At 46.2% G+C, this 71468-nt stretch overlaps 2 protein-coding genes and 1 pseudogene across 5 annotated transcripts in view; 2 read left to right on the forward strand and 1 right to left on the reverse strand.

Annotated features, from left to right (window-relative positions):
* The first annotated feature begins 22438 nt into the window (after positions 1–22438).
* LOC123376053 (dimethylaniline monooxygenase [N-oxide-forming] 3-like) lies at positions 22439–46280 on the forward strand. Of its 3 annotated transcripts, XM_045027706.1 has the most exons (9): positions 22439–22550; positions 22913–23050; positions 33943–34131; positions 35240–35402; positions 36932–37074; positions 37584–37783; positions 39977–40335; positions 40628–40700; positions 44398–46280. In XM_045027706.1, exons 2-9 carry the CDS (start codon positions 22919–22921, stop codon positions 44735–44737), a joined length of 1599 nt encoding a protein of 532 aa, XP_044883641.1. In that variant the 5' UTR covers positions 22439–22550; positions 22913–22918; the 3' UTR covers positions 44738–46280. The 3 variants fall into 3 exon arrangements, with proteins under 3 accessions (XP_044883641.1, XP_044883642.1, XP_044883643.1); XM_045027707.1 differs by lacking the exon at positions 22439–22550 and having other exon boundaries at positions 22895–23050; XM_045027708.1 differs by lacking the exons at positions 22439–22550; positions 22913–23050 and adding an exon at positions 31778–31819.
* A 7739-nt stretch (positions 46281–54019) lies between these two features.
* On the reverse strand, positions 54020–57018 carry LOC123376315 (annotated as a pseudogene).
* Positions 57019–68345: 11327 nt separating this feature from the next.
* The window catches only part of LOC123376624 (dimethylaniline monooxygenase [N-oxide-forming] 2-like), a 21385-nt gene continuing 18262 nt past the window's right edge, over positions 68346–71468 (forward strand). The window contains exons 1-2 of one of the 2 annotated variants that reach the window (XM_045028788.1): positions 68346–68480; positions 70040–70290. In XM_045028788.1, the coding sequence (XP_044884723.1) occupies positions 70159–70290 (132 nt within the window). In that variant the 5' untranslated portion in view covers positions 68346–68480; positions 70040–70158. The remainder of the gene's footprint in view (positions 68481–70039; positions 70291–71468) is intronic. The other variant, XM_045028789.1, reaches the window with a different exon arrangement.

A 71468-nucleotide genomic window follows, 5' to 3' on the forward strand; every position in this document is an offset into this window, starting at 1 on the left:
CTCTAAAACTGCAGCAATCTGTGAAATAAGCAGAGGATGTAAGAATCTGGTATATAACACTTACCAGGTTAGAGTCCTGCAAATGCTTTGGTGCATTTCTTAGGGGGATATTTGTTGGACGTTTTTTTCTACTGCCTGGTTTTGATACAGAATGGGATTCTCAAGCATTGGATCATGACCAAAGATCCCCTCTTCATTCCTATGTCTGTCTCCCTCTTCATTATAAAAACATAAGAACAGCCATACCGGGTCAGAACAAAGGTCCATCTAGCCCAGTATTCTGTTTTCTGACAGTGGCCAATGCCAGGTGCTCTAGAAGGAATGAACAGAACAAGTAATCATCAGGTGATCCATCCCTTGTCACCCATTCCCAGCTTCTGCCAAGTAGAGGCTAGGGACACCATCTCTGCCCATCCTGGCTAATAGCCATTGATGAACCTATCCTCCACGAATGTATCTAGTTCTTTTTTGAACCCTGTTATAGTCTTGGCCTTCACAACATCCTCTGGCAAAGAATTCCATGGGTTGATTGTGTATTGTGTAAAGAAGTACTTCCTTATGCTTGTTTTAAACCATACCCAAATTTCCACCTAATTCATCACAAGTGGACACATTTTCCTCAGTCAAGATAGTGGATCATATGGTTTCCTCTTGTGAGCTTCCCTTCAAGTACTAGAACTAGCCAGTACTAGAATACTAACAAGTACTAGAACAGCCCTTCCATGGGCTGTAGGTTTCATGCCTGGACTTCTCTTATCAATTCTGGCTGGTTTCTCTCCATGTTCATCATAAAGAGTTTGAGTCCATAGATCCCTGCAGTTACTGAATAAAAAAAACCCTTTGGTTCAAATCTGAAGTAAAGACAACCATCCAGATGTGCAGCCAAGACAAATACCAACCCCACCCCATTTACAGTCAAGCTACATGATGAATTCAGTCTGTAACCTTGTGCCATAAACAGTCAGCAGCCGGATCCAGAACAAGTCTGAAGTCACTGGAGAGGTCACTGGCAGGGAAATAGAATTACGTGGTCATGTTTCAAGGATGAAATCTGTGACAAATGGGCTCCAAGAGCCAATAACGTTGTGAGTCTCAGTTGTTTTAAGGACCCTACATTTGGTCAAGTTAGGAGAGGCCCCTAGGTAGCATTAATGTTCTGTAAATTTCCATGACAGTGGAAACCAAGCAAAGATTCCAGATCGGGCTGCAGCCCCAGTCTGGATATTGAGCAAGAAAATGTGGTAGGATGCCAAAGAACAGATTCAGCCAAGGTGCATGAATACCTCCTGCTTCAGGAATAGAGACTGTAAATACTTCTGCCCTGGTGTGAAATCCTAATTTGTGGTTGGTCATTTGATTAACTAAAGCCCCCCAAAATGAGTGTAGACAGATGAATACTGTGTGTGAACTGGACAACAATCAGCAGTCTGAAACTGGAAAGAAGCAAAGCAGGAAAGGAGGGGATTAGCTACAGGCCAGCAGATTATTCTAGGAGTTCTGCGGAGGAACAGGGAGAGGGAATTCTGGAAGGTTACATAAGGATGGCATTGATATACAGGCTTCAGAGAGAAGTTGAAATCATTAGCAGATGAACCAGACTCCCATGATCCTCTACAGATGAACCAAAGTTTTGCACAGTGCTTTGAACCTATAATCCTTGTATCCAAGCTAACTCCTAGGCCTGGCCTATACTAGAAAGCCTTGTGTCGATCTATTTGTGCACATGTCTACATTCAAATTTGTCTCCAGTCAACATAAGTGCCCATTATGGCAATGCAGTAAAACCACCTCCCTGAATGTCATTGAGCCATGGTCAACCTACTGAGGTCAACACAGTGTTAGTATAGACACTCTGTGATCTACGTCGACCTTAACAGTCCTCCAGCAGCTGTCCCACAATGCCCCATGCCCTGCAACAGTGTCTGCTCTGGTCATCATTGTGATCTCCACTCACTGCCCAGGGGTCAAGTCAGAGACCAGATGCCACCCATTCCCACCCTTAAAAACACCCAGCATATTTTTGCAATGCCTTTTCCTGATTGCCCAGCTTAGCAAGCACACCTAGCAGCTCTTGATTGTGTACAGCCCAACTGACCATGCCAGCTCCACGCTCTAGATGCTCTCCTGCCTGGAGCAGACAGGAGGTATTGAATCTCCTGGACTTGTGGGAAGCACAGCTGTGGACCAGCAGTAGAAACATGGACGTCCCCAAAAAGATTGCATGGAGGATGCAGGAAATGGGGTACAACAGGGACCAGAAGCAGTGCTATAGGAAGGGGAAGGAACTGCAGCAGGTGTACCACAGGGCCGGGAAGTGCAACAATCAATCTGGTGCTGAGCCACAGACCTGCTGCTTTCACAATGAACAGCATGACCTCTGCATGTTCACCCATAGTAGCCATAGCTCCTGACTGATGGTGGTTTTCTACCCTGGATATTGAATGGCTTTTGACCTGTTCTATTAGATCCAGAATGTCAGTATAAGTTTGCTTGTACCTTTGAGGGACAACAATATACATGGATTTGCCTCCAACAGGGTTTTCATAACTCTCCTATCTGTCGTGGGTAAATGAAGCACACATTGTTTCCATGTACTAAACCATCTGCTCTTGTTTTCAAGTATGATGATGATGACCCTTGTCTTGCTACCCAGGAAGAGAACTGTAGGCTCCTGGGTGAGCTACTTAAGCAAGCTGGTCTGAAGCACACCCCCAACCAAGACATGCTTGCTAACACGCTTGACTTTTTAGGGATTATTTTGTGCAAAGACAGAGCGGTGCCTGCTCAGCAGAAATTGCAGGACTAGAATCTGGGACCATAGGGATTTGAGGTAACTGAAGCAGCTGCATCACCACTGGGAGCTTAGGCTAGGGTTCTGCTAGAGACCCTGTGAAGTGAGGCTGAGCAGGAAGTACCACCCAGCAAGGCCTGAGTGGCAGCCTATTACAGCCCACTGATTGACTGATGCTAATATTTACACCCAGGGGCGGCTCCAGGCACCAACACGCCAAGCGTGTGCCTGGGGCAGCAAGCCACGGGGGGCGCTCTGCCGGTTGCTGTGAGGGCGGCAGGCAGGTTGCCTTCGGCGGCTTGCCGGCGGAGAGTCCGCTGGTCCCACGACTTCGGCGAACCTCCCGCAAGCGTGCCGCCGAATCCGCGGGACCAGGGACCTCCCGCAGGCAAGCCGCCGAAGGCAGCCTGCCTGCCGTACTTGGGGCGGCAAAATACCTAGAGCCGCCCCTGTTTACACCAGGAAGTCATGATGGGCAGTAGTCTAAGCAACAATTCAGACTGTTTACCTGCTTCTACTCCATACTAAGCTTGCTGTAGACCCTAGACTTTGGCTTCTGACCCTGGTTTGTCCTCAGTTTTGCTATTTTCTTGCTTTCTATAACCTGGTGCCTGTCCTTGACTTCCTGGTATCCTGGGCCAGCTGGACCCCAATTCTGCTATTCCCCTGCAGCTTGGTGCCTGACCCTGACTTCCTGGTATCTGACCCAGCTTACTCCCAACCCCCCTACTTGTCTCCTGACTGCAGCCCAGGGCCCACTCATCACCCACAGTCCAGCCCTGATAATAGATTGGATTACTATTTAACCGTTACCTACTGTTTCTGCACTGAGGTTATTTTGAGGCCTTGTTGGCCATCACAGAGATCTTAGACCTGAGTTTGGCTGTATTACCACTCCCCATAGCAGGAGATGCTGTGGGATGGGACAGAGAAGTATACATAGTTCCTGCCTTGAAGCAGGCTGTGGCTTCTGCTCCAACCTTGGCCACACCTGGCCCTGCCCTACCTTTTCATTTGGAGGTTGCTGCAGAAGGCAGCCATGACATTGGAAGGCTTATGCCTTCAGATCGCTCTCACCAATTGAATTTGAGCGGTCTGTGTGAACATAGCTCCCTAGCCACCTAGCAGGTGTCAAACATTTCACTGGCCTTTCTGCCACCAGCCTACACATGTCACGCCCCCCCACCCAGTTCCTCCTCTCTGATTGGATCAAGGATAGATGGGTTTCCAGCATTTGACTGACCCACTGGTCACTGCTACTACAGGAGGAAGACATAACTGTCCGCCCTTCACTTACTCTTTGCCTCTCCCTTTGTGCGATGGCACCCCTCATGAGTGTCTTTTGCCTCCCTTCTTTCCTCATTTACCTCAGGTTTTTCAGCCTTATCTCCCTTCCTGGACATTTTTATGGACTGTTCCAGGTTCTGCAAGCATGCCAGAGCATTTACTGCTTTTGGCCTCTGTTCTTTTCCGCCCCTCTCCTCTCCCTTTCTTTCCCTTACACACCTCACTCAGCTCAGTATGCTCAACTTGCTGGTGTTCACTTCTTCTGTGCTAGCCTTGCGCTCTCTCTCGCTCTCTGTTTGGGTTTGTAATGCCCTTTTGAAATTCTTTCTGTTCTCGCATTCCCATAATTCTGCTTCCACTAATGGCTTCCCACTGGCTTATGCCTCCCTAGTGTCCTATATTGATTCTCTTGCCTCTCCTCTCCCCTCCCTTTCTTCTGAAAAGTAAAAGTCATCATAGTACAGCTCCATTTCACTAAGAAAATTCCGTAGCTGATTCTGTTGCAGAAAAGAGACTCAAAGGGAGGAGTGATGGACTTTCTCATGTAAAATTGTGAGCGCTCCTGTTCTAGCCGTTGGCACTAAAATTTAATCTGATTTTCAGACACTACAGAAATAGGATCCAGAGTTGCCAGAAGCAATAAGACAGGTGCAGGTAGGGAAGAAATTGTCACAGGACTCACCTTTAAAACCTTACAAACCACAATTATCTTAGCAACAGAGAGCTGTTTGCTAATTTACAAAGGAAATGAAATTCTGGTATGGGTAGTGCCAGGGGAACTTGAGAAGATTTTGATTTATTTGATACATGATGTGTCCTCAAGATGGCATCAAGGAACTGATGAAATCATGCAAAGCCAGGAGATTTTAAATTGGTGGCTAGGTATGAGGGATGATGTGAAACAGAATTGGGACAATTGCTTAACTTGAGTGCAAAATAATCCCACAAGTAAGAATAACACCCATTTTAGACCTCCATGAAATGCAGGACCATGGTCCACTTTGCAGATTGACTTTGTGGGACCACTACCTACAAGTAAAAAATAGAAATGACTGTTGGGTGGTGATACTAGACCCACCCTTGAAATGGACAAAGGCTTTCCCAGTGTTGGCCAACATGGGTTTAGCAATGGCTGGTGTGTTGGCAGAGCAGGTATCCTCCTGTTGGGGCTTCCCAGACGAATGGGAATCAGATCAAGGAATTCATTTTACAGGAAAAATCTTACAAAACTGTTTGCTGGCACTAGGAGTAAAACAAAAGTTCCACATTCCTTGCCAGCTTCAGTCCTCAGGGCAGGTGGGAAGGGTGGACAGAACCCTTAAACTGATGCTGTCTCTATGAATGGGAAAAATTGGGACATCTTCATTCTGTTAGGCCATATGCCAAAAAGGGCTACTCCTGCTAGTGCGGCAAACCCCACCCCTTTTGAAATAATGGCAGGTAGAGAAATGATTGCCAGAACAAATCATTACGTCGAGAAGATACCCATCTTATTCGAATCAGCAATGACATGCATAAAATAGAAGGTGCTTTAAAAGATTTAAACATGACAGTGATTTTGAACACCTTATCTCCAATACCTGGATAAAGTTACTTTTAAAGCCGTAATTGTTTAACAAATAGTGTTAGGTTTATTTGTATTAATTTGGTATTATTGCTTATGTATTTTGGTAAAACAATATAAATCCCACATGAATGTGTTAACTGTAGCCTCTTATAAACACCTAACCAAGTAGTTTAGTGCTGCCAGGCACTTAATCAAGTCAGCAAAGGTGGGGTGGGGGGACCAGATGGACCAGACTCCCATGATCCTCTGTGGATGAACCAAAGTTCCATAATGCTTTGCATCTATAATCCTTTGCACCCAGGGAATCTTAGTGTGTTGTCAAATAATGGATTGTGTGTTATCTCTTGCTCTTCTCCATTGACCTTTACAAAGGGTATCCAGGAAACCAAGAAAGGGGATACTTGTTACTGCAGATGTTTTCTGTAATTGATGAGCTAATTACTTGTAGGCAGATATTAGCTTATCTGTTATGTAAATGGAGATGTCATGAAAGGAACTCTACAGGCTGACAGACCATAAGAATGGAATTTTCTTTTTCTTTTTTTTTTTTGTAAATAAGCATGATATATAAAGTGAACTTGTAAAAGATAGTTGAAATTGTGCTGCAGGACTGCTTTCCTGGATTGGTGATATATTTGCCTTTCTGTATCCTGCTGATTACGCTTTCACTAATAATATTTGATTAATCAGTTGATTAAGCCTGGTTATCTGACCTCTTATTAACAAAAGAATTGAATCTTTAACTAACAAAACCCAGTCCCCTAAAACTGTAGCTGAAATTTTGAACCCCAAATTGTATCATTATGATGTATACGTACCTTTGTATGCAACCCTGTGCTCTGGGCATACCTAAGTGCCAGATGCTGGGACTGGACAACAGGGAGTGGGTCTCCTGATAATTGCCCTGTTCTCTTCATTCCTTTGGAAGCATCTGGTATTAGCCACTGTTGGAAGACAGGATACTGGGCTAGATGGACCATTGGTCTGACCCAGCATGGCCATTCTTTCTTATAAAAAGAACAGGAGTACTTGTGGCACCTTAAAGACTAACAAATTTATTTTAGCATGAGCTACAGCTCACTTCTTCGGATGTATAGAATGGAACACACAGACAGGAGATATTTATACATACAGAGAACATGAAAAGGTGGAAGTATGCATAAGAACAGGAAAAGTGTAAGTCTAAGATTAGACTTTTCCTGTTGTTATGCATAGTTCCACCTTTTCATGTTCTCTGTATGTATAAATATCTCCTGTCTGTGTGTTCCATTCTATGCATCCGAAGAAGTGAGCTGTAGCTCACGAAAGCTCATGCTAAAATCAATTTGTTAGTCTTTAAGGTGCTACAAGTACTCCTGTTCTTTTTACAGATACAGACTAACACGGCTGCTACTCTGAAACCATTCTTTCTTATGTTCTTTAGTTAGTAGCTTGGGGAACTCTCTGGCTCTGTGAGTTTTCAGGGATATTCCTTCTTTCATTTGTAATTTTCTCTGTTACTGTCTGTCTTCCTTAAGCTATTTAATTTGCTTATTGGAGGCAGAAGAGGAGTATTTGACTCCAAGTGCTGAATCTCCCAGTGAGAGAAGCCGGGGATGGGGTGGGTGGGTGTGTATCTAAGGGGAAGAGCGGAGGATGCAGGACATGCAGAACATTGACCACGGCTTATCTGTTGTTAAACAAAAGAACCAGCAGCCGTGCACAAAGGGGTTCTAATGCAACATATTGCTTAGGAAGTAAAACAAGGTTTTGTCTGAGTTGTGGCCTGAGTTGCTGTTTCCTGCAAAGGCCTCGGAGTGGAAGCATTAGCTCCTCCATGGCAGCTGCATCATCCAGAGCGATGCTGGGCTTCAGCTTTTATTTTCACCTGTTTAGTTTGCTTGGCTTTGACACCACATAGACTCTCTCTCATGCTGGTTCTTTGGCTGTGTTCACACTGGGACTGCATCCACTGGAGTACAAATCCATTGCTCCCACACTAGTGAAATCAGCACTGTACCTGCTGGTCAGAGGGTGACACTGGCCCTTTAAGAGGGAGCAGGGCCTGTGCACCTGGGCCTTATCAGTACCTTCCAATGTGGCCAGTGAACTGTGAGGGGTGCCTGGGCCAGTCAGAGCGAAGAGCTGCCAGAGATAGCATGTTTGGGACCTGCAGGGAGGCTGAAGGCAGGAGAGTAACGAGGGATTTGCTGGCTGGCATCCCCGAGCTGGAGACGAGGAGGGCTGTAGCTCAGGGAGCAGCGGTGGGAGTTGCCTGCTAGCTGGAAATGGGAAAGCCAGAGGCAAGGGCTGGGAGAGGGCTAGGGAGCAGTGGAGGGGCTTACCCACTGAGCTCTCCAGGACCAGAGAGCTGGACCCAGGGGATAGAGCCAGGGGAGGGAGGGATGCTCCCAGCATTGAGGCTGTGGTGGTTCCTGTGGGAAAAGCAGCATTGCACCCCACTCAGGGTGCCTGCCCAGGGACAGAGGAGGCCCTTTGTAATAACTGGGCCTGCAAATTTACCCTAATTGTCAGCTCAGTTGTGGGAAAGGGTATACAGGCTTATGAAGTTCCCAATAACCTATACAAGCCAATGTTGTCAAGGAGCAAGGCCTGCAGCAGAGCCAGTCTCTGGGCAACCTCATGAGCACAGCCAGCCTGTAGGAGGCTGCCTGCTTGATGGGAAGAGTCAGCACGGGCTCTTAACCCCAGCAGCAGCAGTACTTCAGTGGCTGCTCAAAACATTCACCCATGACTGTGATAGCTCCTCTGCCTGCTTGTCCCAAGCCTTGTTCTAGCCTTGGATCCAGCTCTGCTCCTACCTTGCTTCACTCTAGGTTATCTGGTCCTGACTCTGGGCTCTGATTTCTGACTTCAGACTTTGGCCCTGGGCTCCTATTTCTGGCAAGCAACTACAGCTCTAATCACTGGGCCTGACTCCAGCTCGAACCGCTAGGTGTGTTAGTCACGTGACAATAGGAAAATGTGCAAAAGGGAAGCAGCTAAAATGAATTAGTCCAACCTAAAAGGCCAACTGATATAACTCGAGGGCTGTGTTAAAATTATGCCTGGTGAACAAGAATGGGACACTGATGGACTAAATTTGGCATATCAGAAGTCAGGCCTAATTAATGGACAAAATAATGAAAGGATGGGCAATTCCACCCATCAATCCCTTTGGGGACCTTAAAGAAAGAGACTTTGGGAGAAAAATTGACCATGGGAGTGAGTTTCATCATCATGGCTGCCACCCTCACCATCTCCTGGGGGGAACTCAGGTTTTCTTCATCCTCATTCTGAGAAATGTCCTGACCAGGCCAGGCCAGAGAGAGGGACCCAGATGACATTTCCACCCCTACCAGGTTCAGCTAAATCCCTACCATCATTGGCATGTGGCACTTTGTCCTCACCCCACCCTATGTGTCTTTTTCTATCCCTTTCTTATTTCCCCTCCCCACCCCCCTTCCTTTTTCCTTTTTCCTTTTCTCTGATACGAGTCTGGCTTAGCCGGCCAAGACTGTACATTTTGCAACACTGCTGGTGAGTCTGTGACCAGAAAGGGGCAGCTAAAAGCAATACCCCAAACAGCCCTAATGAAGTGAGGGTGCAAGTGAGTCAACAACAGAGACAGAAGCTGCATTTTCTATCTTTGCTGTTCTTTCCTCTCCCCTTTGTGTGCATTTGTCTTCTAGGAAACAGGATTGGACTTTAATGACAACGGCTCCAGTCCATCTCAACTAATTTCTTCTTTTTCTTAAAAAGGATGGTCATTATCTGTAGTATGGTCCAAGAGACTGTTAAACAAGGGGGGTTTTCCTTCTACAAACTGTCTCCAGCTGAAGGGAAAGGATATCATGCCAACCCTGGACAGGGAACAAGGCAGGCTGTTAAAATGCAAGCCTTGTTTAATACTCTACATTTCAAAAGCTTTAACAACTAGTTTTCTGTCTTTTCTGTATCTGTAATACAAGGTTAAATGATTTTTAATGATGCCTTTGCCATGATGCTAAGCAGGCTGAGGTCTCCATATACCAAAACTTGGGCCTTGTATAACATTGTTTAATGTTGGACAGTAAGTTGGTTACGCTAACAGCTTTGGCCCAGATATTCCAGCTAAATTAATACAATAGGCCTCACAGAGTCTAGGCACTGTTAAAGGGTTAGTGCATGGGGCCTTTTGGGACAAGATGTCTTGAGTTTTAATGAGTGCTTGCACTGGGGTGAGAAATTGACTGTATGTTTAGAACTTTTGTTATGGACTGTTTTGCACAAGTTTTTAAGAATCATAGATTATTAGGGTTGGAAGGGATCTCAAGAGATCATCTAGTCCAACCCCCTGCTCAAAGCAGGACCAATCCTCAAGTCCCTAAATGGCCCCTCTCCCCAAGGATTGAGCTCACAACCCTGGGTTTAGCAGGCCAATGCTCAAACCACTGAGCTATCCTTCCCCCCCAGCCTCAAGGAGGGCATGGTATCCAGAGAGCCAGAAGTAAAGTTATTGACGCCTCTGAAGGAGGGAAACTGAGGTGGGTTCACTGGTTGCGCCCTGACCTGCTGAAGGAGGGAGCTCTAGGTATGGCTCGCCCTATGACATCGCTACAGCTAGCCTGAAGGAAGATGTGAGGGACACTCTTGGGAATCCATTCAGTAATATGTTCCCAGGGCATACTGCTGTGACTGTTGAAGTGAATGGCAAGTCCCCCTCCCCCCGCCCCCAGTGTTTTGACTGGCCTCTAGTGGTGGTTCTAGTTATAGTATTCCTTGTTGCAGGAAATTCCTTTTGAACTCTTCTAATCAGAAGCCCTTGATGTGTCTGAGTTTGGCAAACAGAAAAATGCCTGGGAGGGTGTTAGTGTACCCCGCCAGTGAGTGCTTCAGGTCCCCCTCTGCGCCTGATTCACAGAGGATGAGTCTAACAGTCCTAGCGAGGGAGCTTTAGTGTCAGCTGTAGCAGTGCATGCGTCTAGGTCTCTAGGTCCCTACTTCAATCCCTGCTGTGTTGGTTAAGATGGAGGCTGTCATATTCGCACCAGACTTCAAGATCACTCTCACCAAAAAAACAAACCCTCCCCCGTCTATGTGTACAACATAACACACTTGCAAAAAGACCCACTTTCCACAGCTCTAGTATTAGCTCAATTAAAATTCGGGCCCGGATACCACATTATCCCAACGAAACCAGAGGCAGCTACAGCTTGTGCAACTTGCGCAATGCTGGCACTGTTTTTATAGCACTATTTTATAGCACTGTTGCAATAATTCTCTAACTCCACTCCACATCAAATATTAACCTCATGAGCACTATGGGCATGACTCGTGCTGGAGCTGAGGGGGCCACGAACCTGTATGTCAATGTCCTCTTTGCTGACTAGCCAAGGTAACTGACCTTGCCAAGGTCACTGTCCTAGCTACAGAGTAGCATTGTGGAATGGAGTAGTAGGGAGGCCGTCCTATTGACCTGTGTTTCTGGCCTTGCACCACCACGTTTTCTAGCTGGCCTCATATTTTTGTATGGCTGGTAAAAAAAGTTTGGTTTGGGGGATTTCAGTTCTTCCCTCCCATCTCTCTCCTCCCCCACAACCTTCTCCTCACCCTACCCCCTTTTGTAGTGGCAAAATTTGTATACCCAACTATTTTTGTTTGAAATTGCTTTTTCATCAAAAAACAGTCAAAAGAAGAATCTTCTTGAAGGTAGCACTCTAGCAGATAGAGCACTGAACTGGGAGTCTTTCTTGCCTGCAGAGACTGGAAGCTCTTTGGGGCAGATGCTGTCTCTTACTGTGGGGTTGTACAGGACCTAACACAATGGGCACCCAATCTTGGCTGGGTCCTCTACTATTAGGGAAGTAAGTGAATAGATGGTCAAGAAACCCATGTTGTTCCAGATTAACAGTGAAGCTAGATCCAAAGGCCAGATGACAAGCAGCGATGCCCCTACTTTTTGGAGTTATCTTTCTGCCCACATGGAATAATATTGATCCCTTCCTAGTAGGGCAGAAGAAATTAGACAACGAACTCATGCTGAAAATCGTGACAAAACCAAATATCTGAATCCCTGTAATCAACCGATTGCAAAGATCTCGTTTATTTGCTTCAACCCGAATAAGCTAATGAACTAAGTTAAAAGGATTAAAAACCTTTCAATTCAATTGTCAACATGCCAGTTAAACTAATTGAATTGTTTCATTAGTCTATGGAATTTAAAATAGTCTATAAAATGGGGCCTAATCAATGTGTTTTTCATTCTGACTGCCACATCCTTCTCTTGGGTATGATTTCCCACTGCAGCTCCTTAGTCCCCCTTTTCTGATTGTGTTTGATTCTTCTTTCGTGTATGTGGTGTTTGACACTGTGGGCCAGACCCTGTCATAGAAACATGGGGCTGGAAGGGCCAACCAGAAGTCAGCTAGTCCCACATGAAAACAGTTAGCAGTAACTGTTTCGCTCTGTGCTGCCACCTTGTGACCAGAATCCAAAACCAGTGGACACATTTAGTTAGATGCACCACCCATTTTTCATAACCCAAGATTACACTCTTTTGGAAACTACACCTTTATATTCCAAGATGGAGAGGAGTGAGGGTTATCATAGAATATCAGGGTTGGAAGGGACCTCAGGAGGTCATCTAGTCCAACCCCCTGCTCAAAGCAGGATCAATCCCCAACTAAATCATCCCAGCCAGGGCTTTGTCAAGCCTGACCTTAAAAACCTCTAAGGAAGGAGATTCCACCACCTCCCTAGGTAACCCATTCCAGTGCTTCACCACCCTCCTAGTGAAAAAGTTTTTCCTAATATCCAACCTAAACCTCCCCCTCTGCAACTTGAGACCATTACTCCTTGTTCTGTCATCTGCTACCACTGAGAACAGTCTAGATCAGGGATGGGCAAACTATGGCCCGCGGGCCGGATCCGGCCCTTCAGGGCTTTGGATCCGGCCCGCGGGATTACCCCTGGTGGTGCTGCAGGCCCGGCGCTGCTCTCAGAAGCAGCCCCCGGGCCGGGAGGCAAAGGGCTCCATGTGCGCACGCAGAGCCCTCTGCCCCCGCCCCCAGGGGCCGCAGCACTTCCTGGAGTGGCGTGGGGACAGGGCAGGCATGCAGGGAGCCTGCCCTGGCCCTGGTGTGCGCCACTGCCACCCCGGAGCCACTTTAGGTAAGCGGCACCGGGCTGGAGCTCAAACCCCTCCTGCCCCCCCGCCCCCCAACTTCCTGCCCTAAGCCCTCTGCCTGTACCTCGCACCCCTCCTGCACCCAACTCCCTGCCCTGAGCCCCTTTCTGCACTCCTGTGCCTTCCAACCACCTGCCCTGAGCTCCCTGCTGCACCCTGCACCCCGTGCACCCCAACTCCCTGCCCTGAGCCCCATCCTGCACTCCGTACCCCTCCTGTACCCCAACTCCCTTCCCTGAGCCCCCTCTGCACCCCTTCTCTGCCCCAATCCCTTGTCCTGAGCCCCTTCCTCCACATCCCGCACTCCACCCCCGCTGCCCCGGCCCTGCATACAATTTCCTCACCCAGATGTGGCCCTCGCACCAAAAAGTTTGCCCACCCCTGGTCTAGATCCATCCTCTTTGAACCTCCTTTCAGGTAGTTGAAGGCTGCTATCAAATCCCTCCTCATTCTTCTCTTCTGCAGACTAAATAATCCCAGTTCCCTCAGCCTCTCCTCCTAAGTCATGTGTTCCAGCCCCCTAATCATTTTTGTTGCCCTCCGCTGGACTTTTTCCAATTTTTCCACAGTACTCCAGATGAGGCCTCACCAATGTCAAATAGAGAGGAATGATCACATCCCTCGATCTGCTGGCAATTCCCCTACTTATACAGTCCAAAATGCCATTAGCCTTCTTGGCAATGAGGGCACACTGTTGACTCAGATCCAGCTTCTCATCCACTGTAACCCCTAGGACCTTTTGTGCAGAACTGCTGCCTAACCACTCGGTCCCTAGTCTGTAGTAGTGCACGGGATTCTTCCATCCGAAGTGCAGGACTCTGCACTTGTCCTTCATAGAATCATAGAATATCAGGGTTGGAAGGGACCTCAGGAGGTCATCTAGTCCAACCCCCTGCTCAAAGCAGGACCAATCCCCAACTAAATCATCCCAGCCAGGGCTATGTCAAGCCTAACCTTAAAAACCTCTAAGGAAGGAGATTCCACCACCTCCCTAGGTAACCCATTCCAGTGCTTCACCACTCTCTGAGTGAAAAAGTTTTTCCTAATGTCCAACCTAAACCTCCCCCACTACAACTTGAGACCATTACTCCTTGTTCTGTCATCTGGTATCACTGAAAACAGTCTAGATCCATCCTCTGTGGAACCCCCTTTCAGGTAGTTGAAAGCAGCTATCAAATCCCCCCTCATTCTTCTCTTCTGCAGACTAAACAATCCCAGTTCCCTCAGCCTCTCCTCATAAGACATGTGCTCCAGCCCCCTAATCATTTTTGTTGCCCTCCGCTGGATTCTTTCCAATTTTTCCACATCCTTCTTGTAGTGTGGGGCCCCAAACTGGACACAGTACTCCAGATGAGGCCTCACCAATGTCAAATAGAGGGGAATGATCACGTCCCTCGATTAGCTGGCAATGCCCCTACTTATACAGCCCAAAATGCCGTTAGCCTTCTTGGCAACAAGGGCACACTGTTGACTCATATACAGCTTCTCATCCACTGTAACCCCTAGGTCCTTTTGTGCAGAACTGCTGCCTAACCACTCGGTCCGTAGTCTGTAGTAGTGCACGGGATTCTTCCATCCGAAGTGCAGGACTCTGCACTTGTCCTTATTACACCTCATCAGGTTTCTTTTGGCCCCGTCCTCTAATTTGTCTAGGTCCCTCTGTATCCTATCCTATCCTATTGATATGGGAGACCATATCAAAAGCTTTGCTAAAGTCAAGGGATAACACATCCACTGCTTTCCCCTCATCCACAGACCCAGTTATCTCCTCATAGAAGGCAATTAGGTTAGTCAGGCATGACTTGCCCTTGGTGAATCCATGCTGACTGTTCCTGACCACTTTCCTCTCCTCTAAGTGCTTCAGAATTGATTCCTTGAGGACCTGCTCCATGATTTTTCCAGGGACTGAGGTGAGGCTGACTGGCCTGTAGTTTCCCGGATCTTCCTTCTTACCTTTTTTAAAGATGGGCACTACATAAGCCTTTTTCCAGTCATCCGGACCCTCCCCCATTCGCCATGAGTTTTCAAAGATAATGGCCAATGGCTCTACAATCACATCCGCCAACTCCTTTAGCACCCTCGGATGCAGCGCATCCGGCCCCATGGACTTGTGCTCGTCCAGTTTTTCTAAAATAGTCCCAAACCACTTCTTTCTCCACAGAGGGCTGGTCACCTTCTCCCCATACTGTGCTGCCCAGTGCAGTAGTCTGGGAGCTGACCTTGCTTGTGAAGACAGAGGCAAAAAAATCATTGAGTACATTAGCTTTTTCCTGTTGCTAACATACCTGAAGAAACCCTTCTTGTTACTTTTAACATCTCTTGCTAGCTGCAATTTCAAGTGTGATTTGGCCTTCCTGATTTCACTCCTGCATGCCTGAGCAATATTTTTATACTCCTCCCTGGTCATTTGTCCAATCTTCCATTTCTTTTAAGCTTCTTTTTTCCATTTAAGATCAGCAAGGATTTCACTGTTAAGCCAAGCTGATCACCTGCTATATTTACTATTCTTTCTACGCATCGGGATGTTTTTTTCCTGCAACCTCAATAAGGATTCTTTAAAATACAGCCAGCTCTCCTGGACTCCTTTCCCCCTCATGTTATTTTCCCAGGGGATCCTGCCCATCAGTTCCTTGAGGGAGTCAAAGTCTGCTTTTCTGAACTCCAGGGTCTGTATTCTGCTGCTCTCCTTTCTTCCTTGTGTCAGGATCCTGACCTCGACCATCTAATGGTCACTGCCTTCCAGGTTCCCATCCACTTTTGCTTCCCCTACTAACTCTTCTCTGTTTGTGAGCAGCAGGTGAAGAAGAGCTCTGCCCCTGGTTGTTTCCTCCAGCACTTGGACCAGGAAATTGTCCCCTACACTCTCCAAAAACTTCCTGGATTGTCTGTGCACCGCTGTATTGCTCTCCCAGCAGATATCAGGGTGATTAAAGTCTCCCATGAGAACCAGGGCCTGCGATCTAGTAACTTCTGCTAGTTGCCAGAAGAAAGCCTCGTCCACCTCATCCCCCTGGTCTGGTGGTGTATAGCAGACTCCCACCATGACATCACCCTTGTTGCTCACATTTCTAAACTTAATCCAGAGACTCTCAGGTTTTTCTGAAGTTTCATACCAGATCTCTGAGCAGTCATATTGCTATCTTACATACAATGCAACTCCCCCACCTTTTCTGCCCTGCCTGTCCTTCCTGAACAGTTTATATCCATCCATGACAGTATTCCAGTCATGTGAGTTATCCACCAAGTCTCTGTTATTCCAATCACATCGTAGTTCCTTGACTGTGCCAAGACTTCCAGTTCTCCCTGCTTGTTTCCCAGGCTTCTTGCATTTGTGTATAGGCACTTAAGATAATTCGCTGATTGTCCCGCTTTCTCAGTCTGAGACAGGAGTCCACCCCTCTTGCACTCTCCTGCTCGTGCTTCCTCATGGTATCTCAGTAGAACAGAGACCCTGGACTTCAGAAAAGCAGACTTCGACTCCCTCAGGGAACTGATGGGCAAGGTCCCCTGGGAGAATAACATGACGGGGAAAGGAGTCGAGGAAAGCTGGCTGTATTTTAAACCATCCCGATGTGTAGGAAGAAAAGTAAATATGGCAGGCGACCAGCTTGGCTTAACAGTGAAATCCTTGCTCGTCTTAAACACAAAAAAAACCGCTTACAAGAAGTGGAAGACTGGACAAATAACCAGGGAGGAGTATAAAAGTATTGCTCAGGCATGCAGGAGTGAAATTAGGAAGGGCAAATCACACTTGGAGTTGCAGCTAGCCGGAGATGTTAGGAGTAACAAGAAGGGTTTCTTCAGGTATGTTAGCAACAAGAAGAAAGTCAAGGAAAGTGTGGGCCCTTTGCTGAATGAGGGAGGGAACCTAGTGACAGAGGATGTGGAGAAAGCTAGTGTATTCAATGCTTTTTTTGCCTCTGTCTTCACAGACAAGGTCAGCTCCCAGACACCTGCACTCTGCAGCACGGTATGGGGAGGAGGTGACCAGCTCTCTGTGGAGAAAGAAGTAGTTCGGGACTATTTAGAAAAGCTGGACGAGCACAAGTCCATGGGGCCGGATGCGCTGCATCCGAGGGTGCTAAAGGAGCTGGCCGATGAGATTGCAGAGCCATTGGCCATTATCTTTGAAAAATCATGGCGATCGGGGGAGGTCCCGGACGACTGGAAAAAAGCTAATGTAGTGCCCATCTTTAAAAAAGGGAAGAAGGAAGATCCAGGGAACTACAGGCCAGTCAGTCTCACCTCAGTCCCTGGAAAAATCATGGAACAGGTCCTCAAGGAATCAATTCTGAACCACTTAAAGGAGGGGAAAGTGATCAGGAACAGTCAGCATGGATTCACCAAGGGCAAGTCATGCCTGACTAAGCTAATTGCCTTCTATGATGAGATAACTGGCTCTGTGGATGAGGGGAAAGCAGTGGATGTGCTATTTCTGGACTTTAGCAAAGCTTTTGATACAGTCTCCCACAGTATTCTTGCCAGCAAGTTAAAGAAGTCTGGGCTGGATGAATGGACTGTAAGGTGGATAGAAAACTGGCTAGATGGTCGGGCTCAACGGGTAGTGATCAATGGTTCCATGTCTAGTTGGCAGCCGGTATCAAGTGGAGTGCCCCAAGGGTCGGTGCAGAGGCCGGTTTTGTTCAATATCATCATTAACAATCTGGAGGATGGTGTGGACTGCACCCTTAGCAAGTTTGCAGATGACACTAAACTGGGAGGAGTGGTTGATACGCTGGAGGGTAGGGATAGGATACAGAGGGACCTAGAGAAATCAGAGGATTGGGCCAAAAGAAATATGATGAAGTTCAACAAGGACAAGTGCAGAGTCCTGCATTTAGGATGGAAGAATCCCATGCACTGCTATAGACTAGGGACCGAATGGCTGGGCAGCAGTTCTGCAGAAAGGGACCTAGGGGTTACAGTGGACAAAAAGCTGAATATGAGTCAACAGTGTGCCCTTGTTGCCAAGAAGGCTAATGGCATTTGGGGTTGTATAAGTAGGGGCATTTCCAGCAGATCGAGGGATGTGATCATTCCCCTCTATTCAGCACTGGTGAGGCCTCATTTGGAATACTGTGTCCAGTTTTGGGCCCCACACTACAAGAAGGATGTGGATAAATTGGAGAGAGTCCAGCGGAGGGCAACAAAAATGATTAGGGGGCTGGAGCACATGACTTATGAGGAGAGGCTGAGGGAACTGGGATTGTTTAGTCTGCAGAAGAGAAGAATGAGGGGGGATTTGATAGCTGCTTTCAACTACCTGAAAGGGGGTTCCAAAGAGGATGGATCTAGACTGTTCTCAGTGGTAGAAGATGACAGAACAAGGAGTAATGGTCTCAAATTGCAGAGGGGGAGGTTTAGGTTGGACATTAGGAAAAACTTTTTCACTAGTAGGGTGGTGAAGCACTGGAATGGGTTACCTAGGGAGGTGGTGGAATCTCCTTCCTTAGAGGTTTTTAAGATCAGGCTTGACCAAGCCCTGGCTGGGATGATTTAGTTGGGTTTGGTCCTGCTTTGAGCAGGGGGTTGGACTAGATGACCTCCTGAGGTCCCTTCCAACCCTGAGATTCTATGATTCTATGATTCCCATTTTCCCACTTACCTCAGGGCTTTGGTCTCTTTCCCCCGGTGAACCTAGTTTAAAGCCCTCCTCACTAGGTTAGCCAGCCTGCTTGCAAAGATGCTCTTCCCTCTCTTCGTTAGGTGGAGCCCATCTCTGCCTAGCACTCCTCCTTCTTGGAACACCATCCCATGGTCGAAGAATCCAAAGCCTTCTCTCTAACATCACCTGCGTAGCCATTTGTTGACTTCCACAATTTGACAATCCCTACCCAGGCCTTTTCTTTGCACAGGGAGGATGGACGAGAACACCACTTGCGCCTCAAACTCCTTTATCCTTCTTCCCAGAGCCATGTAGTCTGCAGTGATCCGCTCAAGGTCATTCTTGGCAGTATCATTGGTGCCCACATGGAGAAGCAGAAAGAGGTAGCAATCCGAGGGCTTGATGAGTCTCGGCAGTCTCTCCATCACATCGTGAATCCTAGCTCCTGGCAAGCAGCAGACTTCTCGATTTTCTCAGTCGGGGCAGCAGATAGATGACTCAGTCCCCCTGAGGAGGGAGTCCCCAACCACCACCACCCTCCTCCTTCTCTTGGGAGCAGTGGTCTTGGAACCACCATCCCTAGGACAGTGCATCTCATGCCTTCCAATCGGTGGAGTCTCCTTCTGCTCCCTTCTCTCTGATGTACCATCTGGTCCACTCTCCACATTCGTACCTGTGGAAAGAACATGAAAATGGTTGCTCATTTGTATCTCCATTGCTGGTACATGGATGCTCCTTTTTCTTCTGGAGGTCACATGCTGCCAAATTTCTTCACCGTCCCTCTCTCCCCTCTGCACAGCCTGCTCTGATTCTTCAGGATGTTGTGCCCGTAGAAGCATATCCTGACATCTGTCCAGGAAATCTTCATTGTCTCTTATGCAGCGCAGGGTTGATACTTGTTGCTCCAGACCTCGAACCTTCTCTTCCAGTATGGAGACCAGCTTGCACTTTGTGCAGACAAGGTCGCTTCTGTCCTGTGGAAGAAAGACAAACATGGCACAACCTGTGCAGGTTACAACAGCTGAAAGCTCACCTTCCATATTTTCTTCCTTCTAAGAGCTTCCTCAGCTGTTGCAGCAATTCACAGAAGCCAGCGATATGAAACCCTCAGTGGCCCAGGCGAACTCCCAGGCAAACTGCCTCTGTTAGCTTCCGCTGTTCACCGCTCAGCTGATTCGCTGCTGACTGCCTTTTTAGAACAGTCAGGCCCACTCAAGGCCCACCTGGAACAAAGCACTCCCAATTCACACTTTTCAAACAAACAATCAAGCACATGGTCAAACTGCCAAGCTGTTCCCTGCAACAGACTGTTGAACCTCATCAGATTTATTTTGGCCCAGTCCTCTAATTTGTCTAGGTCCCTCTGTATCCTGTCCCTACCCTCCAACGTATCTAGCACTCCTCCAAGTTTAGTGTCATCTGCAAACTTGCTGAGAGTGCAGTCCATGCCATCCTCCAGTTCATTAATGAAGATATTGAGCAAAACCAGCCCCAGGACCAACCCTTAAGACACTACACTTGATACCGGCTGTCAACTAAACATGGAGCCATTGATCATCACCCGTTGAGCCCGACGATCTAGCCCGCTTTCTATCCACCTTATAGTCCATTCTTCCAGCCCATACTTCTTTAACTTGCCAGCAAGAATACTGTGGGAATACTGTTATGTAGCAGCACTTCAAACTGTGGGGTTAGACAACATTCCCATCTCTGCCACTGCCTAGCTATGTGACCTTGGGCAAATCACTTTGCTTCTCTGTCACTCAGTTTCTCCCCGCACCCTTTGTCCAGTCTAAGACTGTAAGCTATTTGGGATAGGGACTGCCTAACTGTGGCCACATCTTCACTATGCACCACTGATGGTGGCGTGTAAGGTACGTGTAGCTATGCACCGTGATGAAAGCAGATTGCGTCCATGTTATAGTATGTAGCTACAAGTGTCAATGAAAGGCTCTGGCAGAGGAAGGCAGCAGGGAAAGGCTCCATCTCTGCTGCCGGAGGCTTTTCCTGCTGGGGGTTATGCAAGTATGTACATTACACACCACTGAAAGACGCACGCAGAATAGTTATACCCCCTATATATGTACAGTGCCTAGCACAGCTGAACCCCAAACTCTTCTGAAGCTCCAGGTATTGCTGTAATACAAATATGTAATAGGCTATCTGGGCAACATGCATCCATGTGCTTTACTCTGCCCTTTTTTCCATAGCTGTCATGACTGGGACGTGGGCAGGTTGACCCAGTAGGGGCAGGTAGCACAGTGGATGCAGCCCTGAGCAGGAGAAACCCAATTGCACAGACAATTTCCTGCTCCTCTGCTTGGTTTCAATAGGAGAAGGGAACCAATCAAGACTCCTGGAGTTCCACCAATGAGAGCCCAGGACTAGAGTCCTCTGTCAGGGTTGAGCTTCTCATTCTGGCAATTGTTACCAGGTCTCTAGGAGGCAAAAAGTTCTGATTGGCTACCTCAGAGCCCTGTAGACCAGGGTTTGGGACCCGTGGTCCCTGATGACACCTAATGATTTTTCTCCCCTTGTCCATTGCACTCTCTGTCCCACCAGCCACTGTGCTGGTTCTCTGCTCTCCTGGATTAAGTCCCATTGATCTTCCTGACTGGCCCCTGTGTACGATTGTCCTTCAGCTCTCACGCACTCCTATCCTTCAGAGCCTCAGCAGCCACTCTCTGCTCCAAAGCTCTCCTTTACAGATGTGATTATGCAAATAATTTCCAATAAATAGCCACATAAAAAAAATGGCAAACTGGTCCCAGACTACTCGTGAACAGCGAATGAGGCTGAATGTGCCAGATACATCATGTGGCGGGTGCTCTATCCATATGAACAGATGAAAGGCCAGTCAGTGGCCCTCAAAAATATGCCGGGTCAGTCCTGGTTTTTGAATAACCAACACAACTTCTTCTTGTCCGCTGCTACTAACCAGCTGCACACAACAAGTTACTTGCCATGGATTATTCATGCAGCTCCAGCATTGTGCAATCTCTGACACACAGATCTACTGCAGGGAGACGTGTACCCCATGGATCTAGGGCTAGGCAATGACTTACGGGTTTGTTCAGGTCTAGCACTCGCCGGCGAGGGGACTCTGTGCCTAGCTTGTGGCTGGTCAGAAGGAAGTGCCTGCTCACTCGGAGCCAAAGGAAGGCATGTGGAAAATCTGGACGAGCCAGACACCCTGAAGAGTGTACAAATAGGGTTTCACTAGATACCTCAGCTTTCTTTAGCACAGGCTGACAGGTGAATATACACCCATTTCGCTGCTGGTGGGGTTTGTGCTGTGTGCAAACGAGGACTAGAATCATCACTAGTGTCCCAACAATCCCTCTCTAGAGCTGAAATGAGGAGCAGCACACTCCTAACAACCGCTTTGTATTAACAACATGGCAAGAACTAACCGAGGTATTGGGACTCCACCATTCTGGGAAGAACCGGCAGCTGGCGGGACAGTGGGGATCAGGCAGATAGCATATAAGAAGCCTTCTATAAAATAACCCTTGGATGAATGGGTGGTTTAGGTTCCCCAGATGCTGAGCTCCATCCCGCTTCCTCTCAGAACATGACCAGATCACCCCACTTCTGTGTATTCCTTTCTCTCCCTGCTGTTACCGCAACTCTGGGGATGTGATCTAAGACTATTTCCAGCCTGTTTGCAGGGTCTGTGGCTTCTAGGGACCACTCTGCATGGGCTGGAAAGTGGAGTCAGAGCCAAGTGGGACGTGGAAGGAGGGCATTTAGGGAATCACTGTCATGCTATATCCCGATGGGAATCAGGGTTGGTCACCACTGCCCAATGACCCCAGGTGCTGTCTGGAATAACATCACCTAGACAAATTTATTTCTGAAGCAGAGAGCTCAAATCTCCCAGCTCCTCCTCGCTTTCCACTCCAGGGATGCTAAGTTCCAAAAATCACCACCAATACTGTACAGACACATCCTTACACAGCCCTGCCAGCGAGGCCTGCCCCCTGTGATATGGTGTGTAAAAGTGGCTTGTTCTTTAAGGGAAGCTCCTCCCACATTTCAGTTGCTTTTCTGAAAATAATAGGTTCCAGGAAAGGCATTTGCTTTCCCCGGTGCCTGCCTGAAACCCACTCACAGGCATCACAGACTGGGCTGGAGAAGAGAAGGAGCAAAGGTAATGGTGAAAGCGGGACATCGCTTTGGGTAGGCTAAAAAGAGAGAAATGGCTAAAGTGATTGTAAAACTGAAATGCAGAGTGGACAGCTGACAACTGTGAGTTTAACATTCCTGCAGATCTTGGGCAATCAATCACCTCCATTTCATTCCATTATCTGTTTCACATCACTGGGTGTTAATAGGAATCAGAACAAGCTACCACTATATTTATAGAGAGAGTGAACGTGTGTGCGATATTTCTGCCCATAAAGGTGGCCTTGTCTTCTCTAATAAAGTTCTAGGCCATTCTGCTGAAATGCTGTGGTTTCTGGTCACCGACAGCTCTATGCACTGAAGAGGTGTGCTTCTTCTCTGCTGCAGGAGACCATGGTACAGAGAGTGGCAATCATTGGAGCTGGCGTGAGCGGACTGGCCTCCATTAAGTGTTGTCTGGACGAGGGATTGGAGCCCACCTGCTTCGAGAGAAGCGATGACATCGGAGGGCTCTGGAAATTCACAGTAAGTGGGAAGCTCATTGGCGGATGACAAACATTCTGATTTCAGAATATATCTGGTCTTGTCACATCCCAGCTGTCACTCCATTCTGCATACGCCCTATCTTGTATCTTGCTTTCCCTGATGCCTATAGACTGGTTTGCTCTTCAGGACAAGCATCTGTTAATTGTTTAGAACAGATCACTAACTTTTGAGCACCATGTCTTTCTATGGCACTTGCACAGGGTGGTGAAATCTGTGCTAATGGTCACTTTACTAACCACAGTCATAGCCACAGACTGATTTGGAGAAAAGCTGTGCACCCCCAACTTCAGTTTAAGTAGAGGGGAGCTGCGGGTGCTCTGAAAATCAGCCGGTCAGTCCCTGTAAAAGTTCCTTTGTGTTAATCACAAGGTGCTGTGCAACCACGTGTTAGAACAGCCAGAAATATAACTGACCCCGTGGAGGCTCTATTGAGATTTCACTGCTTAAGCAGGGCTGGCCAGAGGGTGGGGCAAGTGGGGCAATTTGCCCCAGGCCCCGGGCTCCGCAGGGGCCATCACGAGAATATAATATTCTATAGTATTGCAGGAAGTAGGGGGGGGTCAGATAGGGGGCAGGGCCAGGCTGTTTGGGAGGCACAGCCTTCCCTACCCTAAAGCTCTTCAGCAGTTTGAGGCTTGCAGAAGAGCCAAGCTGTTAGCTTTTCCATTAGGGCTACCATCCCTTTCACTTCTCAAATGCCAAATTATAGTCTGTATTTAATTTCAGGGTCATAGGGAGATTCGTGTCAGGGGAGGGCAGCTTCATTTAAAATTAGCCACTGGGGGGAGGGATCACATGAGAAGAGCAATATCCTACAGCACCTACCTCCTTCCTGACCCTACCAAGGGAGACCCGCCCCCCTCCCCTGCATTCCCTGAGGCTTCAGAGGGGTTAATTCAGTGGTTCTCAAACTTTTGTCCTGGTGACCCTTTCACATAGCAAACTTCTGAATGCGACTCCCCACCCCTTATAAATTGAAAACACTTTTTTATATATTTAACACTATTATAAATGCTGGAGGCAAAGCGGGGTTTGAGGTGGAGGCTGACAGCTCACGACCCCCAGTGATAACCTCGTGACCCCCTGAGGGGTCCTGACCTCCAGTTTGAGAACCCCTGGATTAATTTAATTTTAGCACCCTGTGTCCATTCACAGCATGTTCTATTTTGAGCATTTCAGTTTTGACAACATAGGCTCATCCCAGATTCTGGAACAAGCTCAAATGCTCAGTTTGTGGAGTATGTACATAAGCTATAGTAAAGAAAAACCCACAGTAACCGTCTCCAGTTTGTGAGGGACCACATGGAGCCAATCTCTAGGAAACAGATAAATGCATGGAGGTTAAGTCCATTAATGGCTATTAGCCAGGATGGGTAAGGAATGGTGTCCCTAGCCTCTATTTGTCAGAGGGTGGAGATGGATGGCAGGGGAGAGATCACTTGATCATTACCTGTTAGCTTCACTCCCTCTGGGGAACCTGATATTGGCCATTGTCTGGGCTGGATGGACCTTTGGTTTGACCCAGTATGGCTGTTCTTATGTTCTAACCTAAATGAACCCAAAGTTATGGAGACAGATATGAGTCAAGGAAGCCAGTAGAGTATCAGAAACCTGGAAAAATCTCGGACTGGATGGGCTCAGGTGTTTGGTCACAAGCCGAGGTGGTTCAAAAGTTTTGAATTTTTTTTAAGCAGACTTTTTTATTGTTTCTTTAAACAATTAAACACAGCAAGCAGCCAATATTTGGCCACACACTTCTGAAACCCCAAACCATATTCAGGTTTTGGCAGACTAATTTCAGCTTTTCAATTAAAAAAACTACAACAAATTTTGAAGGAAAGCAGATATTGTCTGTGATTTTTTTCTGCTTTTTAAAAACCCCTAGTTTTCGATCCAAAAAAAGTTTTGACCACCTACACCTTTTAGCACTAGCTGATTCTGAGAACCAGTGATACCTTGCAAAGAATTTTTCTCAAAACTGGGTTTATGCCAAGATGTGGAAGGTTTATTTTCCCAGGGCCGCCCGTGGGGGGGAGCAAGTGGGGCAATTTGCCCGGGCCCCACAGGGGCCCCCATGAGAATATAGTATTGCAATTTTTTTTATAGAAGGGGCCCCCAAAATTGCTTTGCTCCAGGCCCCCTGAATCCTCTGGGCAGCCCTGGTTTGTCCTGCCTCTCGGCCCTTCTTGAAGGTCTACAAAGCACGTGGCATATCCCGGGTGCTGCCCTAAACAGCAGCTATATGCTGATTTGCACCCACTCTGAGATAGGGTGACCAGATGTCCTGATTTTATAGGGACAGTCCCGATTTTGGGGTCTTTTTCTTATATAGGCAGCTATTACCCCCCACCCCGTCCCAATTTTTCACATTTGTTGTCTGGTCACCCTACTCTGAGAGCTAGGATGACAAAACCACACATGCGTCTTGACTGTGATTCAACGCAGGATTTCAACTCAGGCTTTCAGAGGGACAAGGCTAGTGCCTTAATCTACCTCCCTTTAATATGAATATGAGAGTTTGAAATGTAGAAAATGCAGAAAATTAAGAACATAAGAATGGCCATACAGGGTCAGACCAAAGCTCCATCTAGCCCAGTATCCTGTCTTCCAACAGTGGCCAGTGCCAGGTGCTGCAGAGGGAATGAACAGAACAGGTAATCATCAAGTGATTCATTCCCTGTCAGCCATTCCCAGTTTCTGGCAAACAGAGGCTAGGGACAGCATCCCTGCCCACCCTAGTTAACAGCCATTGATGGACCTATCCTCCATTAACTTATCTAGTTCATTTTTGACCCTGTTATGTGTGGCTATTTGGCTTTGTCTGCTCGTGAAATGCAAAGGTCTAATGCGACCCTATGGAATTAGTGCTAAAAATCCCATTGATTCCAGTGGGTGCAGGCTGTGGCCGGAGTTGGTTAGGATGGTGCAGGGGGAACTAGCTGGGAGCAATAGGATGTAATTTAGAAAAAAAGAGTTGGACTGAACATCCCGACAGATCTATTTTGTTGTGTACTAGTCTCACAGGGGAAGTGGTGCATGTCATGAGATATGGAATCGCTGACTGTCTTCACTGGGAGGCATTTATTAAAGAAAACAGCTACATGTTACTGAAAAACAAACAGGCTTCCACACAGCTTGAGTTCCAGTCTTGTCTCTCCTGTTCGACATGGGGTGGGTTTCCGAGACAGAGCTCCAGCCCAAGCCAGAAAGTCTACGTGGCTATTTTTAGTGCTGTAGCCTAAGCTACGAGATTCTCTGCCATGGGTTTGTTTTATTGTTTGCTGTATAGGTGTACCTAGAGACAGTGAATGGCTGACTATCATACTGCAACCTATTACAGGGCAAGCACTAATCTCCTAGGAGGTTTAAAACTTGACCAAGGCGTTGAGAAATAAAACGGGTGGGAAGAACCTTGCATTGGCAAGATGGGCATAAAACAGAGAGCCCCACTGATACTTCTCTGCTAAGCATTAATTTGATCAGTAGTTAGGAAGTTGCCAGTGACCTAAGGGTTAAAGTAGGCTGTTGCCAATTCATGCTGAGTGTTTAAAGTTACCTGATATGTGTGCATTTGGACTTGTGCTCTGCAAATGGGAATGTGAAGTAAGAAGGGTTATGTAATGAAAACAGAACAAAACACATAGTTCCCTATTAACAGGCAATGAGGTGCAAAAAAGGGAGTTGAACCTTTGTCAACTGCACGCTTCTTAGCTGCATTTTCGTTGCAAATACAGGAGTATCTTTACCTGTTAAGATAAGGAGCTTTATAAACATCTGTCATGGGCCCTGCTTTTATTCACCACACTCAGTGTAACTGATTAAAGAAATACAGGATCCCCCTAAAGTTCCTCTGCTTTGTCTCAGATGCTAACAGATTAATGACTCTTTGCGTGACAGCCTGGCTATTCTTAAGTGACAGGCAGAGAAACCACAACTGTGTTGTTTAAACACAATATCACTGTCAACAAGTTTGAACAAGCGATGGCCAGGAGAACTGCACAGTGAATTGTCTGCCAGATGCAAAGCTTGGGGATTTCGAGACATCTAGACAGACTTATGTGCAGTGCTGGGGAGGAGCCGATGATCATGCTACCTGAAAGAACCAGTGACATAGGGAAAGGTAGGAGAGAGAGCCTGGTGGCCAAATTTAGGATTGAAATCCAGGACCTCCATAGTAGCATTCTCTGAAATGGTTCCAGTTCCACAACCAGGGCCAGTAAAGCAGGCAGAACTGCAGGGTCTCAGTGTATGGATGAGGTGATGGTGCTGGGAGGAGGGATTTAGTTTAATTAGGGAATGGAGAACCTTTTGGGAAAGGAGGAGCCTGTACAGAAAGAATGGGCTCCACCTACACCAGAACAGAACCAGACTGCTGGCATGTAAAATTAAAATGGTCATAGAGGAGTTTTTAAACTAAGGGCTGGGGGAAAGCTGGTGTGGAGGAGCTCATGGTTCAGACAGAGACATCCCTTAGGGGAGGATTTATTAAAGAGGACATAGGTGCCAACTCTGTGGAAAGGGGATTCTCTATATCTTAGTGGAGAGGAGAGGACAAAGTACAGGTAGGAACTGAAGAGCAATAGTCAAATGAAAAAGAGTCCCAGACAATTACACCACAGGAGGGCAGAGAACTAAATACGGACAAGTTTTATGAGTGCTTGTACACAAATGCTAGCAGTCTAAATACTAAAATGGGTGCCTGGTAGTAAATGAGGATATTGATATACTAGGCATCACAGAACCTTGGGGGAACTATGATAATCAATAGGACACAGTACTACCAGCGCACAAATTATATAGGAATGAAGTGTTGGTCGTGCAGGTGGAGGAGTGGCACTGTGTGTGAAAGAAAGCATAAAGTCAAATAGAATAAACATTTTAAGTGAATCAGACTGTACCACAGAATCTCTATGGACAGAAATTCCATGCTTGAATAATAAAGAGTATAGAGAAGGAATGTACTACTGACCACCTGATTAGGATGGTGATTGTGAAATGCTCAGGGACGTTAGAGAGGCTACAAAAACAGAAAATCCAATAATAATGGGGGATTTCAACTATCCCCATATTGACTGGGTACATGTCATCTCAGGACAGGATGCAGAGATAAAATTTCTAAACACCATTAATCACTGCTTCTTGGAGGAGTTAGTCCTAGAATTCACAAGGGGAGAGGCAATTCTTGATTTAGTCCTAAGTGGCACACAGGATCTGGTCCAAGAGGTGAATATAGCTGAACCATTTGGTAATAGTGACCATAATATAATTAAATTTAACATCCTGATAGGGGGAAAATACCAAATAAACCAATCACAGTAGCATTTTACTTCAAAAAGGGGAATTACATAAATATGAGGAGGCAAGTTAAACAGAAATTAAAAGGAACAGTCACAAGAGTGAAAAGCTTGCAAGCTTCATGGAAACTTTTTTAAAACACCAAAAAAGAGGCTCAAACTCAGCAGGGTCACTGGACAATCAAGGTGCATAAGTAGCACTCAAGGAAGACAAGGCCATAATGGAGAAGCTAAATGAATTCTTTGCATCGGTCTTCACTACAGAGGACATGAGGGAGATTCCCATACCTGAGCCAGTCTTTTTAGGTGACAAAGCTGAGGAACTGTCCCAGACTGAGATATCAATAGAGGTGGTTTTGTAACAAATTGATAACTTAAATAATGATAAGTCATCAGGACCAGATGGTATTCACCCAAGAGTTCTGAAGAAACTCATATATGAAATTGCAGAACTACTAACTGTCATGTGTAGCTTATCACTTAGATCAGCCTCTGCACCATATGGCTGGTGGACAGCTAATGTGACACTGATTTTTTAAAAAGGCTCCAGAGGTGATCCTGGCAATTACAGGCCAGTAAGCCTGACTTCAGTACCAAACAAATTGGTTGAAACTATGTAAAGAACAGAATTATCAGACAAATAGATGAACACTACATGATGGGGAAGACTCACCACTGCTTTTGTAGAGAAATCATGCCTCACCAATCTATTAGCATTCTTTGAAGGGATCAACAAACATGTGGACAAGGGTGATCTAGTGGATATAGTGTACTTGGACTTTCAGAAAGTCTTTGTCTAGGTTCCTCACCAAAGGCTCTTAAGCAAAGTAGGCAGTCATGGGTTCAGTAACTGGCTAAAAGATATGAAACAAAGTGTAGGATTAAACGCCCAGTTTTCACAGTGGAGAAAGATAAATAGCAGAGTCCCCCTAGAATCTGTACTGGGACCTGTGCTGTTCAACATATTCATAAATGACCTGGAAAAGGGGGTAAATGGTGAAATGGCAAAATTTGCAGATGTTACAAAATTACTCAAGATAGTTAAGTCCAAACCAGACTGCGAAGGGTTACAAAGGGATCTCACAAAACTGAGTGACTAGGCAAGAAAATGGAAGATAAGAACATAAGAATGGTCATACTGAGTCAGACCAAAGGTCCATCTAGCCCAGTATCCATCTTCTGTCAGTAGCCAATGCCAGGTGCCCCAGAGGGAATGAACAGAACAGGTAATCATCAAGTGATCCATCCCTTGTCGGCCATTCCTAGCTTCTGGCAAACAGAGGCTAGGGACATCATGAATGAAATTCAGTGTTGATAAATTCAGTGTAATGCGCACTGGAAAACAATCTCAATTATACTTACAAAATGCTGGGGTCTAAATTAGTTGCTTCGCAGCCATGGCCACTCTGGCACAATTCAGATCAGACAGAAGTTGGCCGGGGACCAAATGCCATTTCCATTGGAAAGCTCTGGATGTGATGGAATTATTGCAACTTTCGCCCGAGGAGTTTAATGTGCAAGAGTTTAATGAGGAGTTTAAGATCTGGCTTCACAAAGCCCTGGCTGGGATGATTTAGTTGGGGACTGGTCCTGCTTTGAGCAGGAGGTTGGACTAGATGACCTCCTGAGTTCCCTTCCAACCCTGATATTCTATGATTCTATGCAGGACCCCAGGAGGTGGGTTAATGATCATGTGTCCCATGGCAGCTGTGTCCCTAGCCTGTCGGCCATTCCTAGCTTCTGGCAAACAGAGGCCATCACCTCATCCACACACTGAGACCCTGCAGTTCTGCCTGTTTTACTGGCCCTGGTTGTGGAACTGGAACCATTTCAGAGAATGCTACTATGGAGGTCCTGGACTTCAATCCTAAATTTGGCCACCAGGCTCTCTCTCCTACCTTTCCCTATGTCACTGGTTCTTTCATGTAGCATGACCATCGGCTCCTCCCCAGCACTGCACATAAGTCTGTCTAGGTGTCTCAAAATCCCCAAGCTTTGCATCTGGCAGACAATTCACTGTGCAGTTCTCCTGGCCATCGCTTGTTCAAACTTGTTGACAGTGATATTGTGTTTAAACAACACGGTTGTGGTTTCTCTGCCTATCACTTAAGAATAGCCAGGCTGTCACGCAAAGAGTCATTAATCTGTTAGCATCTGAGACAAAGCAGAGGAACTTTAGGGGGATCCTGTATTTCTTTAATCAGTTAAACTGAGTGCGGTGAATAAAAGCAGGGCCCAATCTCAGATGTTTATAAAGCTCCTTATCTCAACAGGTAAAGATACTCCTGTATTTGCAACGAAAATGCAGCTAAGAAGTGTGCAGTTGACAAAGGTTCAACTCCCTTTTTTGCACATCATTGCCTGTTAACAGGGAACTATGTGTTTTGTTCTGTTTTCATTACATAACCCTTCTTACTTCACATTCCCATTTGCAGAGCACAAGTCCAAATGCACACATATCAGGTAACTTTAAACACTCAGCATGAATTGGCAACAGCCTACTTTAACCCTTAGGTCACTGGCAACTTCCTAACTACTGATCAAATTAATGCTTAGCAGAGAAGTATCAGTGGGGCTCTCTGTTTTATGCCCATCTTGCCAATGCAAGGTTCTTCCCACCCGTTTTATTTCTCAACGCCTTGGTCAAGTTTTAAACCTCCTAGGAGATTAGTGCTTGCCCTGTAATAGGTTGCAGTATGATAGTCAGCCATTCACTGTCTCTAGGTACACCTATACAGCAAACAATAAAACAAACCCATGGCAGAGAATCTCGTAGCTTAGGCTACAGCACTAAAAATAGCCACGTAGACTTTCTGGCTTGGGCTGGAGCTCTGTCTCGGAAACCCACCCCATGTCGAACAGGAGAGACAAGACTGGAACTCAAGCTGTGTGGAAGCCTGTTTGTTTTTCAGTAACATGTAGCTGTTTTCTTTAATAAATGCCTCCCAGTGAAGACAGTCAGCGATTCCATATCTCATGACATGCACCACTTCCCCTGTGAGACCAGTACACAACAAAATAGATCTGTCGGGATGTTCAGTCCAACTCTTTTTTTCTAAATTACATCCTATTGCTCCCAGCTAGTTCCCCCTGCACCATCCTAACCAACTCCGGCCACAGCCTGCACCCACTGGAATCAATGGGATTTTTAGCACTAATTTCAATAGGGTCGCATTAGACCTTTGCATTTCACGAGCAGACAAAGCCAAATAGCCACACTTAACAGGGTCAAAAACGAACTAGATAAGTTCATGGAGGATAGGTCCATCAATGGCTGTTAGCCAGGGTGGGCAGGGATGCTGTCCCTAGCCTCTGTTTGCCAGAAGCTGGGAATGGGTGACAGGGAATGAATCACTTGATGATTACCTGTTCTGTTCATTCTCTCTGCAGAACCTGGCACTGGCCACTGTTGGAAGACAGGATACTGGGTTAGATGGAGCTTTGGTCTGACCCTGTATGGCCATTCTTATGTTCTTAATTTTCTGCATTTTCTACATTTCAAACTCTCATATTCGTATTAAAGGGAGGTAGATTAAGGCACTAGCCTTGTCCCTCTGAAAGCCTGAGTTGAAATCCTGCGTCGAATCACAATCAAGACACGTGTGGTTTTGTTATCCTAGCTCTCAGAGTAGGGTGACCAGACAACAAATGTGAAAAATTGGGACGGGGTGGGGGGTAATAGCTGCCTATATAAGAAAAAGACCCCAAAATCGGGACTGTCCCTATAAAATCAGGACATCTGGTCACCCTATCTCAGAGTGGGTGCAAATCAGCATATAGCTGCTGTTTAGGGCAGCACCCGGGATATGCCACGTGCTTTGTAGACCTTCAAGAAGGGCCGAGAGGCAGGACAAAGACAAACAGGAGGAGGTTAGAGGAAGGGGAATGCTATATCGGGATCTTTATCCACATCAGTTAGGTTCACTATTGGCAGCACAGTAAAAGTGGATCTTTAAATAGGGACAGGTGAGGCCTTGTGGATGAGCTCAGAGAGGTTGAACCAGGCATAGGTGGCTGCGAAGAAGGAGGGGATTGTGCAAAAATCTGATGAACAAGCAGACAAGGAGGGGGGTATTGGTGGAACAGATGGGATGGGGAGCCAAATTCCTTGCCCTGCTTTGAGCATTGGTTTTATGTTAGCAGCTCTCTGCAGCAAAGCAACCACAGACCTCCTGAAGATCTGAACTATGGTCTCAGCCAGTAAATGGAGGAGGAGTTGATTACAATAGTCTGCATCTGTTTAGAGTCTTTCATCTGAGGATCTCAAAGTGATCTTAGCTAGCGTAATTTTATTATCCCCCTTTTATAGATGGGGAAACTGAGTCACGGCAGCCTTGTCTCTCTCAGCAGTGAAGTAACTTTCCCAAAATTTCACAGCTGGCCCGTGGCAGAGCTGGGAATATAACTCAAGTCCTGGTTACTGGTCACCTTCCCCAGACAACACTCCCTCCAACTTTGTTTTAAAGAGTATTGATTTGAAGTTATGCATATGTTCTTCCTTTCCTGCCTGTGATAGAATCTGAGAGCCGCTATGAAAGGAGCATAGGATTGGAGAAGGCAACAGCACTTCTGTACATCTATTATATTAAAGCTTGGAGTCGTCTTTCTTGACTGGATTTATTTTTATACCAAACATTTCTGTCCGTCCTTAGTGGGATTTGACTGGTGAATTCTGTACTCTGTAACTACATGGTAAAAACATGGGCCCTGATTCAGCAAAGCACTAAAACACACACTTAATTTTAATCCCATTGAAGATGGGATTTAAGCATCTGCTTAATTTGAAGTACATACTCAAGTCCATCCCTATTCAGCAAAATGTGCTTAAGTGCCTTGTAGAATTGGGGCTTAGGGGTCTGATCCTGCTCCCATTGAAGTCAATGGGAATTTTGACCTTCTAGCATATTTCTCTGTAATTGTGGGATAGCTGACATTTTGACTAGCACACTGGAGTTCAAACCAGGCAGGTATCTCAGGAGCTAAAAGGATGAGTTTCCCCACCTGGAGCTGAAGAGTCACAGCAGACTCGCCCAGATAGAGAGGGGAAGATGGCATGCACACGGAACATGGGTTACAATGGCACGTCTCCAAATAACCCAGTGTTGCTAACCCCAGGTGTTCAAAAATCATAAATCAGGCCTGAAAAGATCACGAGATTGGCATAAAAATCATGATTTTTTTAAAATGGTAAATCTGTGGTTCTTATTACTTGCCTCCAGGGGACACTCAGGTCACATTTTCAAGCTTTTCTCTGCAACCATGGGCTACAGCTTACTCTGTTAAAAAATGAAAGATTGATTGTCATGTCATCACTTGCTTCCAGGAGTGGGGGCTTTAAGATAAACACAAAATGTTGCAAGTTGGCAACACTGGTAGAACACTGTAACTCATCATCAGCTCACGCTTCTCATCTTATGTGTGCAGGAACGCTGGATGAAGCATCCCAGATAAGCTGAGAATTGTGTCTCTGTGGCTAATTCTTTAGTGAGTGAATCTCCACCATGTTACAGCAAGGCTTGCAGCCACCTTCTGCATGGATGTTTTTGCTGTTTTGTTAATTATTATTATTCTCTGTAGGAATGTGCCGAGGAAGGCAGAGCCAGCATTTACCGCTCTGTGTTCACCAACTCCTGCAAAGAAATGATGTGTTTCCCTGACTTCCCTTTCCCTGATGATTTTCCAAATTACATGCACAATTCAAAACTCCAAGAGTACATCAGGATGTATGCCAAGCACTTTGCTCTTTTAAGATATATAAAGTTCAAGGTAAGACTTAGAGCCGCTAAGGCCAGTGCATGGAGGGCTGGAGCCATGGCTTTCCCTACTTCCTGTCCCCGTTAGAAGAGTGACTCCTAGTGGTGGAGTAACTCACTCCCAGCCCCTTACTCCTCTGAGGGCAGAGGCTGGAGTTCTACCCCTACTGACCTCCTTAGATGGGCACCATCAGGACTTAACTGACTAATTCAGAGTAACCAACAAATATAATCAGTCTGTCTGCTGGTAATTCACAAGGGCAAATGGCTCACACTGTGCTTCTCAAAACATCCCCTCTGAGTCTGGCTTCTATGTACATGATGTTTTGGTGGTGGAGTAATTGAATTTTAGACAGGAGACGCACAGGGATTAAATACTAGTTAAGCCTTCCTCCTGTTTATAAAATAAATGTTTCGGTCATCCAAGCAAAACAATCCCCTGTGGCTTAGACGACATCACACAGCGAGAACAGTGAATTAGGTATAGCAAAGAACTGGTCCTTAGCAATCCATTCACGGGCTGAAATTTACCAGAAGCATTAATTGACTGAGTTTTAATAATGAACAAACCTGTGAAAATCAGTCTGCTATTGGGTAAACACATACCAAAAGGCTACATTTGTCCAACTCTGATTCCAAAAGGTCACCCAGCTCAGAGTGGTTATTATTATTTATCTTTATTAGCACCTAGGACCCCAGGCATGGACCAGGACCCCATTGTGCTAGGAGCTGTACAAACAGAACAGAGAGACAGTCTTTGCCCCAAAGAGCCTACCTTCTAAGAATGGTACATCACTGAAAACACGTCGCTGTAACTGACTTCCATCTTTGTAAGGTGTCGCTTTGGCGAAGCAGTAAGAGAACACCAGGCAGGAGAATCAAAATAATTTGGCACATTGTTATTGGGGTCAAGGCCAGTTCATTAGCTCTTACACATGTATTCCAGAATGAAATCCTGGCCCTATTAAAGTCAATGGCAAAACTCTTGTGGACTTTAGTGGAGCCAAGATTTCACCCAGCTCTCTATTGTGAATCCAGTAAGACTGATGACACTTACAAAGCTATCTGCCTGCAGAATCATGTGCCAATGAATACAAACTGATGTGTTTGTTTCTTTTAAGACTATGGTCAGCAGTATAAAAAAACGCCCCGATTTCCCAGTCACCGGACAGTGGGATGTTATTACAAAACGGGACGGGAAGGAGGAGTCAGCTGTATTTGATGCGGTTATGGTTTGTTCGGGGCATCATGTGTATCCAAATTTCCCAGTTGATTGCTTCCCTGGTGAGTTGTGTGTGTTCAGTGCATATATTATAGCAAATACTAGTCAAAACATTTTCATCAGCACATTGGGGAGGTTTTTTAATTGAAAAAACTAAAATTTTGGAAACAAATTCAGTTTTCAAAAACTTCACCAAAACCTGAAAATTTGTACTAATAATGATTTTTTGAAAACAAAATCATTTCAGTTTCCTCTCTTTCATAGGAAATTCAAAACAAAATTGCAGAAAATTGTGTAAAATAATTTTACAATTTCACACAAAAAATATGTTGTATGCCTTGTAGCTGTAGCTGTGTCAGTCCCAAGATATTAGCGAGACAAGGTAGGGGAGGTCATATCTTTTATTGGACCAATTCCTGTTGTGAGAGAGACACTTTCAAGCCTTGCAGACCTGCATAAGAGCTTTGTGTGGCTCGTAAACTTGTCTCTCTCACCCACAGAAGTTAATCCAATACAAGATATCACCTCGCCCACCTTGCCCCCCACAAAAAATAAGCATTTTTCAATTTGTTCTAATTATAGCTTTAAAAACTTTCATAATAACTGTTTAGTTCAGAACTATAAGCAGTATTAAAAACCAAGACCATATAATTGTCAAGTACAATGTTAGCAATTACGGTATATAAACCCTCGCTTTTTGTTTAGAGAAACATTATGCAACGGTATAGTCATCAAATTTTACTATTTGGCAGGGCATTACGAAAGCACAGGATTAATCTCTTTAGAACAACTTGGAGAGGTTGTTTCTGGGGATTTTGTTCTGCCCTTTGTTCATTTTAACCATTCAAATCCTCTCAAATAATCAAGGCCTATTGTCAAATGCAATGTTTTTTTAATGCAAGCAAGTTTTCTCTTGTCTTGAGGTTGGAAGTCTCACCAAAAAATGTCAGCAAAATGTGCAGGGCCAGGTTCTGCTCTCAATGACCTCTGAGTGCTTCTATTATCTGCAATTTCATTGGAGTAACTGGGTTCTTGACGTGGTAATCAACTAAGATGCTGTGGCAGAACCTTTATGCCTGGTGAGGATGCGGATGCTTTGCATTTACATAGTGCTTTCTGTCCAAGCGTCTCAACATTCTTTACCAGTGTGAGTGAATTCAGCCTCACCGTACATGATTTTACAGTTGGGAAGACTGAATCTCAGAGGGGCGATGGGCCTCATTTGCACAACTGCTGAGCACCCACCACTCCATCTGCAACTGCTCAGAACTTCGAAAAACCAGAAAAACTAGACAAGCTGGAAGAGCTGGACACGGAACCAGTGCTACTGGCTTCTTGTCCTGTGCCTTAGATTGTTTCCAAGGCAAAAAAGAACCCCCTTGAACTATCAAATCCTAGGAGGAGTTTGTAGCATGAGTAGTTTGAACCATCCTTTTTGTGACTTGTGAAATGAGCAAATCTGCTGTGGAAATCAGATAGTGACTAAATGCTGAACCCCACAAATTACTGCAAAGGGGTCCAGCCGCAAGTGGGTAAAATCTATCCCTTTAAATATCCAGATGAACTCATTTTACTTTCCACTTTTCCTCAGGGTTACTGAAGTTTAAAGGTAACTACTTCCACAGCCGGGAATACAAGGAACCAGAAAAATTCAAGGGGAAGAGAGTGCTTGTGATTGGACTGGGAAACTCTGGTTCGGACATTGCTGTGGAACTCAGTCACACGGCCTCCCAGGTACAATTCCTTGTCTTGCTGTGGAGTTGCTAGTTCTCATTATTGAGGTACAATAATTGAGGGTTTCAAAGTGGTCTCGTCATGGATTTGGACACCCAATTAATGGGAATAGGCATCCAGGTCTTCTAGGTGACTTTGATGTTCGTACCCTTAAAATAAGCTTAGAATGGTCGCATGCCGGAGTAATACAGTACGTGGCACAAATTGTAATCAAGAGCAGGCCAAGCGCATAGCACTGTAGGTGTCACTCCCGCAATGTAGGCTTCTTTGCAGTATATCTTCCCACCAGTTCTGGGTTGGAACTGGAAAAGTGTGAAGTGGGCCTGATTCACCACTGCTTCACTCCAGTTCTACCCCAATGTAAGAGCAGTGGAGTCCGTGAGATGACACTGGAGTAAAACTGGAGCACTGAAGTGGTGAAGAGGCCTCTACCAGTGATCAGTCTGCTGTAGGGGACTGATTTCTAGAATGGTAATGGCCTCACCCTGCTTTGTCCATTATTTTTTTAGGTTTATCTCAGCTCTAGAAGCGGCTCCTGGGTGATGAGTCGTGTCTGGGACAAAGGCTACCCCTGGGATATGTTGACTGTGACTCGCTTTGAAACCTTTCTCAGGGATACCCTTCCCACCTCCATCAGCGACTGGCTGTACGTGAGGAGGATGAACACGTGGTTTAAGCATGAGAACTACGGCCTGATGCCTTTGAACAGGTAATTTTATGAGATTCTCCCTGCAAAGCATTTGAGGAGGAAGGCAAAGCCTTGCTCATCTTTGAAAAGGCAGCACAGTGTTATCCTGGTTGCACTCTACTGGTAATATCCATGTACTTTCTTCTCATCAGGCAGCAGGTTTATAGCAGATTAGCTTAAAAATAAGAGCTCAGGACAAGTGAATGAAATCTCACGCTTCAGGAGCCATACGAATTGCTTGCAAGAGTAGGAAAGGAATCCTCCGTCCCTTCTAATCCATATGGGCTCAGAGTTATGCAACTGGAGAGGTGCACATGGCTAGTTTGCTATGCTCTCATGCATTGTTGTTAGAGATGGAACTCCAAACTATCAGGGCTAGGTCTGGTCCAGTACAGCAATGTCTTTCCTAAGCCATTAGGGAAACAACTTCTGTCGGTGAGAAAGACCGTTTCGAGCTTACACTGAAGAAGAGCTCTGTGTGTCTCGAAAGCTTATCTCTCTCACCAGCAGAAGTTGGCCCAATAGAAGATATTCCCTCCCCCAACTTTGTCTCCCTAATATCCTAAGACTGACACCGCTACAATTACACTGCATACTTTTTTAAACAACGTCCATTTCTTTGCCTAACACATCACTACCTTTAGTAGGTAATTCAAGGATTAATTTACTTCTGAAACACCCCAAGTGTTGGCAGGGACTTCAGAATGCCAGTGAAGTCCATGTTTGGACTGACTTTGCTTTTAAACCTCATTGCACCATGGGGATGATCTTAGTTTTAGCTCTAGCTGAAAGAATGGGAAACGTGCAGTATTCCATACGTTGTTCAGTATATGGAGATCAGTGGACCCAATCTCATTGTTTAGGGAAGAGTAACTCAAACGCTGGCAACAATAGTTTTTTTTTTCAGCTAGACACAATACCACAGTGATGTTACCGAATCTCAAAAGTGAGTTAGCAGATCTTATTTCAAGGGACAGCTGTAATTATGTGATGTATGCAGTGTTGTTGCAACCATGTGGTCCCAGGATTTGAGAGAGACAAGATGGATGAGAAAATATCATTTATTGGACCAACTTCTATTGGTGAAAAAGACAAGCTTTCGAGCTTACACAGAGCTCTTCTTCAATATGGGAGAGGTCATCAAGAATGTTCACCGGATTACCTTTTCCAGACCAGAAATGCTAGGTGTAGCGCGAAAGCTTCTCTTTTTCACAAGCAGAAAGTGGGTCCAATAAAAGATATTACCTCCCCACCTTGTTTCTCTCATAATTAAATGTCAATTATAATACATATAAAAAGACAGCGTCCAGATTATTAGAACTCAAAGTTGGCCAAATATTGAAAAAAAAATTGTTTTATTCAAATTTTAAATGAATTTGATTTGTCAATATTTCTGTGTTTTGCTTCTCACAAATATTCATTTATCATGTGTATTACAGTAGTACCTAGAAGCCCTAGTTCTGGCCTAGGACCCCATTGTGCTGGGTGCTGTACAAACACAGACCAAACGATGGTCCCTGTCCCACAAAAATGAATTTATTGGTACCAATATTTTTGTAAAGGAAACTTCAAAATTGCATGCAGACCTGTTTGTGGAAACTGGCTTTTACATTCATGTCTATGAGCATGCATGCCAGAAATGCTTATGCCCCAGTTTACCAGGGAATACAAACAATACCATGTGACTTATCTGACCAAATCTGGGTTCGAATAGCAAATTTAGAATACAAACAACTTGTGAAGCACTGTTTCCAATCCAGCCATAGGTTGGGTATTTTTAAAACACAAAAAAATAGTGTTGAATAATTTAAAACGGTAGATTCTGAGGAAATCGTGATCCATTCATGGATATCCCATAAGCAAAAGAAAGATTCTAAATTAATTGTGAATTATTTATTCAGACTTAAAGCGATTACTATGAGAAAGAGGGTTCCTTGAGCTTTAAAGGATAAAAACCTTCATTGCTAAAGTGATCCTGTCTTCAGAAGAGGTACTCCAGCAATACCATGTAAATCAGCTCATGCTTGAGTGCTAGTGTTGGGAGGTAGCAAGCTGGCAAGTACAGGAATTAATACTGTGGAGCACTGGTGATGGGTAACCATAGGCTCAAGGAGAAAGGGTTAATACAGAAACACAGTGATCTCTCTGCTTCTCCTAGCCAGGAGACAGGCAGCACTTTATACTACAGGCCTCTGTGCTTTTCTTTCTTTATAGAACCAGCCGTAAAGAGCCAGTGTTCAATGATGATCTCCCGAGCCGCATCACATGTGGAACAGTGGTGGTGAAACCCAATGTGAAGGAATTCACGGAAACCTCAGCTATATTTCAGGATGGGACTGTGCAGGAAAACGTTGATTTTGTCATCTTTGCAACAGGCTACAGCTACTCCTACCCCTTCATGGAAGACAACGCCATCATCAAATGCAGAGACAACGAGGTCACCTTGTACAAGGGCATCCTTCCTCCTCGACTTGAGAAGCCAACCATGGCTGTCATTGGCCTGGTCCAGTCGCTTGGTGCAATTATTCCAACAACAGATCTCCAAGCTCGCTGGGCTATAAGGGTGTTTAAGGGTAGGTGAAGGGAACTAGGGCAGTGGAGAACTATCCCAGATGAGCTTGCCTGTGAGAATGCAACCTATAGTTCCTTGCAGATTCAAGCTGGGCATCTGGTCCAAAAAGAGAAGCAGGCATACATTTGTACACCTGCAGACCTCATGGGATTTACTAGGCCTGCTCATCCCAGAAGTTGTAGATGAGTGGGAGTACAGCTGGTTTAACTGAGTGCATGGGTGAGGGGCTGGAGGAGTATTTCATTACTCAGGAGATGGAATAAACTAGTGACCTTGTACCTGTTCTTTTCTAGGGCTATATAAGCTTCCCCCAGTGAACGACATGATGGAAGATATTGATGAAAAAATGGGGAAAAAGCTCAAATGGTACGTGCAAGGTGCAGTTCTCAGGTAGCCCTTCGAGCTCTGTGTTCATGAAAAAGGCCACCACTGCCTGTCTTTTCTGTATAAACCCAACATAATGTTATGGTCTGATCTCTTTAATGCATATGCCCTGTCAGATACATTATAATAACTTGCCATCCAATAAGCAAGTGGCTTTCTCCAAGGAGCCACTCTTTTAAACTCCCACTTCGCACCCCAGCACACATCTCAAATATTGTATATAACGTGCTCTCCTCAGCCTGGGAACTTGGTTCTCCCCTGTTTGGCCCACCAAATAAATATAACAGAGGAAAAACTTCTGCAGCACCAGATTCAGGATCATTAAAAACCCTGTGACCTCCTCAACAAGCATTCAGCACCCTACCCTCCCCCGCCCATACCCCATTGTTCTGAACCTCTCTCACTCTGATAGTGTGTAGCTGCCCTCAGAATGGTGGAGAATCCTGTTTACAGGCCTGACCCCCAGTCCTCATTAAAGTAAATAGAAGCATTTCCCTTTACTTCAGCGGGAGTTGTACTGGGTAGATACCTGGTCAGAAAATTTCCAATGGGGCATTTTTCTGTCAGAAAATGTGGATCTGTTAAACTTGAAACATTCTGTGAGAGTGTGTCATTTCTGACAGTCAAAATCCAACCTTATTGGACTGGAACTTTCTGAGTTTTCAATTTTGAAATTACTTTTTGTTTGAAATGTATTTATTTTTATTTTATGTTACATTTTTAATGTTTTTACATTTTTGTGTTATTTTATAAACGACAACAGAAAGCAGAGTCAAAATCAAAATACAACCTTGATCTGAAGCTAAAAATTTTAATTTTGCGGCACATTTTGAAATTTGACTTTTCATTCCAATTCAGAATTAATGATTTTTTCAAAATCATGGAATTCCCTGCAAAATGCAAATTCAGTTCCTGACCAGCAAGGTTAGTTCCAGTCTCGGGGAACAGTCCATTATTATAGGCACCTTCTCAGCAGGGACAAAGTATACAGGCACTCCATAAGTGCACTCATGGAAAGGGTTAAAAACAGAACATAAGAATGGCCATACTGCGTCAGACCAAAGGTCCGTCTGGCCCAGTATCCTGTCAGTGGCCAATGCCAGGTGTTTCAGGGGCAATGAATAGAACAGGGAAATTTATGGAGTGATCCACTCTGAGCTTCTGGCAGTGAGAGGTTTAGGTACACCCAGAACATGGGGTTCCATACCTGGCTGTCTTGGCTATAGCCATTGATGGGCCTATGCTCCAGAAACTTCTCTAATTCTTTTTTGAACCCAGTTATACCTTTGGTCTTCAAGACTTCCCTCTGGTTCTCTGCCCATCATGTGATTTTTTTCAGGGTGGGGCTATAAAAGAAAGGGAAGCTGTCGCAAGAGAACCTACCTAAGTGCAAATGTCCTATCCCCACCCAGCTTGCTGTCAGCTGGAAAGCTGTCAGTTGTTACCAAGTGTTCTCTGTTACTTTGATCCTGTTTTGGAATCTTCTTTCTATTGAGAAAGCTGGCCCTGAGGAAAGGGACTTGAACTGACCTAGCGTTAGGGCTTTATTTGAACTCCCTTGCTGGTGGGGTTGCCAATTTCAGTTGGATGAATTCCTGGAGGTTTTATCACATGACATAATCTTTAATTAAAGATTAATCCCTGGAGACTCCAGGACAATCCTGGAGAGTTGGCAACCCTACCTATCTGCTCACAAGCTTACATCACCTTTAAAATATGAGGTGAGAGAATCACATGATCTATAACAAATGGACAACTGTCACTGGAGTTAACAGAGTGTGGTCTTATTTGTAGTACTCCTGCCAGCCAATGTACTTGCTTTTGCATCCCTTACAAAACCAGATCGTAGTGTTGCCATGGGATGTGTCCTCAGGGCCAGGTATTTGGATCCAAGCAGGCATAGAATAGAAGGAGTTTGGGGCCTCAGGGCCATTTCTAGTGAACAATAGTGCAGAGTACCCTTGTCACACTGGTGTAACACCCTACCTGCACTGGAGGCTGCTGGGGCAAAAGAGCAGTGGAAGAGAGCAAGGCTAGTAGTGAGTGAGGCAGTGCTAGAAGAAGGGATGCAGAAAGTGGGGAGCTAAGTTGCATCATCGGAGGGGCAATGAGGACAGAGCTGAAAGGAAGAAAGTCCAGTTCAGGAAGGGCAAGAAAGACCGAGATCACAGGAAGAGAAGGGAGAGCCACAACAGGGACAGGGCCTAGGAAGAGGCAAGACAGTGGTACACAAGGAAAAGAGGAAAAGTTAAAGGAAGAAAAGTACAGTTAAATGAGGGGAAAGGACTGTGTCTCTAAGTAATCTAAGAAATTATTAGAAAAAGAGTGTTAGAAAACTGTGAGAAAGGTAAGGCAAGAATGAATGTGGGGGAAATAAGCAGCAATAAAAAAAACTCTAATTAAAGGGACACAGACTTAAGAAACAAGGAGGAAGTGAGCTGTAGCACAAGGAAGGAAATAATAATGACTGTAAAACAAAACATCTTAAGGTAGACAAGGTGAAGTGACAGGAATAGTGAAAATGTCTGAGCAAAGGGACTGTAAGCCAGAAAGGAGAGGAGAGAGAATTGTTCAATCAAGAAGCCAACACATTACATCAAGGAGTACATACATGCCTTTATTTAAGCTGAATCTTAGAACAGTGAATAAAGATTGCACAAGAGACTTGCTCAATATGTAACTAAACATCCTAAGATTCTCTTCTCCAAACCCTGGGCTTACAGAGGGTGCAAATAAGAAACTGACCAAGGAACGTACAATGGTGGGGTTTATGTTCTGGTGCATTGTATTTTCTAATTGAAAATTCTGTTATTTCATTAATTATTGCCTATAGCATGAGTTTAATTAAGATAGTAATAGTCAACAGACTGTAGATAACAGTGATTGTTTACTGGAGGTTACGGTGTAAGCCTGAATAGTAGTTCCTGCTAAAACAACTAACTGATTTACTTGTGGTTATTCTCCACTTAACTGATTTCTACATTTCCCCAACTGATTGAGATAAAACATAATCTGACCTCTAGATTGCCTCTGCCTCTCTTTCCTGCTTGGATTCCAAATCCCCCCCATTAGGCCCGTTACACTGGCTGCTTTAGTGACACCTGCAGCACAGAGGCCATGGTTGAGAACAGAATATCTTCTCACCCTTGGAACAGGGCCCACCAGCTCCCAGATAAAGCACACAAGTGAGAGGCTTTTGGGGGCTGGGGGGACACCTACACTGTAGTTGTCCACGCTGCATGTCTTCTGTTAACAAATATAAGGCTTCTCTCTCCAGCGGTATCAGACTGGCCCTTTTCAGATGTAATCCAGTCACAGTCCAATGCTGTATATCAAACACATGAAATCACCCCTTCTGAACAGGTCTCAGAAGTAGCTTATTCAGAGCAGCCCCAGTCCCTGCAACCCTCACTCAGGCAAAACTCTCACTAAGGCAATGAGAAGTAAGATTGCAGTGAGGTAAATGTGTTTTTGCTGCAGTATTTCTGTGCAACAATAGCATACCGCATCACAGCAACAATAGATATACTCCATGGTGTTATCTGTCCCTTCTACCACCATATAGAAGTGCACGGTTAACCTTGTGTCCATTAACCAAATGCCTTTTTTCTATAACAATACTGAGTACAACAATCCTGTACTCAGCAATGTATTATATCTTCTCCCTTCCCACCTTAAGGTATGGGCAGAGCAATACCCTACAGACAGATTATATTTCCTATATGGATGAACTCGCCTCTGCTATTGGTGTGAAGCCCAATTTTCCGCTGCTGTTCCTGACGGATCCAAGGCTGGCCCTGGAAGTGTACTTTGGCCCGTGCAGTCCATACCAGTTTCGTCTGACGGGACCGGGGAAGTGGGATGGAGCCAGAAATGCCATCCTAACCCAGTGGGACCGGACGCTGAAGGCTACAAGGACCCGAGTCGTACATGATTCTCAGAAACATTTCTCCTTCTTGAATTTGCTTAGAATACTTGCCCTCCCTCTTCTTCTTGCTGTTTTTCTGATGTTTAACTAATCATCAGTTTTAAAGCTCTCAACGTGAAGTTAGCGAATAGAAAGGAGAGGAGAGAATCTTATCACTTCACATCAGTTCTGACCTACCGTCTGTGCAGATAGAGATGTTGACAGATAGATAGATAGATATACCACACATGCATGTATAAACTCAATAGGCCACAGCCTCCGCTGTGTAAACTGACATCGCTGCATAGAAGTCAGTGCCAGATGTTCTTTTGGTGTCAATGAGCATAACCTGATTTGTGCTTTTCTGTTTGTATCCTAGGAAATACTGAAAGAACAGACTCATTACAAGGGGAATATTGAGATAAATAAGATGTTATCTCCGTGTTTTCTTAAACCCCAAGCCCTTCACATCTAGAGTATTCAATAGTGTGAAAACTTAGAACTGGTCAAAACACGAAAATTATTTTTCACTGGAAATTGTTTTTTAAAATTGTTTTACGTTTCCCCACTGAAATTTTTGATCTATCGTTGAAAAAACGAAACAAAAAATTTTTCAGTCTTCAAAAACAATTTTTAGTTTCAGTTTTCAGTAAAACCCAATTGTTTTTATGAGAACCTGTTTTGCGGACTTAGACAGTTATACCCCCCTGCCCACCCAAAAAATCAGTTTCAAATTTTTTCTCAAAAAAAATTTTTTCCAACCAAAATAAACATTTTAACCACAGTAAAAATATTTGTGGAAAAAATTGTTTTTGTCAAAAAGCCATTTTTTGTTGAAAAAAATCTTTCAGTGAGAAAATTTCTATTGGGTCTTGTAATAATTCTCTCTAACAGCATGTTCAGCTGCAGCATCTGCCTCTTACCAAACAATCTGAAATGCATACACTACAGAGCTATCAAAATAACTAGCCTAGCTGGAGTGGGGTAAACAAAATATACAGTTTCCTGCTGGCTTTAGAGAGAACTTCTCTGAACTCGTCAGCGAGGGCTTGACATCCAAGTTGTTGCTCTCCACCTTTCCCCAGCCATGATTTAGTAAGAGCCCCCAGAATCTTCTTTTTCGTTTGGATAAATGCAGTGTGACATACTAGTTAGAGCAAGAGACCAGGGTATGTTTACACTGCAGTCAGAGGGGAAACTGTGCTATTTGCATGTGTGTTGGTTTTTATCTGTAAAGCAAGGACTGCTGTCAACTTTGTAAAGTGCTTTGCATTCTTTGTACGAAAGGCACCATATATGTACCAATCAACATTATTATCTGAAGCTGTTCAGTCTAGAACAGGCTCTTGTTAGCTATCCAGTATCTCCTGCTTTTGACTGAATGCTGTGGTCAGATCCTCGCTCACCCAGACAGAAGAGGGAGGTTTATGCCCAGTCATGTTTAAACCAGATGCATGCCCAGATGTTCCGCAGTGGGATTACATTTGTTGTGTCTCTTCTTCCTAGCCTGAGCTAATCACCATGGAGCTCAATGGAAAGACCCACCCACCCCCCATTGACTTCAATGGACATTGGATCAGGCCCCTATTGTACAAGCCACCATTTTAAAAAAAAGTCAATTACAATATTGAAATTAAAATGTATTGGAATCTTTTTACCAGTTTCCTGATTCTCTCTCAGCTAGGAAACAATGAATCATTTATTACGAGGGGTTTATGTAGCTAGCAACTGTAGTATTGTGTAAAGTGAGGGACCAGGATGTCGATTATAGTGATTGGCGTTAGGGCAAAAGGATGATGATTTATACCAAGAGGATGGGATGTACTAAGTGCGCATTGGATGGGAAAACCTCACAGGGTGGTGAGAGATTCAGATAAGCCTCTGGAAGGGTAGAGGCTGGCAACACCATATGCACTAAGGGAAGCAAGAGAAGACTCTGGCCCCAGTTCTGCATTTGGATTCAGTCCAAAGTATTTGGTTTAATTATGTTTCAGGGATTTGATTTTTTAAAACTGTTCGTGGGAAGGGGGCAGAAACACATCTGGAAGTCTAGGTAGTGAATAGCATGATTTCATCTGCAAATTAATAACTTCTCACTTAAACTGCACCTACAGCTATTTTGCAGGTACCAGAAGAGAGCCTAGTAAATTGCACAGTAGAGGTGCCTTAGGGCATGTCTACATGAAAAGGTTATTTCAATATAAGGTAGGTTGTGAATTTAAACCAATGTGGTTATACTGGTATAACTCTGTATGTGGACACTCTTATTCCAGTCTAAAAGAGCCTTTTTTCTAGTTTAGCGTATGTCACTTCGGAAGGGGTTTAAGCTATACCAGAAAAAAACACTTTAATACTGGAATAAGTATGCCCACCTGAAGAGCAATGCTACACTAGCTATTCTGGTTAATTTCCCCATGTAGACAAGAGGGCTGCCACACAGTAAGAGAGCAGGAGCACTGGCTGTGGTATGTGGCTGCAGAAAGCAGGGTGAGCAGCGCTAAGAGGGTGCTGGCAGGACTTATGAGGTGTTGAGGTACAGCAGCTGTTTGTGGGATGAGCAGTGCAGTTGAAAAGAATTTAGGGCAGGGGCGGGCAAACTGCGGTCTGCGGGCCACATCCAATTTAATCCAGCCCTCAAGCTCCTGCTGGGGAGCAGAGTTGGGGCCACTCCGCGCGCATGCTCCCGGAAGCAGCGGCATGTCCCCACTCCGGCTCCTATGCGTAGGGCAGCCAGGGGGCTCCGCACACTGCCCCCACCCGAAGCACTGCCCCTGCAACTCCCATAGGCCGGGACCCAGCCCCAATCCCCCTCCTGCCCTCCGAACCCCTAGATCCCAGCCCCACCCCAGAGCCCACATCTCTAGCAGAGCTCTCACCCCCCTCCTACACCCCAACCCGAATTTCATGAGCATTCATGGCCCACCATACAATTTCCATACCCAGATGTGGCCCTCAGGCCAAACGATTTGCCCACTCCTGATTTAGGGGATGATGGAGCACAGAGAGAGAGAAACTTTGTCAGAAAGTTGTGGCAGGAAAGTGGAGGTGTCGGGGCGGGAGTCAGCGGCAGGATGGAACGGACAGGATGGACAGCAGGAAGATGCTCCTGGCTGAAGCTGAATAGTGTCTTTGCAATGTTTCCTTCTCCCTTGGTGATGAATAACAACATCTGATAGTTTCATGATTGCTGGATCGCAGCAGGTCCCATTTATCAGCTCATCTGTCTGAAAAGAGCACCGGAGGCAGCAACAAAAATCAGCTCCTTAGCAGAAGTATCCTTCTAACACAGGATTGTACTCAAACAACTAAAATCTATAGTGACAAGGTGGAGGAGGTAATAGGTTACCTCCCTCACCTTGTCTCTCTCATATCCTGGAACCAATATGGCTACAACTACACTGCAAATAAAAATTATTTTAGATGCCCAAATATTTTCTGTATAAGACTCCACTAAAAGAATGTGCACACAGCACTCATTACATGGGCACGTAAGTGTTCTGTAGTCTTTCGTTTTGCTAACTGTCCCAATATTTCCCCATGGTTTATTGCTTCAAAGCATTTGTGAGTGATGTTCTAGGAACCACGCTGGAGAGTCTTCCATTTTTACCTTTGTTTTCATCCTCTGATTCACTTTCTGTTGTCAGTAAATGGACAATATTTCAGTCCCAGGCATCAGTTTCAGTCTTTGAGTAGCTGGTTTCAGTACATTACACATAGAAGATCTCTGTTGTAGCAAGGGCCTCTTTTCACAAAGGCTCTGTGTCAGCATTCCCTCCCCACTCTGAGGTACAGATGTGGGGACCTGCATGAAAGACCCCCTAAGCTTATATTTACCAGCTACGGTTAAAAACTTTTCCAAGGCACAAATTCCACCTTGTCCTTGAACAGTATGCTGCCACCACCAAGTGATTTAGACAAAGAATCAGGGAAAGGACCACTTGGAGTCCTATTCCCCCAAAATATTCCCCCAAGCCCTACACCACCTTTCCTGGGGAAGGCTTGAGAATAATATCCTCACCAATTGATACAGGTGAACATAGACCCAAACCCTTGGATCTTAAGAACAATGAAAAATCAATCAGATTCTTAAAAGAAGAATTTATTTAAAGATAAACGAATCACCTCTGTAAAATCAGGATGGAAGATAACTTTACAGGTAACAAAAGATTCAAAACACAGAGGATTTCCCCTCTAGGCAATACTTTAAAGTTACAGAAAAAAACAGGAATAAACCTTCCTCTTAGCACAGGGAAAATTCACAAGCTAAAACAAAAGATATTCTAATGCATTTCCTTGCTATTACTTACTATTTCTGTAATATTAGATGTATCATTTCAGTGGGAGCTGGATTACTTGCTTGGTCTCTCCCTTTGTCTCCAGAGAGAACACCCACACAGCACAAAACAAAGCCTTCCCCCCTCCCCCAGATTTGAAAGTATCTTCTTTCCCCATTGGTCCTTCTGGTCAGTTGCCAATCAGGGGATCTGAGCTTCTTAACCCTTTACAGGTAAGGAGGGATTTTATGCTACCCTTAGCTGTATGTTTATGACACTCTGTCCACCTGAAAGAAGAGGTCTCTGAATATTGGTAACTTACTGTTGAAAAACCTTTGGGCATGCAATATGGTGGTCACCTCATTAGAGGATAGGTTTGACATTATTTTCTAGTGACTCACCCATCTGCACGATGGGTCATGATTCCGACAGATCATTGTGAGCAATTAACATCACATTGTGTATGAGATATACACCTGAAACCCGAGATACATCTGGCCACTGAGTTTACTATCCAAGAGATACTACAGTGTGTCAGCAAAGGTCTTCTTACCTGAAACCTTTCTCCTTTGCTACATATTTCACTGATAAGCAGAGGGGGGCACTGATAGGGGAACTCCTCCATTACCTTCCCAGCAAAGCAAAACTATCAACACAAGGCCTATTGAAAAGTTCATGTGAATAATCATAAGTTTTTGTTCTATTTTCCCAGCTATAGTGCTGCCAATGGCCTCAAGGCTACAAAAAACATGGGCTTATCTGTGCTTCACTGTCGCTTCTTGTCCTCCCGACCGCTGTTTGCCTCACTCCCACTTTGGCCATGGCTCAGTCTTTCTTAGTACTTTGCCAACTTGTATTATTTCCCTGCAGTGTGCAGTGTCATGAGACTCGCAAGCTGAGTGCATGTCATTGGACTATATGCATTCCCCTCTGTACGGTCACTGAAGTAAATGCACTTGTCCGGGTTAAAGCCATTTTCCTCCCTTTGGTGTGTCAGCCAGCAACCTAGTACCAGTGACCCGATAGCTAGAAGTGGTAACCATGGCCCATCATCCCATAACAGTCTGGGAGGAGATGACATTGCATTGCTTCTCTTTACTTAAAAAAATGTTTTCCAGTGAAGCAAGTAAATGCTTGCCTGCAAAATGCCAACAAGGCATAAAGCAGGGCTGCCTCTCCCCTTTTCAAGAGGAGAAAATGCATGAAGCATATGAGTAAACAGCTATCAGAGAATGGCAAAGCAAGATCCTTCCTGCTTCTGGATAGAAATGAGATCTACTTGTCCAAGGAGGGGTTAGAATGAGAGATCCAAATATAGTGCCAGTGAAACTAAAGAAAAACCATTAGACCTTTCACCCCATCAGTAAATTTTCAAGAACCACAATGGAACAGACCTTAAGGGGATGGGATAAAATCAGAAATACAGCTGGAATTCATTTGCTCAGCTGAGTCAGCCTCTTTTTGGCCACAATGAGTAGGCAGGGTATATATGGGGAGTGCCTGGGAAAAGATATTCTGCATGTTTGGCCCCAGTCACATATACATAAACCATGTGATTATGAATAAATAAGACACAGCAGCCCTGAAGAAATCCAAAGTGCAAAGACACTGGTGAAGACAGGTTATTTAAACTTGGATTGGTGCCGTAGTTTGCTTGATCATGGTGGAGAAAGGAGACATGGAAGAGTGTTGCATCACAAGAGCAGGAACGAAGTCCAAGCAGAGAGAGAGAGTGTGTGTGTATGCATCCATCTTTATTCATTCCCAGCATGCTCTTATATACAACATGATAAGCAATCACAATTGCTAATTAGTTAATTAAACCCACACAGCCGCAGCTGTAACTCATAGGGTAATTATCATTCTACACACCTGTCTACCTATTCACAATTAGCTGGCCAATGAGAACAAGCCCAAAGCCAGCCCTTCACACACAATTCTCAATCCAGAAGCCTTCAGCATCTCACATTCAATCCCACATCTCCCCCCTTTATTTACAATCAAAAGAAAAGGAAAAAGGAAAACAAGATAAAAACATTCACCAAACATTTTCAACTTATAACAGCATAACACCACAATCTATCTTAATCAAATATTATGTTATTCATAAAACATTTGCAACTCATAACAGCATAACATTATAACCTATCATAAACAAAAATTAAAACTTTATAAGATCAACCTATATGACCATTCAATCCTTAACATATAATTTCAAAAACATCAAACGAACAAAACAAAACACAATAAACAAATGATGTAACCTCTGCAGGACCCCCCCCCCTTTTTTTTTTTTTTTTTTTTTTTGAATCATCCCTCAGCTGTCAGGTGATCAAACTGACACTGAGGGTGGTGGGGGGTCTTAAGAAAAAAACATCAAACCACATGACAATACAACAACAATTCTGGCCAGAAAACAGACAACACAAAACATAACAAGGAACATAAAACATAAATCTTAGTTCTAAATAATAATTGCATGGTACCACACAGATTTTCTTTCAAACATAAAAAATCATCTCAAGTGAGTAATTCATTCATGGAGGATCAGACAGAAAAAGTCCTGGCAGAGCTAACAAACAGCTCTCCTCCGGGGGCTCTGGTTTCGCGACATCTGAGCGCGTCTCGTGAGGCTCCTCCGCATCTGCCTGCCGTCACTCCGGAGGACGCAACCAAGGCCGGACCCACCTCGCTGGCATCCACCTGGGACCCGCATCAGTGGCAACACACACATAACCCCTGCCCCACGTTAGCAAGTCAACTGGTCCTTTCCATATTTGCTGCTGATAATCAAACCATTTGACCGAGGGTCGGGGGGCCGCACCCTGCTCTTCCCCAGTCATCCCGCTGACATGTTTAATCGCGGGGGGCACCTGGCTGTTTTTACCAAGATGTAACCAATTAAGCACGTAAAGAGCTTGCAGCAACCGAGCGGCAGGCGTCTTATCCAAGGCGTCTGCCCGCTCACTGCAAATCCCCCCTTTTTGTCTTAAAAGGAGCGCCTTAAAAGAGGCATGAGCACATTCAATAATAGCATGTAGTTTGTCTACTTCAGCCTGAAGGGTTTGGACAAGCAGTTCTTTGGCTTGTAGCTCCTTCTTAATTTCACTCAGCTCAAGAACAGCAGCTCTATAATGACGACGGTTATGTGCTGCATCTACTTTGGCTGCCGCAACCTGCTTTTGAAGGTTATTAACTTTTGACTTTTCTCTTTCTAAGGCAGTCTGTAAAGCTTGAATATTTAGGACTGCTTGAACCCGGAGATTCAGCTGCACCAGGTCTGCCTCTCTCTCTGCTAGTACTGTTTCGGGGATGTTGCTGTGCTCTCGCAAAGCAATGTTAGACTGACCAAAACCAGTGAGCTTCCCCCGTTCATGTTCTAGTTCGAGGGCCAATTTCTTGTTTATTTCTTCCAAACGTTTTATCTTTCTCCTGAAACCTCTAGATTCTCGAAGCTCCTGGCTGGTGAGTGAAATTATTTCTTGCAGCTCTTTCTCCGACATCATCTTACTGTGGCTAACAGCCTGCAGCTCTATCTCCAAAGCTTGAATCCGTTCATGGGAAGCCTGGTTATTTCCTCCATCAGCGATTTGTGCATCCTGTTCTTTTTGCACTGACTGGAGGTGGCTTTCTAACTCCACTATCTGCTGGTGAACCTGGGATACTTCCTTCTGAAGTCTTGAGCATTCAACATCAATGGACTGCTTTTCACTTCGAAGTTTCAGTAACTCCCGTTTTAATTCTTTCACTTCCAAATCCAGTCGCTTCTTTGTAGATTTCAATTCACTAATCAGCTGGTCCTGTGAACTTGCACCTCTTTGATAAGCTTCCACCATTAACTTTTGCTGTAAGAACTGCTCCTTTACTTTTTGGGTCTGTTTCTTCAGGCTGGCACTTTCCTGTTGCAGATTTTCCATCTGGCTCAATTGTGCCAAGATTTCTGATACTGCCTCAGTACTTTCACCTAAGAAGTTTGCTCCTTCATCAAGTTCTTCTTTGCTTGCTTTTGCTGCCTGCAGAGCTACCTCTAGGACAATCTTCTCATTCTGCAAATATTGGATCGTGTCATCCTTAGAAATAACATCACCCTGGAATTCCTCTAACCTGGCCACCAGCTCATCATATTGAGTCTGTAGGTCATTTAGGGACTGCTCTTTGGTGTGCAATGATTCTTGGGTTAAGGTGAGCTGCTTCATGAGCACTAGATGCTCTTGCTGTAAAGATTCAAACTGTAGATCTCGCTGATGCAGAATCAATTTAACCTGTTCCAGTTCTCGCTCCAGTGTTACTGCAAAATCAGCCATTTTCTGAAGTTGTCTTCTCTCATCCTCAAACTCCTCCAATCGTCTCTGCGCGGTGAGCCATACTGGACTCAGGGAGAAAACCTCCTTATCGCCCTGAGCCACCGATTTCCAGAGCTCACAGCCCAACCGCTCCCAAACAGTATTATTACTTGATTGAACGGAAAGTCCCCCTCTTCGTCCCCACCGCAACAGGCGGGATAACGCATCAGAGGGGAACTTTTCTCCCCACCGCTCCGTGATGCGTATCAAATCTGCTGACGCAGCAGTTCCCATATTAGCTGCTCACTTCTTGGTTCGAGTGTGCCTCCCTTGTCAGATGCCCTGCGGCTCCCAGCCGCTCGCTCGAACACCCTGCGGCTCCCAGCCACTTGTCAGGTACGCCTCCTTTCTTCGGACGCCCCGCGGCTTCCCAGCCGCTCGTTCGGATTCCCTGCGGCTCCCAGCCGCTTGTCAGGCACGCCTCCTCTCTCGGACGCCCTGCAGCTCTCAGCTGCTCGCTCGGACGCCGTGCAGCTCCCAGCTTTGATGCGTTCCCACTTGGCGCGGCGGTTCTGGAACCAGATCTTGACCTGTACCTCGCTGAGCTTGAGGGCGTGAGCGATCTGCGAGTGCTCCGTCAGGCTCAGGTACTTCTTGCAGTGGTATTCCTTCTCCAGCTCCAGCAGCTGCTCGCTTGTGAAAGCCGTGCGCCTTTTTTTTTTTTTTTTTTTTTTCCCGGCCGCTCGACGCTGGGACTTCAGGCGCGTCCCTCTTTTTCTTTTTATCAATTCAGGCCACCAACACTATCTTCATTCAAGATTGGCAACAGTGGTACTAGTACTTATCTTGTTTTAGTTCTGTTTGCCTTCTTGATAGTTCACGATTTGTCTTCTAGTGACTTCAGTTATGAGTTTAGTTCTCTTTGCATTTCATTCATTTCCTTTGCCTCAGCCTTCTCATACTTTCCTCTCCTTCTCCTAGTGATAACCAGTACAATAATTCCAGCAACAATTGCTAGTACCACCACTACAATGACTGCAATAACACCAGCAGTCAGACGTTTCATGGAAAACTCTGGGGGCTTTTCATCAACATAATAGATTAGAGCTTGATCAAATTTTAGAGGTTCTTCACTGATGTTTATCTGTAGTGTGAGTCACCTTTGACATCTTTTTCAAAGTAGTAAGCCACGTCAGATATATCCACACTCTTGGCAGACTTCTGGGAAACATTTTGTTTCAGTTCAATAGTGATATAAGGTTTTTCATACACAACATCAGTTATATACTCTGGATTCAGCTAGTAACGCTCCTTAAATTCATTTTTGATGATTTCCTTCAAAAGAGAAGCATCCACAGCTGTACTTCTCTCACTGTGTTTTGTTTCAATGATGATCCAGCTTGTTCTGACTAGTTCACTGCACTGTAAGTCTGTATCACATCGGGGTCACCATTTGTTGCATCACAAGAGCAGGAACGAAGTCCAAGCAGAGAGAGAGAGTGTGTGTGTATGCATCCATCTTTATTCATTCCCAGCATGCTCTTATATACAACATGATAAGCAATCACAATTGCTAATTAGTTAATTAAACCCACACAGCCGCAGCTGTAACTCATAGGGTAATTATCATTCTACACACCTGTCTACCTATTCACAATTAGCTGGCCAATGAGAACAAGCCCAAAGCCAGCCCTTCACACACAATTCTCAATCCAGAAGCCTTCAGCATCTCACATTCAATCCCACAGAAGAGTTTGTTTGTTTTTAAAATAGGGGGTTTCCTACTTGTTTGGCACCTGAGAAGTATAAAAAATGTGATATGCTTAATACAATAAAGAATGTACAGCGTTTTGAGATCTACTGATGAAAAGCGCAATATAAGAAATAGGTTTATTATATTCACAGGGATGGCTTAAGCAATCTAGCCCATTCTCCTACTTGAAGAAGGAAGAAAAACCCCAAGACATTAAGCCAACACAGAGGTCCCCTGGGTATGTCCTAATATATATATAACACTCTGGGAATGTCTTGAAAAGCCCTAAAATCAAGTTTACAACGGACACAACACAATGGTGTGCTGACTGCTGTACACCACAAATGTGGATTTAATAGCAGGGGCTGAAACGTGGGAACTTTAGAGTACATTGTTTCTAGGGGCAGTGGATGGTAATGTTGCAGGGATAGTAACTCGCTGGCTGCAGTAAGGGCTGGGTCTGCCGTTCCTCTATTTCTCTTGTTAAACAGATGATGATGATGATCTCAAAAAGGAAGATTTATTTCACCCTACATCTAGGAACTTGTCATGCACCAGGCCCCACATTGTGCGAGGGGCCGTACAGAGACATAACAAATATTCACGGGTCTCTCCAGCGTGAGGCGATGCTTTCGACAGGAACGGCCAACTCGAGCACTTCCCCGCTGAGGATCTTCTAGCACTGCTGCTGCTTTCCAAATTCTGCCCCGTCTCCCCAGGCAGCCTAATAGGACACTCCTGCAATGTGCCCTCTCATGAGAGAACATCCAGAAGCAACCCCAGGTTCCCAGGCAGAAGAATCTCTTCTCCCAACTCTGTATCCAGCACCACTTCCGGCGAAGTGCGGCCACTGGGAGCTGCAGACGGTCAATGTAAACAAACTGTCTCATGGCCCACTGTGTGTGGCCCGCGGGCCGCAGGTTGCCAACCACTGCTAGACAGGCTTCCAAATAATCAGTGGTAACATCTCTTATTAAGGCAACCCTCCCACTTAAAGATATTGGCAGAAGCCATGGCATGATCTACACCAGTGGTTTTCAAACTGTGGGTCACGATCCAGTACTGGGTCACGGAATGTAAGGCACTGGGTCGTGGCAGCTCTGGTCAACACTGCCGATTGGGCTGTTAAAAGTCCCGTTGGTGGTGCTACGTGGCTAAGGTAGGCTAGTCCCTACCTGTTCCAACACTGCACTGTGCCCCGGAAGCAGCCAGCAGCAGGTCCAGCTCCTAGCAGGGGGTGCCACAGGGCTCTGAGCGCTGCCCCTGCCCTGAGCACCAGCTCTCCACTCCCGTTGGCTGGGACACAGCCAAAGTGAGCTGGGGGGGCGCGGTGCCTGTGGGTTAGAGCCATTCAGAGCCACTTGAGTGCCTCCACCTAGGAGCTGGACCTGCTGCTGGCCACTTCTGGGGCACAGCGTGGTCCGCGATGCCAGGACAGGTGGGAAGCCTGCCTCTGCACTCTGGCTGCGCCACTGACTGGGAGCCACCAGAGGTCAGCTCGTGCCCCAACCCTGTGTCCCAATCCCCTGCCCCAGCCCTGAGCCCCCCCTCAAACCCAGATCCACTTCGAGCACCCCAACCCCCTCATCCCTGACCCTACCCCAGAGCCTGCACCCCCAGCCCAGAGTCCTGACCTCTTCCTGCACCCCAGCCCCCTGCTCCAGCCCTGAGTTCCCTCTAAACCCAGAGCCCCCTCCTGCACTCCAAACCCCTCATCCCCAGCCCCACCCCATAACCTGCACCCTCCAGCCCAGAGCCCCCTCCCACACCCTGAACCCCTCATTCCCGGCCCCATCCCGCAGCCCTCACCCTTGAACCCCGACCCTCTGCCCCAGCCCTGAGCCCCTCCCACAACCCAAACCCCTCATACCCAGCCCCATTGGATCGTGCACATCAACAATTTTCTGCAACTGGGTCACCAGAAAAAAAGTTTGAAAAACACTGATCTACACAGTCTGATTCTCTCCTGCCTTCCCGCTGGTGTAATCATAAACACCTGTGCAAAGTGAGTGGGAAACCCACCAGAGCTCACTGTCTGCTGACTTCCACTGGTGATAGCATACTGCCTCCGCTTTGGTAACATGGTGAAAGACAATGGAGACTCAGGCCCACTATAGGAACGTGGGAGCCACCATACCAGATCAGATTAGTGATCGCTTTTGCCCGGTGTTCCTGTCTTTGTCAGTGGTGAGTGCCAGATGCTTTAGAGAAAGGTGCAAAAAACCCCAGGGTGGGATAATTATGAATGTACCTGTTCATAGCAAAAATGTTTTCCCAAACCCCATCAGATTGGGTTGGATTTTCAAGTGCCTAGCGCCCATCATTTGAACCAGATTAGTGCTCGACTCCTGTGTAGGATTCAAAATCAGAGCTGGATTTTCCACAGTGCCCAGAGCCCAATAGCTCAAATTGGGACACTAATGACCAAATTTTCATTAACGCTCAGCACCCAACAGGCTAAATTCTTCTGAAAAATCTGGCCACTTACTCTAGTGCGTAAATGGAGTTGAGCTTCTTTGGAAAATCTGTCCCTTACTGGCTGGATTATGCCTTTAAACATGAGGGTTTATAGTTTACATTTTTTTAAATAGTGTATCAATTCTAGCATAGCTGCTAATGTTCTCTTTGTTCATACACACAGCCAGTCCTCTTTTTGACTCTTGGCCTCAATGAAAGCTTTCAGCAGAGTTGCACAAACTGGTTATGTGCTATGTACATAGTATTTACAAGCCAAGGACGCTGTGGTATGGAGAATGAAGGCCTCTCTTGCGTCCTGTAGATTGCTTTGCTTTTATCCAGTGCCAGCTTTATAAGGCTTGTTTATATAGCCGCTTATGGGCCTCATTGCCATGATAGCTCTGGAAGTGCACAAGGCCCAAACCAAACTCCCGATTCTGTTTGAACTGGCAGTTTTGCCCATTGATTTTATTTAAAGCCACTTGGGTGTACGACCAATGTTAAAATCTATTGATTCCTTCGGTTCTTCCTCCAAATGACCCTTGCTGCCAGGGCTGGCCTTAGGGAAAATGGCACCCTGGACAAACTTGTACTTTGGCACCCCTGGCCCTCACTGCCTCCCCCTGGCTCCCCATGCACCCATCCACCACATCTCCCTTAGCCCCCACTGCCTTCCTGGGCTCCCCATCGCCCCGGGGCCCCGCTGCCTCTCCCCGATTGCCCCGAGCTCCCTTCTCCTGCCTCGCACCCCAGACTTTCAACAGTGCCCTCCTGACCACAGTGCTCTGGACAGTCACCCACATCACCCACGAAAGGCCGGCCCTGCTCGCTACCATAAGGAGCAATAATTAGCTGTATATAAAGATCAAAAAAGGATGGTTCCCTCACACCTTAGTCCCCCTACTCTACATGCTAGGCCCCCAAATGTTGTCACAATCAATCTGACAGGAGATAGCACTGATGAGTCCAAAGACGAGAGATCGGTGTTATTTCAAATTCAACTCTGGGGAAAGGCTGCTGGGACTAACCTCAGTATCACCAAAACCAGATGTTCAAAAATCTTAAATTGCCCAACCCCCAAAAAATCATGAGGTTGGCTTAAAAATCTTGAGGCTTTTTCATAATAAATTCATTTGCCTTCTGTTTTTTGAGATTTTAGGATGCACTTGTGTCACTCTTTCAAGCTTTTCTCTCCAAGAATGAAAGCTAGAAACTGCCTGTAGTTAAGGTTGCCCAGCACTTTCCTTCATAAGACCCTGTTTTCTGTTGCTTCTTGCTTTGCCAACCTTTCACTATTTTGACTGATCTTTTCCATTTTGGGTGTCTGACTAAGGCTGAATTTTTCTTAGAAAATTTCAGCCAAAACAGTTCAGCAGTTTCTCATAATGAGGTTGGCGAAACATATGTTGTTTTGCTCAGGTTAAAAAATTCTTATGTAACCCTTCTGCCCCTCGGAGTTTGCAGCAACAAGGGCCGGGTTCAGTATCCAGAGGTTCCGTTTCAATAACGCAATGCAAAACCGGCTCAAGCTCCCACCCACTGACCTGGGACAATTACATACCACCACCCACCCACCCCCGGGCGCCTCTAGGAGGCAATACTTCCCCTCTTGCAAGCACAGAGTCTGAGTCTAGCAAAATCCTTTTAATAAAGGAGGGAAACAATGTGGCATCATATTGGGGAAACACCACAAACAGGATTCATAACATAAACCATGAGCAAAAGACCCACCAAGTAAGTTTTGGCAATGTCCTTTTCCCCTTAGGGTCTTAAGTCCAATCACCCCAAAGTCCAACAACCCAAAAGTCTGTCCCTGGTCAGTGCCAGAGTTTTACCCCCTCCCCCAGCCTGGGTGGAAATGGGGGGGGCACACAGGGTGTTAAGGGGCACCTTACATGGGCTGGGGCCGAGTGCCCCGCCTCTCCGTGGAGTTCTGCTGAAGCCTTCACCACGACTGGCTCCTCTCCACCAGCTGTGCCGCTCGTCCAGCTGACCCGCAAGTCGCTCCAGCCATCCCCACAAACCTCTCCACTCCACTCGCTGTTCTGTGGGCCACTCCAACCGTCCCACAAACCGCTCCGCTCTGCTCCACTCACTGTTCCATGGGCCACTCCAACTGTCCCACAAACTGCTCAGCTCAGCTCCACTCCGCTCACTGTTCTGTGGACTGCTCTATACATATACAAGAACAGCCTTCAGGAGATATATCCGAATCTTTGCATTTGCATCAGAATTCTTCTGACCACACCAGTTACTGTCGCCGGTGCTGAAAGGAGCTTCAGCAGAATGAAACTGATCAAGAATATCCTGCGCTCAACCATGACAGAAGACAGGCTTTCTGCACTTGCAGTTATCTCAATCGAAAACAAGATTGCCAGATCTCTGGACTATGATGTATTGATTAACCAATTTGCGGAGAACAAGGCTCGAAAGAAGTGCTTTGCGTAAATACGGAATACATGTACACTGTAGGCCTATGTATACATAATATGAACCCTGTATATTGTATAAAATACCGCATTCCAGTTTCTGCATTGTAAGGGGCCCCGGACATATGTTCGGAGGGGGCCACGTTCTTTGTTGCTACGGCCCTGGTGCTAGTTAGTTGATAGTGATATCCTCTGTCATAAAACAGGTTCATAGTCCCTCATTCACATAATCAGGGTAACAACACTTTATTCCTCCTGCCCCAATAACAGAGAAATTGAAGATCCCACAGCTGTCAAAGTGACCATTTTAGGCTGCCGTGGGCTATGCTAGGCAGGATGGGTGTGCCTATGCAAACAAGATCAGCTCCTGAAATTCTTTTCCACACTTGCCATAATTCACCACCAGATGTCAGGGTAGAGCTCATCCTGACTCTGCTTACGCTTACAACTGTTTTGTTGAGCAGATCTAGCACCCTGGTGTGTTGGAATAAGGACTTAAAATATGGCAGGGGGTCACCTGGCTGTCAGGGAGATTCCTTTTGCCATCCCTGTAAAAAACCACCCAAACATGCCCAAGTTATAATCCTTTGAAAAATCTCTGTGTCAGCATGCTCCATAAAGACTTCTTAGATTTTGGCAGCTAAACCTCTGAAGATTCCATCTGCACTGAGCATGCTCCAGCCCCTCATAGGTCCTATATGCCTGATGGACTGTGCATGCACCATCCCCACAGAGCAACTGAGCATGCTCTGCCCAGGGCTGCCAGGGTTGAGCAGGAATTTCCCTGCAATTGCGCCTCTTGGCTGCCAGCAGCTGCTGTGGCACTGGGCATTGGAACAGGGTGTAGGGAGAGACTGTCTCCTGTGCTTTCATGTTTCCTCTGCCAGCACCTAGGAGGAAGCAGGCCTAGGGGAATGGGGAAGAGTGGGACACAGAATGGCATGGGAGGAGGACTGGGATGTGGCTGTGGAGCCAAGTGTGGGTGGGACTGATCATAGAAGATTAAGGTTGGAAGGGACCTCAGAAGGTCATCTAGTCCAACCCCCGGCTCAAAGCAGGACCAATCCCCAGACAGATTTTTACCCCAGTTCCCTAAATGGCCCCCTCAAGGATTAAACTCACAACCCTGAGTTTAGCAGGCAATGCTCAAACCACTGAGCTATCCCTCCCCATCTGGGACTGAGATGAGGAGCTGAAGAAGGGTCATTGGGACATGGAGACATGCAGGGAGACCTGGCCTGGGCTGTCGAGCCCAGAGGTAGGCAGTGGTGGAGAGACCAGGACAGGGATGAGGAGCTGGGTGGAGGAGACTGGGACTGGGGCCAGGACAGAGACAGAAAGGATCAGGCTTGCAAGGGGCAGGAGCAGAAGGCCTAGAGTGTGCTCAGACCTCAGGATTCCTGAGCCTCAACATCCTTCTGCAAATATCAGTGAAATCCACTGACACAATGTGCGCGTCATCTCCTATAGCGTCTGGCCCACACGCTGCTGCCACCAGGTCCTCTGAGCTCACGCGGCTGAGGTCTGTGCAGGGATTGTCAGGGTTCCAGCCCTGCCAATGAACCACGTGGGACTCACCATGGTCCCTGTCACAGGCTAACACTGGCCCTTTAGAAAGAAGCAAGAAACCTGTGACAACTGACAGCCCCCTCACCCCCAGGGGGTCTTAAAAGAAGGCACCTGGGCCACAGAAATGAGAGGCTGAGACGGGAGAAGCATGTCAGGAAAAGGGCAGGTGAGAGCTGCCAGAGACTGGTGGAGGTCTCTGAAGGAGGTTCTTGGGGGAAGGCAGGAGAGCAGCAAAAGGGGGTTGTTAGCTGACTACCCCAAGTGAGGAAGCCAGGGCTGGAGAGGGCTGAGGGTCAGGGAGAGTGAGGGATGCTTCCCAAGTGGGGATGATTTCCTAGCACAGCGGCTGTTGTGGTTCCTGCTGGGAAGAGCGAGGTTGCACTCCAGCTGGAAGGGCTGGGGTGCCTCTCCTGGTAAAAGGACAAGAGCAGTCTGGAGAATAGCACAGGTATGGCAGAAGACATTGGCATCAGACTGTATGTCTTGGGATTTTAAGGACAGTGTGAACTGGGGGTGATAAATGCACTAAGGTCTGGGACTTTCATTATGGACTACTTGTGCTATGTTTTTGTAATATTGTCCCCAAGGAGGGGTATTATTTAGGCAAGAGAGCCTGTTCATGGAGTTTCTGGGAACCACTGAAGGGTAAACTGAGTCAGGTGCACTTATTATGTTATGGCCTGCTGCAGAAGGGTACCCAAACAAGGGACACTTCATCCATCCTGCATCATGGAATTGCCATTTTTTCAGATTGCTCTAACCTAGGAAGTTACACACAGAGAGAGGAACATTACGTTTGCAAAGTCAAGCACTCAGAATTCGGGAAATGGCAGAATTTCAGTTGGCTGGGCAACCTGAACTCAACTCCCTTGAGCATTTGCATTATGACAGGGTTTTCAGTAAGATGATCACACGCTATTTATTCAGAGCACAGGCTGGACAGTGTTCGGAAAATGGATCAGGACTGTGTAGCTAATGAGACTGTCATCTGACTGGTCTCCTTCTCTCTCACACATACGTGTAATTCACATCTGTTTCTCTCATGCACCAGATAACCACATCACCCAGCCATTCTCTTAAAACTCACCCCACATCTCCCTCACCCCTCCATCCCTTTAGTCACTCACCTCCCACGGGTGAAGCCCTCACTACTATGTTCGCTCTCCAACTAGGACATCACTCTGTTATCACACCTGACTTACCTGTTTTCATACTGCTCAAGAGACCCTCAGTTCTCACTAACATTCTCATCATGTCTCCCTCTGCTCAGACCCTCCCATCCTGAGGACGGTTATAGAGAAGAATGGAGGGAACCAACCTACCTCCAGTTCTTCTCATTTCTGGGATCCTTACCAGTCTGGATTTAGTCCTAGGAGCTGTCTAGGATCTATACCAATTTCTCTGGCCAATGGTCTCTCTCTGGCAATGGACAGATCCTCTGCCCATGCTCGTTTCCTTAGTTCTTTCACGAGTCCTTGGTCTTGATGTGCAGTGACCTGTCTAAGGGATCTAGTGGGAGGATGGAATCACTCTGCAGTAGGTCCACTCTTTTAGGCAATGTTTCACCTTCCTTGATGGAAGGCCCCGTGGGGATTTAATCTCCCCAACGCTCCTATTCAGTGTGTATCTGAAGCTGTTTTGGGGTGGGATGCTGGGGATAGAGAAGAGACCAATCGTGCCCAGGTAGCACCAAATTCTAGAAGGCTGGCAGAAATGGTGGCAGAAACCAGGAGAGCAGTAAAGTCAATAACAGAAGCCCTTGGTAGTGATAAGAAATTTATGGAGATTGAAAATAATAAGAGAGAAGCGAATGCAGAGATTGTTCGACAGCCAGTGAAATCAAGCTTATCCTGGATCTTCATTACTCTGGACATTAACTCAGTTATATTAAAATCTGGGCTGCACTCGCTTAGCCAAATATAATATTCAGGTATCAGAGGGGTAGTCGTGTTAGTCTGGTTCTGTAAAAGCAGCAAAGAATCCTGTGGCACCTTATAGACTAACAGACGTTTTGCAGCATGAGCTTTCGTGGGTGAATACCCACTTCGGTTACTCACTGGTGAACGTGTGTGTTACAGATCCCCCTCTGTGCTGATCTACAGAGGACATGAATTGTTACAGCTCCCAACTGGAGGGGCTGTCTCTTTAGCTCAAGCTGTAAAAGCTCAGGCTTTTAGCTTTGGAGATCCTTGGTTTGATCGTGGTATGTCAACTAAGATGTTCTCTGTCATGCTGACTGAGGAGATATCTGAGCCCTTAGCGATTATCTTTGAAAAGTCATGGAAGATGGAAGAGATTCCAGAAGACTAGAAAAGGGAAAATATAGCGCCAATCTATAAAAAGGGAAATAAGGTCAACCCGGGGAATTACAGACTAGTCAGTTTAACTTCTGTACCCAGAAAGATAATGGAGCAAATAATTAAGCAATCAATTTGCAAACATCTAGATGATAATAAGGTGATAAGTAACAGTCAGCATGGATTTGTCAAGAACAAATTGTGTCAAATCAACCTGATAGCTTTCTTTGACAGGGTAACAAGCCTTGTGGAAAAGGGGGAAGTGGTAGATGCAGTATATCTTAACTTTAGTAAAGCTTTTGATATAGTCTCGCATGACCTTCTTAGAAACAAACTAGGGAAGTGCAACCTAGATGAAGCTACTATAAGGTGGGTGCAAAACTAGTTGGAAAACCATTCCCAGAGTGTGGTTATCAGTGGTTCACAGTCATGCTGGAATGGCATAACTAATGGGGTCCCACAGGGATTAGTTCTGGGTCCGGTTCTGTTCAATATCTTCATCAATGATTTAGATAATGGCATAGAGAGTACACTTGTAAAGTTTGTGGACAATACCAAGCTGGGAGGGGTTGCAAGTGCTTTTGAGGATAGGATTAAAATTCAAAATTATCTGGACAAACTGGAGAAATGGTCTGAAGTAAATAGGATGAAATTCAATAAGGACAAATGCAAAGTACTCCACTTAGGAAGGAACAGTCAGTTGCACACATACAAAATGGGAAATGACTGCCTAGGAAGGAGTACTGCAGAAAGGGATCTAGGGGTTATAGTGGACCACAAGCTAAATATGAGTCAATAGTGTAACGCTGTTGCAAAAAAAAAAGCAAACATCATTCTGGGATGTATTAGCAGGAGTGTTGTAAGCAAGACACGAGAAGTAATTCTTCCACTCTACTCCGCGCTGATTAGGCCTCAACTGGAGTGTTGTGTCCAGTTCTGGGTGCCACATTTCAGGACAGATGTGGACAAATTGGAGAAAGTCCAGAAAAGAGCAACAAAAATGATTAAAGATTTAGAAAACGTGACCCATGAGGGAAGATTGAAAAAATTGGGCATGTTTAGTCTGGAAAAGAAAAGACTGAGAGGGCACATTACAGTTTTCAATTACCTAAAAGGTTGTTACAAGGAGGAGAGAGAAGAATTGTTCTTCTTAACCTCTGAGGATAGGACAAGAAGCAATGGGCTTAAATTGCAGCAAGGGCGGTTTAGGTTGGACATTAGGAAAAACTTCCTAACTGTCAGGGTGGTTAAACTGTCAGGGGATTGGTCCTGCTTTGAGCAGGGGGTTGGACTAGATGATCTCCTGAGGTCCCTTCCAACCTTGATATTCTATGATTCTATGAACACTGGAATAAATTGCATAGGGAGGTTATGGAATCCCCATCATTGGAGATTTTTAAGAGCAGGTTAGACAAACACCTCTCAGGGATGGTCTAGATAATACTTAGACCTATCATAAGTCCAGGGGACTGGACTTCTCAAGGTCCCTTCCAGTCCTATGATACTATGCTTGCTCAGGACCAGCCTTAGGGGAAATGGTGCCCTGGGTGAATTTGTATTTTGGCACACTTGGTCCCCACTGCCTCCCCCGGTCCCCAGCCCATCCTCCCCATTGCCCTGTCCCCTGCTGCCTCCCTGGGCCCTCCCCATCGCACCCAGGCCCTGGTGCCTCCTCCCGCACATTGCCTCAATCTTCCTTCCACAGCCTCGCACCCCAGACCCACCCCACTCCTGCGCTTGTTCTTGTAAGAAAGAGAACAGGAACAGATTGTTAAAATCCCAATGTTTTCTAGGTCTGCATATCTCCTGTTGCTAAGTGTTTTTCTCCCGAACATGCCCCCCCCCCCCGCTCCCCCCAGAGATTCTTGCCCCAGTGATTCGTTGGGCACTCTTCTCACTCCTGGAGATAAGAACAGTATCTTTCTATTTGTCTACATGTTGCCAGGCACACCAGTGATGTCACAGAGAAAAGTAATAAAAAATTGATCACTTCGCCTCATAAAAACTGTCAACTTTAAAAACCTGTGATGTGAATGACTTCCCTTGGCAGGTGGAATCATACTGATGTCCTTGTGCTTCCTAGGAATTGGCTCAGAGTGAGGGAGTACATGTCCCTAATGGTGTGTTGTAATGTGTAAAGGGCAGTTCCACCTACAGCTAGGAAACTAAAATGACTGTGCACTTATACAGAGCATTATATTAGCAGACTGCTGTTCAGACCCTTGTGACACTGGCAGACCAGACGCCAGCTCACATCAAGGCCCCTAGGCTTCATTGAACACTGACAAATGCATAGCTTAGGCAGGGGTGGCCATCCTGAGGCTGAGAAGGAGCCAGAATTTACCAATGTACATTGCCAAAGAGGCACAGTAATACATCAGCAGCTCCCCATCAGCTCCTCCACCCCACTCCCAGCACCTCCTGCCCACGGGCAGTTTCACCAATCAGCGCCTCCCCCTCCCTCCCTGCACCTCCCGATCAGCTGTTTCGTGGCTGCAGGAGGCTCTAGGAGGGAGGGGGAGGAGCGAGGGCATGGCAGGTTCAGGGGAGGGGGTGGGAAGGGGTGGAGTGGGGGCAGGGCCTGTGGCAGAGCCAGGGGTTGAGCAGTGAGCACCTGCTGGCACATTGGAAAGTTGGTGCCTGTAGCTCCAGCCACGGAGTTGCTGCCTATACAAGGAGCCAAATATTAACTTCTGAAGAGCCGCAAGTGGCTCCGGAGCCACAGGCTGGCCACCCCTGGCTTAGGGTGACCAGGTGTCCGTTTTTCGACTGGAACACCCAGTCAAAAAGGGATCCTAGTGGCTCCGGTCAGCGCCGTGCAGCTCCCGGGAAGCAACTAGCATGTCCAATCTCCGGCTCCTATGTGTAGGGTCAACCAGGGGCTTCCCCCACTGCCCTCACCCCAAGCACTGCCCCCACAGCTCCCATTGGCTGGGAATTGTGGCCAATGGGAATTACGGGGGCAGCGCCTGCAGACAGGGTGGTGTGCAGAGCCGCCTGACTGCGCCTCCACATAGGAGCCAGAGGGGGGACATGTTGGCTGGTTCCAGGAGCTGTTTGAGGTAAGCGCCACCCAGAGCCTGCACCCCAGCCCCCTCCCAGGACCCAACCCTCTGCCCCAGCCCTGATCCCCCTCCCACCCTGTGAACCCCTTGATCCCAGCCTGCACCCCAAATCCTTCATTCTCAGCCCCACCCCGGAGCCCTCACCCCCAGTCAAAGCCTTCACGCCCCCACCAACCCGGCGCCCCTGCCCCAGCCCAGAGCCCCCTCCTGCACCCCAAATCCCTCATCCCTGACCCTGCCCCAGAGCCCACACCCCTAGCCAGACCCCTCACTCCCTCTTGCATCCCAACCTCCTGAGCCAGACCGGTGAAAATGAGTGAGTGAGTGAGTGAGGGTGGGGAATGCAAGTGACAGAGGGAGAGGGGATGGAATGAGTGGGGGATGGGATCTGATTTGTAACAGTCTGCCCTGAGGTTGGTACCCACTCAGGAGCCACTCCAGAGCACCTGACAATACTGACTAATGAAGCCTCTCAACACCCCTGTGAGGTAGATCAGTGTTTTCAGCACTTCGCAGAGGAGACGGTGGTCATATAACATATCCAAGGCATCACTGCACATCCGTAGCAGAGCAAAGATTAGCACTCAGGAGCTTCCTGGATTCTAGCCTTACATACAAGCCGTAGCAGATCACTGCCTCAAAAGCTAGAAGGGTTTGTGTATGCTGGTATGTAAGGTATGTGGGGGAGTGTATGTTATGCAATGTAAGTACAACTTAGGTGATCCAGGTTGTAATACAGTATGTTGGGTGCAGGGATGGTTACGAATACTGCTACACACTAGGGAAATTTGAATATGGATCCAAACATTGTAACTCAAGCTCAAGTCCAGTCCCCTCTGCTCAAACATTGTTGGGAGCAGAGGGGAGGGTTAACTATATATTTCTTTCACTGCTTAGAGTTGCTTCACTGTCACTACAGACACCTACAATTGGAACCTGTCAATTGGAGTCAATTGGAGTCCAAACCACCCATGCCAGCTGAACTCACACTCTCATTTCAGTATTGCCAACCCCAAAAGTCCAAAAATGAGAGACAATCCTTTTGTGCTTTGTATTCACCTTTTGTTTTTTCAAGCTGTGAGGGCACATTTGGGTAACATTTTCCAGCTTCTCTGCAACCCTGAGAGCAAGAAACTTGCTTTTAAACAAACAGAAAAATGAGATTTCTCCCATAATCACTTGATTCCAGGAGCTGGAGCTTTAAGTCAAGCATCAACTATTGGGAGACTCACAAGAGTTGGCAACACATGATCCTTGGTGGAATCCCAGTCCAACGTTCTCTTTTTTATTCATCTATTGAATTTAATTCTAAATGTATTAAAATTAATAAAAACTTATCCATGAGGGTCCCAGAGCTGAGAGGAGTCATGAGAGTACCTTGCCAATGGCCTCTAAGGGTTTGTGTATGCGGGGAAAAATTATTCCAGTCAATTTCCCAGTGTAAACAAACTATGCTCCCATTTCCCCTGCCTCCAGGCATCTGGTTTGCTTTTGATTCAGGCTTTACAAGGCAGATCCTCCGGAGCCCAAACTCCCAGCTACTGTTTGGGTCGTCTCTACCAGGAGCCCACAGGGCACATATCTGAGCAGTGAGATAAACACTGGGAAAGGGAAAGGTTAACTCCTCCCAAGTATAAAGCCCCTTGCTCAGTTAGGGTGTGTTAATCTTCCTACCCAGCAGCCTGTGAAGAGGCAGCTTGCCTGCTCCATAGGGGAAGGGAAAAACAGGTAAGACATGGAAAGACAAAATAGGAGGAGGAGGAGGAACAGGGGTGGGGATTCAGACAGCATGGCTTAACTACAAACTACAATTACCTTCGGAGCTGCTGCCTCTAGTTCTCTAACCCAGGGCGGAGAGGGACTCTAGTTACAGTAGGTAGACCTATGAACATTGTGTTTTGGGGGCACATAATGGTGGTTGCATTTGGGGATAAAAGGGCAAGCCAATAGGGTGGGAGCAGTCAGGTGGGATCATGAATAGGGGAGTGGGGGGGCAATACACACATGGTATAGCTCAAACAGTGTTTGTATGTTGGTTTTTGCAAACTTTCTCCAAATCCATTTATTTTTACTGCCCCACGTCTTTCCTGGTTTCACAGCAAAGAGTGTAGTTTGGGGGAGGAAGGGCAGGAGGGATGCTGCCCCCCAGACTACAAGCCTTGGGCAGGAGTGGAATTTCCCCACACACACCTGGCCCCGTTGGCCTGGCTGGAGCTGGCCCCCAAAATATAGAAAACAAATGACACCTCTGGTTTCACTCCTGCTTCTCTTCATTCCCTTCATGCCCCTTTCTTTCCTTGTATGCTGGATCTTACACTCGTTTCAGTACCTTTTCCCTGGATCACAGTTTACTGTAGAATCCTGCGGTTTTTCCCTTGCATTGATCTCTTTCCTACTCTCCTTTCTTTTCAAACAGCTATTTTGATTGGTCCTCATGCTTCACTTTCTTATTTTCCCTCCCACATCATGTCTTCTCTCCTCTTTCACCCTCCGTTTGTTCCCTGTTTCCATTCCTTTCCTGAAGTCTCCTTGACCTCCTGCGGACCTTCCCTACCGCTCCTTGAGTCTTCCTCCCAATTCCTCCTTAAATCCAGCCTACACCTTGCCTCTCACTCATCCCTGCATCCTGCTCTCAATCCCCCTCCTTCTCCCCAAACTCCCTCACTGGTGAACAGGGCTAGGAAGCTAGAGACCTGGGCTCCACACTCGGTGCTGCCACAGAGCTCTGAGCTTGGGCCACTCATTTGGCCTGCCTGTGCCTCAGTTTCCCCATTTCTAGCCTTACACTATTCTTGTGGCGGTTCAGTCACTCATGTTTCTGATGCACCGTGAGGGTGGAGAGCATTCTGGGAGTGCACAGTATAGTTATTATAGATCTCCTGTGCCCATCCTGCAGCTCCCATACATTATCCCCTGTCCCCCAAATGTCTCCGATCTCCCAAATTATCCATTCTCTTCAACCTGTCCCCCAACCATGCCTTAACCTCATACCCCTTCACGGCCACCTCCCCAGCATAGTCAGAACCTCCTTCTTTTATGCTCCTCTCCTTCCATGGAGCTTGTGCTCTGGAGTCCCCAACATTTAACGTACTCCCTCCACAAAGCATAGTTCATTCTCAGCATCTTTCCTACCCCACCAGATGGCTCCCTTTATCCCATTTGGGGAATCAGAAAGGACTATAGGGAGCAACTGAGGAGCAGGGCAGTGCTGGGAAGCTCACAGCAGCACTGGCAATACTCAGAACTCACCTGAACACTCAAGACTCCATTCCATCCTCCTCCCACAGAGCAGAGTCGAGGACCTGCCTTGAATTCCTAAACCATTCTGCTGAGCCACGAGGACCCCATTCCCTGGTGATTCCTGGCACTGACCAGACTGCTTGATCCTCCCAGACACCAGGACACCATGGCCAAGAGAGTTGCTGTGATCGGCTCTGGCGTGAGCGGTCTGACCTCCATCAAGTGCTGCCTGGATGAGGGGCTGCAGCCCACCTGCTTCGAGAGAAGCGACGACATCGGGGGGCTCTGGAGGTTCAAAGTAAGTGTGGGGTTCGTTGCCTGTGGAGTTGGCACACTGGCTGTTTTTGTAAACTGGACCCTCCTCTGTTCTGCCCTTCCTAAAGGGACTAAGATCCCCTCTGCTGTCAGGCACAGAAGGAAGCAAAGAAGGGAAACAGTGGGTGGAAAAATCCTGAAGGGATGGGGGAGAAGTAGCCCTGTAGCACATTCCTTCTGGTGTCTGGGAGCTCACAGAAGCTGTTCCATGCCAATGGCACTGGGACATGCCGTATGATCAGTGGAACTAGAGAAAAAGGGTCACACTTGAGGAGGAACCTAGTTCGGTGTGAATTCAGGAATGCAAGCCAGGTCCAGGCTGCTTGCACACACATCCTGGAGCCTCAGTACATACCCCTGGCCTCTCAGCATGCATAACACAGATCTCTTTCCTACATCTCTGCCTGCTTATCGCTAATGGCACAGGGCAGGGCTGCACAGCTGTGTTGGGGGGTGGTCATGATTACAGTCACGTTATAGGTAGAGTTGCCAGTTTTGGTTGGATGTATTCTTGGAGGTGTCCTCACATGACATAATCTTGAATTAAAGATTAATCTTAAATTCCTGGAGACTCCGGGACAATCCTGGATGGCTGGCAACCGTAGTTACGTGACACGTGATCTATGACATACCACTGGGAAAGTCACTGAGACTTCAAGGCTCTTTAACTCCTCTGTGCTGCCCCCTGCGCAGCCCCGTTCTCCTTTGTGACAGGAGCGACTGATTGCAGCCTGGCTCCTGAACTTGCCCCTGCAGCCTGGAAAGTGACTAGCGAGGGATTTTGTGACAAGCATGTCTCCTCTTTTTTGCTGCTTTTTGATGCTTATGGCAGGCTTGAAAGTCTAGGGGCAATGGGCTGTTATTTATAAAGGTGATTTTGTTTTGTTTGATTTTACTGTGTAAATATTAGGTAGGACAAGTCTGCTCTCCCCTGGTTTTACAGGCAGACTCACAGGGGGTGGAGAAAGTTTAATTATGTTCATTTGCTGGAGATGTACATTGTGAGCTCTAATGGAAAGAGGTTTTCAATCTTTAACAAAGACATTCTTCCTTCCAAGTGTCCAGTAAACACTGGAGGTAAATAAGTGTTAGCCAAAACAAACAAAGCAAAGATTTAAACACTCTAAGTGAACTTTTAGTCCATTTTCCTCTCAGTTGCCC

The sequence above is a fragment of the Mauremys mutica genome, chromosome 8, assembly GCF_020497125.1.
Source record: "Mauremys mutica isolate MM-2020 ecotype Southern chromosome 8, ASM2049712v1, whole genome shotgun sequence".
In the NCBI taxonomy this organism is placed as follows: domain Eukaryota; kingdom Metazoa; phylum Chordata; order Testudines; family Geoemydidae; genus Mauremys; species Mauremys mutica.

What these genes read in the sequence shown, in the direction of transcription:
- LOC123376053 (XM_045027706.1), top strand. Translation starts at nt 22,919, where the DNA reads ATGGTACAGAGAGTGGCAATCATTGGAGCTGGCGTGAGCGGACTGGCC. An exon ending in CCCAGTTGATTGCTTCCCTG is followed by an intron (nt 35,403 to 36,931) that starts GTGAGTTGTGTG and finishes ACTTTTCCTCAG; the next exon opens with GGTTACTGAAGTTTAAAGGT. An exon ending in TCAGTCACACGGCCTCCCAG is followed by an intron (nt 37,075 to 37,583) that starts GTACAATTCCTT and finishes TTATTTTTTTAG; the next exon opens with GTTTATCTCAGCTCTAGAAG.